Genomic DNA, 69,270 nt, shown 5'->3' with positions numbered 1-69,270 from the left:
TTTCAAAGAATTGTCAATATTAAGTTTGACTTCTAGTATACTAGTAGTTTTAGAGAAACACGTATCAACATCACACAACACGAAATTCGAGCGAAGATCCCAGTTTTCTTTTTTAAAAGGTGGAAGCAATACGCTGCACGGCTGCAGTCAGTCCTTCTGACAGATGGCATCAAAGGCGGTGGTGTGTTCGGTGTTCACGTGGCTCCTCCCTTCTGAAAATGAAAATGAAAGCCAAGGAGCAAACGTGAAGCACGCGGGGAGCGGCAAGCATGATGCCTGCCCCGCAGCGGCAGCTTTTCAAGTGTCATGAGAGCCAAACTATATAAGTACATTCTTACGTTTATAATACTAAACTTTTAAATTTGTTATTTTTACCATATCCACCTTTTTTACTCGTCCTCCTAACATCCACTTAATGTATGGACACAGAACAGCGTGTGCTTCTGCTTCTGGCTTGTTGCTTGTCTCTCTCTTCTCTCCCATCCTCCGCATCAATATTTATTTAACTATAAGTCAATTATTGTACTGGCGGGCTCTAAGAGCGTTTGCAGTGGCCTCCGTCGAATCGCCAACGACATGCACATAGATCAAATAAAAAAAGAGAAGCATCGAGAGACAAAACAAGCGAAGAAGAGAGGTAGACACAGGTTGTACAAGGAGCTGCGCGACTGTGCGAGTCTAGCGTTCTGCTCGACGCTAGCGAGTTGATTTCTTATAATCTCTCTGATAGTATGAAAAATATTTCTCACTAGCTATTTGAAACCCCGTTGGGAACGCTCTAAAGTCTAAAGGCGAGCAGGAGTAGACAGCCACTGCACTGCAGCCCACACAACCATAGTTTCAAATTCATGACCCACTTATAGGATCATAGTGGCCGGCCCATGCCCAAGTATGTAAGGCCTGAGAAGCCTAACCGTGTGTTTGGTTGAGGGGATGTAGGGGGATGGGATGGGACGATCCCAATTGGAGAGGTGTTTGGATGCGAGACGAGCTGGGTCGGGTCCGTCCCCGATAGGGAATATTCGCTAGATTCGAGGCCACGCCCGTCCGTTGAAATCGAGGGGACGGGGGTCTATTAGGATTGATATGGTGTATACCTCTCTGTGTAACCCATAGATCCGTAGTTAGGCTCCCCGACCTTGCGGAGCTTCACCGCAGCGGCAGCGTGGACGCCGATGCCGCCCTGGATGCAGCCTCGCGGACGCCAGTGCTCGGCGTGGTGGTGAGGAGGCGAGGTGGTGATACAGTGGGGCGTCGGAGAACCTGCATAGGCGACGACAGTGGTGGTGGCGGGCTCATCCCGTCGCTGGCAGCACGCTTTAGGATCGGATTAGGGTTTTCTCTTTAGGTGGGTGGTGGCTCCGTTCTACCTCGCAGTCCGAGCCCTCACCCCCACCTTCCTTTTATGTGTGCTGTGCGACAGGGGCCCACCAACCGGATTAGGGTTGGACTCCCCCGATTAGGGAGCAGAGATAAGGGCCCAATAGGCCGTTGGGCCTATTAGTGGAGATCAACTAACATTCTCCCCCTTGATCTCATTCCATCTTTCACTTTCATATCATTTGCTTTTGTTCATTCCATTACAGATTAGCTCATAGAGCATGTCTCATCGTCACGGTCCATTGTCGATAGACTTAACAGCTACAACTCACTACTCTGTTCTGAAATAGATACTTATCTTTGGGCCTTCTTTTGTCTAGGAATATTTTAGGCTTTCCCTTAAACCCAAGCTAGCTATATATTCTCTAAACACCATGTCCTCTGAACATGTTGGGTGGTAAGCCTTTTGTAAGTGGATCCGCGAGCATCCTTTATGTTCTTATATGCTCAAGACTTATGACTTGATCCCAGACTTTATCTTTCACAACATAATACTCTATGTCAATGTGTTTGACAGCACCACTTGACTTATGTTGTGAGCATCCTGTACTGCCAGATTATAATTCGTAGTATTACTTTAGTGGTCTATAGATGTCGTCAACCACCTTCAAACCGGGTATGAACTTCGTTAGTTAGTTCACCTGCCCGTTGCCTCATAACACGCTATAAACTGTCATACATTGTGGACGATGTAGTGACAGTTTGCTTTGAGCTTTTCCATAAAATAGCTCCCCTTTGCGAGATGATAGAAAATCCCACGTCTGGATATGCATTCACTCTCGCATAATCAGAATATGAATATCCCACCATGTGGAGTGAATCAGATCTTCTATATGTCATCATGAGGCCTTTCGTTTCTTGCAAATAATGCAAGCACTTTCTTTACTAATTTTAGTGTTCTATTCTAGAATTGCTTTGGAATCTGCCAAGTAAAACCCGGTAACAAATGTCAAGTCAGGGCGCGTACATACTTGAGCATGTTGCAAGCTTCCGACAGCTGAAGCATATGGAACCACTTTTACTTTATCGATTGAGCTCATATTGGTTCCTAGGGTATTAAAAATCCCCATATCTGTTCGCCCTTGACTATAGGAGCAGGTGAGGGACTACATTTCTGCATACTGAATTTCTTTAAGATCTTTTCCATGTATGCCTTTTGTGACAATCATTATACCCTTTTTCTTTATCTCGGTGAAATCTCGATCCCTAGAACGAACTGAGGCTTCGTCAAGATCTTTCATATCAAGTTTTGAGGACAAAACTTCTTTGTCTCCTATAGTAAATTGACATCACTACTAGCAAGTAAGATATCATCTACATACAGGACAAGGAAGATAAACTTTCAATTCTTAAACTTTGCATAGACACAATTGTCCTCTATATTCTCTTTTAAAACCCAAAATTCTTTATTGACTGATCAAACTTCAAGTACCACTATCTTGAAGCTTGCTTTAATCCATAAATGGATTTCTTTAGGCAGCATCCCATTTGTTCTTTTCCTTCCATGACAAAACCTTTCGGTTGTGCCATGTAAATATTTTCCTCCAAGTCTCCAGTTGAGAAATGCCGTCTTTACATCCATCTGATGTAATTCTCAATCGTAATGTGCCACTAATGCCATTATGATTCTGAAGGAAACTTTACATGAGACTAGGAGAAAAAGGTCTCATTGTAATCAATCCCTTCTCTTTGCATAAAGTCTTTTTCTATAAGTCACACTTTATATGTCTCTATATTCCCTTGAGAGTCATGTTTAGTCTTGTAGACCCATTTATAAGCCTACTGTTTTGACTCCTTTAGGAATTATTTCCAAATCCCAAACTTTATTGACATTCATCGATTTCATTTCATCTTCAATGGTCCTCAAGCCACTTTGATGAATGATCACTTCTCATGGCTTCTTCAAATGAGGTGGGATCATCCTCCATTTGAAATTCCTTAGTGTTATACACTTCATAATCAGCAGAAATAGCTGATTTTCTAACTCTTTGAGACCTACTAGGGGCCTTCACATTTGGCACATCTTCTATTTGAGGCTGATTGTTGCTCCCCCTCATGTGTGGCAATAGGTTCTATAGAATCCTAAAGAACAGATTCCTCATCGTTATTCATTGTTGCCACAGGTGGGATAACACAGATGCTAGCACCACAGTATCTAGCATTATCGGTGCAGCTATAGCAGGTAGTGAGAAAAATGGCTCATGAATCATTAGAGTGGACGCATACACCCGCTTTACTTCAAGGTCAATTTCTCGAGCTACCATGCTCTCCCCTCATCTTTTCATCCTCTAGTAAAACAGCGTGTCTCGTTTCCACAAACTTTGTGTGTCTCTCTGGACAGTAGAAACAAAAACCTTTTGACTTTTCTATGTAGCCAAACAAATGGCAACTTACTATTTTGGGATATAACTTCCCAATGTTTGGGTTAAATACTTTAGCCTCAGCAGGGCTCCCCCACACACACGTAAGTGGTTTAGTGAGGGTACTCTTTCTGTCTACAACTCATACGGTGTTTTAGGCACCGACTTACTTGGTACTCTTTTGAGAATATGAATGGGGTTTTTAACGCCTCCATCCACAGGCTCAACTGTAAGGTGGAGTAACTTATCATACTGCCCACCATATCCATCATGGCACGATTGATTCTTTTAGCTACTCTATTCTGCTGAGGTTCACCCGGTATAGAATATTGAGCTACTATGTCATTCTTTTAGGGTATGCCAACCGTAGTACCCCCCACGGTTAGACCTAACTATCTTCATCTTTAATATCTTAAATTTATCCAATGCTTCTGTTCTTTCTTTGATTGGATAAATTTAGCCATAATGGGAGTAATCATTTGTGAATGTTATGAACGAATCATTACCATCCACACTCTTTACAGGAAAGCTAACCACATATGTCAGTGTGGATAATCTGTAAAATTCCTGTGTTTCGTTTGTCATCTTTCTTTACATACTTTCCTTTTATGCATTCTCTGCATTGTTCTTAATCTGATAGCTCTAATGGAGGAAGAATATCATTCTTAACTTGTCTTCTATTCTCCCCCCTTGAAATATGGCCTAAACGACAGTGCCATAATTTCGACAACGCATCGTGAGCTCTCGTATGCCACCTTTTTAGATTAACACTCTGTGACCAGCTGCTTTATTAGCTAAGTGGCATATGTCTTTGAAGAGCTAGTGAACTGACTCTTTATTCTATCGAGGTACTCGGTGACCGTGTCACATTCTAGGATTGAGCCCACAATTGCAGGTTCAATCATGTTCTTTATCACAGCCAAACATTTCTTATTTGTAGTGACCCACTTACTATGCTCAAAAGCCATTGGATATCTTTTGGGATTGAAAAATCCCTTTCTTTAGTTGCCCAAGTGGCATCATTCTCTTTTGTCTCCCTCACCGGTGCCATGATCTCAGTGGAACACGGTGAGGTGACTACCCAATCCACCTTAGACAAGATAAAAACCAGGTCAAAACTTTTCTTAACATAAAAATAACACCATTTGCATGCCTTGATTCCAACGTTGGTCAAAATCAAAACATACAATTATTCTTATACACTAATTCTATATCACCATTGGGAAGAAACAGAATTAATGCATAAATCATTAACTTTCACAATTGTTCTTACACACTAATTCTACATCACCGTTGGACAGAAGTAGAATTAATGCATAAATCATTAAAATTTACAACTCTTCTTATACACTAATTCTACATCACCGTTGGGCAGAAGTAGAATTAATGCATAAATCATTAAAAATTATGATATTGTTATTAACAACGTTGGTCAGAAAATAACAACATCATAATCATGTCAAATCTCTTTTTCTCCAATTAAATACCATATTGGTTCAAAATAACTGGAGAATCAATATTTTCTTTAGCAGCGGAAAAAATCTCTTTTTCTCTAATTAAATACCACATTGGTTCAAAATAACTAGAGAATCAATATTTTCTTTAGCAGCGGAAAAAACTTTCATTCAATTTCTTGAATTTTACCCACAGGGAAAAATTTCTTTTTCTATTTTCTTTTGAGCCAATTTCCATTTTTCATTTTTCCTGGAAAAAGAAAATATGTAAACAGGCTCTATCTCTTTCTTTCTCGGCCCAAAACGGCCAAAATCGGTTCGGCCCACGGCTCTGCGCTGGCGCTCGGCCGCACCTAGGCCGCAACCGGGGCCTAGGCCGGCAAAGCGACTCGGCCGCGCGCGCCCGCCTGGGCCACATCGCTGGCCCGCTCGATCTGAGTCGTCCGCCCAGATCCAACGGCCACGAGCGCATTTCGCTGGGAATAAAAAACGCGACGCTGCGCGCCCCCGAGGAAACCCTAACTCATTTTCAGTTGCTCTCTCTCTCTCTTCGCCTTGCTCTGCTTTCTTTCCTCAGCGCAGCAGCAGCCAGCAAGTAGCGACGGTGACCGAGAGCAAGCAGCGGTGACTGAGCGACTGGTGCCGTTGCCGGCCCCTTCGCCGGCGCGTGTGCTCCCCACGCGGGTGAGCGCACCGTCGTCGAGAGGACTAGCAGCGGCACCCTTTTCCCCCACGGCGAGGAGCTCCCGAAACCCTAAAACCCTAGATCTCCCGTCTTCTTTTCAACTTTCTTTCTCTCAGCCTCATGAGCACGCGCCCGGCGGCGATACAGTGGTGAGATTTTCCATTTCCTTTAGTTCATGCGAATCAGGTCTAGATCTAGGGTTAGGGTTCGGAATCCGACCTTCCCCTTCTTTGATTCTTTTCTGTTTTTCTTTTCGGTTGAGCGGATTGATCCGATTTGGATTTCTTTTCTTTTCGGGTTTGATTCCGATTGGGATGAGGGGGTTAGGGTTCCGAATCTCTTCCCTTCCCCTTCTTCTTTTGGGATTAACCCGATTTGGGATGGGGTTACAAATTAGGGTTAGGGTTTCATTTTCTTTTGATTTCTTTTCCTTTTCAGAGTTCATCCGAATCTCTTCCCTTCTTCCCCTTTTTCTTTTTCCGATTTGGACTGATATCTATTTTCCTGAACCGAAGGTGGGGATTAGGGTTAGGGTTAGGGTTCGTGTGCCGACCCCTGTTCTTTTCTTTTCTTCCTTTCTTTCTTTGATCCAAACACGGATCTCTTCTGTTCTTGCCGTGCGCCGATGTAGAACAGCGGTGCTATCATCTTTTCTCCCCACGCGGTGGCGATGGTTTTCCTTTCTACTTTTACCCGGTTAGGGTTAGGGATACAGAGGCAACCTTGGCTCTTATGCCATTGTTAGGATCGATATTGTCGGTGTTTCGTACAAGCACCGGCAAGTAAATTTATAGTAATGCGCGTTAGGTTCGGATGGTGCGCTAAAGGACACAGGAATTATACTGGTTCGGGCGGAACGTCCCTACGTCCAGTTTGTTGCTGCTTGTGTTATTAGCACCGTAAACGATCTGTAGTAAGGGATACAAACTACCGAGAGAGGGACTGGTCCCAAGTCTCTGATCGAAGGATTGAAAGGTGGTCAAGAGCTTCGTAGCTGCTTGAATGTGTGTGAGTGCGTTCTATTGTTCGGTCCTATTTTTTCCCCGTCCCTTTGATGGAGGATGTGCCTCCCCTTTTATAGATGAAGGGGCTGGCTTTACAAGGGTGAGGGCTCCAGAAAGCGGACTCTACTTAGCCTTGTGGCTCATGTCTACCTGGTCAGGTCCCCCATTCTGATGAGTGCGCAGGGAGATAAGTGCTCACGATATTGTCGATATCTCTGTAGGATGTCCGATTAGTCACAGCATGCTGCCCCTAGGGTATGGGTTCTAATACAGTGGTTTTGACTTAGGAGCCTCCCCCAGCCTTGCTCCACACGCCTTCTGGCCATGATTCTTGTTGGGAGAATACGGGGTCGGGGTCCGGTGTAGCGCCGTGGCCAAGGCTCTCTGACCTGGAGGACCTGAGGGGTCGGGAAGGGGGCCCCCTGCTCCCTTGGGTCCACAGCGCGGTGACGGAGTATCCGTCGTTCGTGGAGATAGCAAATCCGTTCTTGGAGCGTAGCGGTTGCCGTATATCTTCGTTGGGTTCCGTGTCCCAGAGCTGAAGGCGGCGCCTACAACTCTACAGAGTGAGGTGCACGCACCTGTAATACCTTTTGGGCTCTGCGGCGCCCGGAAAGGTCTAAAGCATTAGTCCTGTTGTTCCCTGGCAGTTCTTTTCCTGTCAGGGCGCAGGGTATGGTCGTTGGAGCCATGGTTGACCCGAACGTCTTGTCTCGTCCTGTACCCATCGTTATCAAGGATAGATATCGATCAGGGCGAGGCTCGTTCTGGGCCGTCAGATGAGACGGAGGCCAATCCCTATCTCTTGGGCGAGGCTAACCCTATCCCTCCGGGATCGGGTGAGGCGGAATCTATCTCTTAGCCTTCGGGCGAGACCGAGCCCGCCCTATAGGCGTCGGGCGAGATGGAGGTTAGCCTTGAGCCTTTGGGGCGAGGCAGTGTTATCCCACAAAGGCGTCGGGTGAGGCTGACCCCACCCCTCTGGGATCGGGCGAGACGGAACTCATCCCTCAGCCCTCGGGCGAGACTGAGCCCGTCCTCAAGGCGTCGGGCGAGACGGAGTTTATCCCTCGGCCCTCGGGTGAGACCGAGCCCGTCCAAAGGTGTCGGGCGAGGCAGAACCGGACTCCTGTCACTCGAACAAGGGATGACATGGCGCCCTTATGCGTCCAGGAGTTTTTTACATTTGGTGGTTATCGGTTCCACCCCCGGGGGTACCCTGGTATTAGGTCCCCGACAGTAGCCCCCGAGACTCTAGGTGATTCGGGTAGAACCGCCTGGAGGGTGTTTTTTGATTTAGTTGAAGCTAATTTGCCGGAGGGTGCACGCGAGCGCACCCGATGGGTGTAGCCCCCGAGCCCCCGGGTGACTTGAGTTGAGTCGCCCGGGGGTTTGTACCGGCCCCTTCGTGGGTAAGGCTGAAGGACTTAATTTTACATTAACTGGGTGTTTTTCTGAGTGGGTCGTGGCGTCCCGTTCGCTAGAGACTGATTCGGAGCTGTCCCAACTGGCGCTTCTGCCCTTGATGGCGGATCGTTCGCGGATTCCTTCTTAGTTGGGCCGGCCGGCGAGTTTCTGGGCCCTAGGTGGGCCAAAGAGAAAAGAACAGGCCTTTGTGGCCTGCGCTTCCCCGGTGGGTAGAGAGTCCGGATTTGTTTGGGGAAGGCGAACCGTCCGCCGAGATTTTTGGGGTGAGAGGATAGGGACTGCGGGCGCGTGTCCCGCGATGTGACGCGGTGGCGCGCGTGGCAGGCCCGAAGATCGAGGCGGCCGGTTGCCCTTCTCGTGTCCATCGCCACCTATAAAACCGCAGGGTTCGCCCCCAGGGTTCCGTATTTCGCTCCCCTTCCTTTGCGTTCTGAGACATCCGCCGCCAATCTTCCTAACCTCTCACGCCCGCATCGCCACCGTCAACCGGCCTGCGTTCGTGTTCCAGCCGCCGTTAAGCTCGCGCCTGCCCTTCCCCCCTACTGCTTCAATGGAGTTGTGGGGCAGATCAAGCATCACTTCCCGGCGTTTGGAGGGCCTCGTCCGCCGTGGCCTTCTCCGCCCACAATCCGCCGTCCAGGAGTGGTTGCTTCCTGGCGACGAGGGTGAGCCGGTGCCGCCCGAAGGGTATGTCGTCTCCTTTGCCCTCTTCCATGAGCGGGGATTCGGGGTACCCGCGCATAGATTTCTTCGGGGGCTATTAGATTATTATGAGGTAGAGCTGCAGCATCTAACTCCCAATGGGATACAGCATATGGCAGCGTTTGTTGCCTTGTGCGAGGGTTTCCTGGGGATCGATCCCCATTTTGATCTGTGGTGGTATTTCTTTAGCGTTAGTCTGTCGAAGAGGAAGATTGGGGGGAAAGAGGTAGATGCGCCGATGGGGTGTGCCAGCATTCACCTGCGCCATACCCGGTCGAAGGGTTACCCGTACATGCGTCTGGCCACATCCAACAAGGGATGGCATTCGCAATGGTTTTATGTTAGGGATGATGCGAGTGCCCCCCTACCGAAGTACACCGGACGTCTTATTGTGGATGCTCCGGCGTCATGGGGCTGGGGCGTCCAGGCTAAAGACAAGAAGCACATCTCCGACCTTCTCTCCGCCCTCCATGCCCTGAAGGGTCGGGGTGTAAAGGGGTCGGGGATTATCAGTGCCTACCACGCGAGGAGGGTGGCGCCACTGATGGCGCGTGTGCTTCCCCTGCATCGGATGATGCCAGGGATATCGTTCAAGGGGACGGTGCTCGTTGACGAGGCGCTCCCTTATTCGGAAGTGGCGCAGCGTGTCAAGGAGGCGACGGAGCCGACGAAGGATTCTGCCGGCATGGTCCTTGACGTCATGTATCCGGTGCCCGGGCATCCCCCAATGCGGCCGGAGCCTGGGTTTTTTGAATTCGTAAGCCCTCTTCTCCTGCACTCCTTTCTTTCTCCTGAATCTCCCTTCTTTAATACTTGCTTTTGTGATGTTGGGGCTAGCCGAGGGGGCTAGTCTTCAAGGATAGTCTGGCTCCACTGCCGAAGGACAGGGCTGTGGCGGCGGCGAATCGACTCGCGGCCGAGCGGGACAAGAAAGCGAAGGAGGAGATGAAGAAGGCGAAACGGCTGAAGCAGGAGGCACGGGACCGGGGAGAGGACGTGAGCAGCGAGGATGACGACGATGATGATGATGACGACGACGACGACGAGGTAGCCGTCGATGTGGATTGGGGCGTCCTGGCGGACGAGGAAACGCTGACAAGTGGCCACCCACCCGTGCAGGGGCCCTTCGCTTTTCACGCAGAGGGAAGTGAATCAATGAGGTCAGTGGAGGCCGGCGAGTCCGCCGCTTTGCACGGCGCGCCGGCCGAGGATCGGTGGATGGGGGACACCGGGCTTGCTGTCGCCGACCCTGAGGCGATCGTGGAGGGGGGTGGTATTGGAGCCACGCCCGGCTTTGGTGCCACGCCTCGTGATGTGATGGAGGGGAGCAGCTCCGGTGCTGCGCCCCGCGAGACGAGGGAGGGGGACGGCTCCGGAGCCACGCCCGACAAGACGATGGGGGGGAGTGACTCCGGTGCCGCGCCCGACGAGACGAACCCCCCTGCCCCGGAGCAGGGGGCAGGCATGAAACGGTCCCGCCCGGACGAGTCAGGGCAGGGGTCTGGGGATCCGTCCCCAAAACACTTCCGCCGGCCGAGGACGTCAACGTAAGCTCTTGACTCCTCTGTTTTCTTCTCTTTTTCATTTTTATTTTGACTTAACGGTTATTACCTTTGTGTAGGTTCTTGCGGACGGGTCACCCCCTGGGGCTGGCGCCCAAGAAGAGTCTCGCCCTTCAAGCGGGACAGACGGCGTCGCCTGGAGTTACCCCTGTTTCGGGCAGGGGTGGTGCCGACGTTGGGGCCACGTTGGCCGAACCGACGGCGTCCATGGTGGCTCCCACGCCCGCGGAGGCTACTGAGCGAGCGGCTTCTTCCGTGGCGGGCGTGGAAGAGCCGCCCGAGGATCGTGTGCCGCTGGTGATCGTGACTGCGCCGAGCCAAGATCAGCCAGGCGCGGTCGTGGTGGCACCCGAGGGCGTGGTGCAACCCGCGCCGCCAGGTGCCCATGTGGATCCGCCCGTGGCGCCCGAAGCGGTCCAGACGGAGGAGGGTCCAGCCGGAGGGTCCTTGAGTGCTGCGGTGGTGCCGCACAGGGTCAGGAGGGAGCCGCCACTGGCCCCTTTGTCGGGAGGAAGCCGCTCCCCTGCGCGGGGGGAGCCGCCGCTCCAGTGGATGGCTGCTCAGGACCCGACGTCGGCTCTTTTCTCGCTCGATGATCATTCCGAGAGTATGGAGCGAGAGGGTCTTGACATCGGGATTTCGACCATGCTAAACACCCTGGACCAGGCCAGAGGAGCCCTTCGTGAGATCATTATCCCTACCTCTCAGGTATTCTCTGGACTTTCTTTTTTCTTTCTTCGTGTGTTTGTGGGTTCTTGTGTTTCTGATATCAGTCTTCTTCTTAAGATTCTTGTTGCTCGTAGCCGGAAAAAATCCCAATTCCTCCGCGAGCAGAAGGCGGAGCGGGATCGCCTCTCCGAGGAGGCCCGGCTGCGAGCAAACATGGCCGCCCAGCTTGCCATCATCCAGGAGCGGGAGGCCCAGGTGCGTCAGGATGTGGAGAAGGCGCACGGGATGTTCGAGGACCTGTCGGCGAGGTCCAAGCTGGATGGAGAGGAGATTGCCAAACTCCAAAAAGAACGAGACGAGCTGTTGCAGAGGAATGCCGCGGCTAATGAGAAGGCCAGCGAAATCCTGAAGGAGCTGGAGATGGAGTGAGACCTCCGGCAGAAGGCCGAGAGTAGGGCCACAGCCCTCCAGCAGAAGGTGGACGAGGACGTCGGGGTGGTCCGCTCTCTCCGGGCGGAGCTTGATGACGCGGTGAAAGGAAAGTTGAGTGCCGAGAACGTCGCCGCCAAGCTGGAGAAAGAGGCTGCCTATACGCGCAGGGCCCTTCAGGCGGAGAGCGATGAGCATGATCTTCTACAAGCTGTGGTCGGGGTGGTCCTTAACGCCCTAAATGTGACGGAGCCTATGGAGACCAGCCCGCTCGCGGCTCATGTCGGAGGTATCACGGCTCGGGTGGGCCAACTTGAGGAGAGTGCCTTTCACGCCGGGATTACCCAGGCCTTCACCGTCGCCCACGCCCATTATGAGAAGGAAATAAACCTGAGGGTGATGGGCGAAGGCTTTCCGTCCACCTACGAGGATGAAGAGCTGGAGGAAATGGAGAAGATGGTCGCTCCTCTTGCGAAGAACCTGGCAGACAGTCTGAAAGAAATGGTTCTCCCTTCGCGGGAGTATTTAGTCGAACAATTTTGAGAATAGCTTATATGTAATATCTGGACAAGTGTCGGTATTTTTCGAGTCTGGACGCCTTTCGTGCTTTTGCGTCTTAATTTCGTTTTGTTTGATTTTTTGCGATTTGATTTTTTACGGTCTTACCAATATGTTCCCCTGAATTATGCCGCTGATTATAATGTGAGGAGATTGAGGAGGTAGCCGTACCTTAACAGCCCCCGAGTAAGGTCTGACCCCCGCACCTGCCTGGGGTCGGGTGTTACTGGAGACCGGAATCGTGGTTTTGGTGACAATGGATGTCCTCGCAATAATCCCTGCCCTGCCTTCCAACAGAAATCCCAACTGGGGACTCTATGGGCTCGGCAAGGTGGGGCCTTTGCTCCTGCATTGTTTGGCCCGAGCCCTCGAGCCTTGTTAGGGTCTGATGGGGGTCGGCCGTTATTTGCGTGTTACCCCGTCCTCGGTTTTCGCAATCGGAGGGGCTGAGTGAACGACACTTGCCTCGACGGCTTGAGTACCGTGCTCAACGAGCTCGCTAACAGGTACATTCGTGTGGAATCCGAGTCCATCATTTGCTGATGGGATCGGCAGAGCCCTCTGGTGGCACTCCACAACTTCTTAACCCGCCTCCCGGCAGATGCCTGAGTCGTTCGATAAGCTCAGGGGGCCCGATGGCCTCTCCTCGATGGAGATTCTGTGGGTTTGGCTCGAGGTTAGAATCGAACGAGAGAAGGTCGAGACGTCCCGGTTCGCTTCTGAGCGGGATCGGGCAAAGCCGCTGGGGCTCGTCTTGGTTATCTCTCCCTGGCCCTGTTCGGCGTGAGGCAGCCTCGAGCCCTTCGCGGGCCGACCTTCGAACCTCAGCCTGTGGTTGCCTATATCGGATAAGGCGACAGCCATTTCGTGATGCGACACGAATCATTGGGATGCAATTTTTTGCATATGAAATGTTTCGAATGCAAGATTTAATTGAAAATAAAAGCGGTAACGTTACCTTGGTGGTATGAGTGGCGGAAAAGCTCCTTCCAGATGGGTTCGAGCCCTGACGTTTGTGACGAGGTTGGAAAAACCTGCGTAAGAATTGCTATTCTTTGTTTTTGTGTCTCGGTGACGATCCGAGCTGTTCGATTAACTTGGGCAACCTGACAGCTGTAGGCGGATCCCTCCGATCCCTTCTTTGGGAAAGGCGGACGTCGAAACTAGAGACGCGAGAGGCGTTTGAGCGTAATCTTTCTGGTGAACAGAAACATCGTAGCTCCCGAGGCATAGAGTTTGCTAGTTCGTCCAGTTTTACTCAAAGCTCTGTGCTTATATATCGTGCCCATAGTTTCAAGCGTACGGAGGGGTCGGGTGAAGAGGATGTCTGGATTGGTAGTCATCCTCGACAGCCCCCGAGTGATGTTCGCGCCCCTGCTTTTTGACGGGGTCGAAATCTTGCGAACAAATTTTAACGCACAAAATGTGAAAGCTGAGAGGCTTATCTTTCTTTGGTCGTTCGTTCGTCGTGTCTTCTGGGCTGAACGGTCAACCCAGGAGGTCTGAAGGGTCCCGTCATCGAGTCATCCGTGGTCCTGCATGGGGAGGCGAAAAAGTTGTCTGCCTATGTGGGCGCCTTAATCGCCGCGTCCGGAGCGGGTCAGTGGCGGGCCGTACCCAGGCAGTGTTCAGTTTGACCAAAGAGGGACGCTTCGTAGACCGGGGTTCGTCCAGTCACCTCTTTCGCCTTTCCTTAGTTACTGCGCCTCCTCTTTAAATAGGGAGGGGGAGAGGAGTTCTCATCCCACCTCTCCTTCTGCCTCCGAGCCGCTATCTCTCCTTCTTCTTCCTTTCCGCCAAACGCATCCGTGCGTCGCGGTGGTTCCTGAGTGAGGAAGAGTAATGCCCGAGAGAGAGATAGAGAACTTACAACCTTGCTCGTGAATCTGGTGCGTGATGTCGAGCTGGAGGTTATCCAACGTAGATGAGATGGTACGCGCGGCCCTTGGTGAGGAGTCGCTGCTGCTGAAGGAGAAAAGGCGTCGGTGGGTGTTGTGCGTCGTTGACTGCGCCGTCGTTCGCTGCGCTCCTCCCTTGGCTGGAGGCGTTTCCTGCCCCTACGCCGTTGTTAGGGTTATGGCTGGGGATGATGGCGTAGTCCCCAAACGCCATGACGGTGGCGTTGCTGCCGGGGTTGCGGCTGACGACGATGGCGTAGTCCCCGGACGCTCCGACGGAGGCGTCATAGATGGTGGCGCCTTCGAGGGTCCAGCGAAGATGTCGCCGATGGAGAGCGTGGTATGGCGCCTGCAGTAGATGAGCTGGCCCGTGTACATGCCCTCGACGTCGCCGATGGAGAGCGTGGCACGGCGGCCGCAGTGGACGAACTGGCCCGTGTACATGCCCTCGATGTCGCCGATGGAGAGCGTGGTACGGCGATCGTAGTAGCACTTGTGGTAGAGCTGAGCCGAGACTGTAATGAAATAACGTTGTGGGGAAGCCCCCGAGTAAACAATCTTCAGGGTATATTGTTCCTTTTTTGTAATGACATCGCTTTGTAAGTGGTGAATTCGTGCAAAAAATGAACAAAATTACATCCTTTGCTTGTGGCAAGTCATTTTAGCGCTTTCCAACTCTTCTCATGGTCTAAGTCATAGGAGGCTAGGAACGTGGGCAAACTAATTCTGATTGAACTGGTGAGCAAAGAGGTTTTAGCCGCTGGGGCGTGGGTGTCTCGTAGTCCTACCAGTTGTATTTAGAATTAGCTCCCAAGATCTTAGCCCTCGAGACTCATTTACGAGGCGAATGGAAAATTTATAGAATGTTTGTAAGTATAACACAGGGATTTTTTGCAAGCGCGATACTTGTATTACACATAACATATGTTACGATCACATGCCAGCCCCTGAGTGAGATCTGTCCCCTCACGATTTGTAGGGGTCGGAAATCACTATGGATCGGGCTTCTATTAAGACAAAAACTGATAAAGAAAAGTGTAAGCTTATTTTAAGGATAGAAACGACGTAGCTGCTCAATGTTCCAGGCGTTGGCGAAGACCTCCCCTTTGATGGTTTTCAACCGGTAGGCGCCTGGGCGAAGTATTTCCGCGACGATGTAGGGCCCTTCCCAGGGCGGGGAGAGTTTGTGACGATCCTTGTTGCTCTGTACAAGACGGAGGACGAGGTCTCCGACGTTGAAGGCTCGACCCTGCACCCGTCGGCTGTGGTACCGCCGCAACGCTTGCTGGTACTTGGCTGAATGGAGGAGGGCGATGTCGCGGGCCTCGTCCAGCTGGTCCATGGCGTCTTGGTGAGATGCCCCGGCTCCCTTAGCGTCATATGCTCTGATTCTTGGCGCTCCATAGTCGAGGTCCGTCGGGAGAACGGCCTCGGAGCCGTAGATCATGAAAAAGGGTGTGTAGCCGGTGGCCCGGCTAGGAGTCGTCCTTAGGCTCTAGAGCACAGCCGGGAGCTCAGCGAGCCAACGCGCGCCGAATTTGTTCAACCGGTTGAAAATTCTGGGTTTGAGGCCTTGAAGGAGCATGCCATTTGCGCGCTCGACCTGTCCGTTCGTCCGGGGGTGCGCGACGGCTGCCCAATCGATTCGGATGTGTTGTTCGTCACAGAAACGAACAAATTTCCTACCGGTGAACTGCGTGCCGTTGTCTGTGATGATGGAGTTCGGTACTCCAAAGCGATGGATGATGTCGAGAAAGAACAGCACAGCTTGCTCGGATTTGATTGTGGATACTGGCCGAGCTTCAATCCATTTTGTGAACTTGTCTATGGTGACAAGCAAGTGGGTAAAGCCTCCGGGCGCTTTTTTAAGAGGCCCGACCAGGTCAAGCCCCCAGACCGCGAAGGGCCACGTGATGGGGATCATCTGGAGAGCCTGGGCCGGGAGGTGTGTTTGCCGAGCGTAGTATTGGCACCCTTCGCAGGTGCGTACAATTTGCTCGGCATCGGCTACTGCGGTGGGCCAATAGAAACCCTGTCGGAATGCCTTCCCAACCAAGGTTCTTGGTGCGGCATGGTGTCCGCATGCCCCACCGTGGATGTCGCTCAGTAGGAGTTTTCCCTGTTCGCCAGGGATGCAAAGCTGAAGAATTTCGATGTGACTTCGTTTGTAGAGTTCGCCCTCTACAAGAACGAAGGATTTGGCGCGTCGCGCGAGCCGTCGGGCTTCTGTCTCGTTGGTTGGTAGTACATCATGGAGGAGATAGTCGATGTAAAGCGTTCTCCAGTCATTGGGAGGATCGGACTCCATTGCTGGGTCTTCTTCAATCTCCATGACCTCGGGGTCGGGAGGAACAGTTGGCGGATCGGCCTTAGGGGTCGGACTAGAAGGGCCATCGTCGGCCTGTTCCGACCCCGCGTAGCGTACCGAGGGTTTGTGTTGATCACTGGCAAAGACGCCTGTTGGAACCGGCTCTCGGCTGGATGCCGCTTTTGCGAGTGTGTCGGCCGCTTCGTTGAGGCGCCTGGGGATATGATTGAGTTCGAGGCCGTCGAACTTGTCCTCCAGACGTCGGACCTCTTGACAGTATGCCTCCATCTTGGTATCGTGGCAGCCCGACTCTTTCATGACCTGGTTGACGACCAGCTGAGAGTCGCCCCTGACGTCAAGGCGTCGGATGCCCAGCTCGATGGCGATTCGTAGGCCGTTGATGAGCGCTTCATATTCTGCAGTGTTGTTTGATGAGGGAAAATGAAGCCGAACCATGTACCTCATGTGGACCCCGAGGGGGGATACTAAGACTAGTCCTGCTCCGGCGCCCTTCTTCATCAGCGATCCGTCGAAGTACATTATCCAGTACTCTTGATCGACGGCTGCTGGTGGCATCTGGACCTCGGTCCACTCCGCGATGAAGTCAGCCAGTGCCTGAGATTTGATCGCCGTTCGGGGGACATAAGAAATGCCCTGATCCATCAGCTCGAGCGCCCACTTTGTGGTTCTTCCCATAGCGTCATGGCTACGAACGACCTCGCCGAGGGGGAACGACGTCACTACTGTCACGGGGTGTGACTCGAAGTAGTGGCGTAGCTTCCTTTTGGTGATGAGGACGGTGTAGAGGAGTTTCTGGATCTGGGAGTAGCGGGTTTTGGAGTCGGATAGCACTTCGCTGATGAAATATACAGGGTGCTGCACCTTGAAGGTGTGCCCTTCCTCCTCTCGCTCTACTATTAAGGCGGAGCTAACCACCTGGGTGGTGGCTGATATATATAGTAGGAGAGATTCTCCATCGCGTGGAGGAACTAGGACTGGCGGCTTAGTTAAAAATTGTTTAACCATGTCAAGTGCCTCCTGAGCCTCGGCTGTCCACTCGAAGTGGTCAGTTTTCTTCAGAAGTCGATAAAGGGGGAGTCCTCATTCACCGAGGCGTGAAATGAATCGGCTGAGGGCGGCAAGGCACCCTGTGATCCGCTGAACCCCCTTTATGTTTTGGATCGGGCCCATCCTCATGATGGCCGATATCTTCTCTGGGTTGGCTTCGATGCCACGCTCGGAGACGATGAAGCCGAGCAGCATGCCCCTCGGGACTCCGAAAACACATTTTTCGGGATTGAGCTTGATGCCGTTCGCCCGGAGTTTCGCAAAGGTGCGTTCAAGGTCAGCGACAAGGTGGTCAGCCCGCTTGGATTTGACTACGATGTCATCGACATAGGCCTCAACGGTTCGCCCGATGAGGTCTCTGAAGCAACTAAGCATACAGCGCTGGTACGTCGCCCCAGCGTTCTTCAAACCAAACGGCATTGAAACGTAGCAAAATGATCCGAAGGGCGTGATAAAAGATGTCGCGAGCTGGTCGGACTCTTTCATCGCGATCTGATGGTAGCCTGAGTATGCGTCAAGGAAACAGAGGGTTTCGCACCCCGAGGTGGAATCGACTATTTGGTCTATTCGGGGCAAAGGAAATGGATCCTTTGGACACGCTTTGTTGAGACCAGTATAATCAACACACATTCTCCATTTCCCACTCTTTTTTCGGACAAGAACAGGATTTGCTAACCACTCTGGGTGGTATACTTCCTTAATGAATCCTGCGGTCAGTAGTTTGGCTATCTCCTCGCCGATGGCCCTGCGTTTCTCCTCGTCGAAGTGGCGCAGGCGTTGTTTCACCGGCTTGGAGCCCGGGAGGATCTGGAGGGTATGCTCGGCGACCTCCCTCGGGATGCCCGGCATATCCGAGGGTTTCCACGCAAAGATGTCCTTGTTGGCGCGGAGGAAGTCAGCGAGCGCGCTTTCCTATGCGGAGGAGAGCGCGGTCCCGATTCGGACTTTTTTGCCCTCGGAGCTACTGGGATCCAAGAGGACGTCCCTGGAACCCTCTGCTGATTCGAACGATCCGGACGACTTCTTTGCGTCGGGTGTCCCTTCAATGACCTCCTCCCTGAGGGTGGCGAGCTCTTCGGACGCGATGACCGCGGATGCGTGTCCGCAGCATTCGACCTCGCACTCGTAAGCGCGCTGGAAGGAGGTGCCGATGGTGATGATCCCACGGGGACCTGGCATCTTCAGCTTCAGGTATGTGTAATTGGGTACGGCCATGAACTTCGCGTAACATGGTCGCCCCAGAATGGCGTGGAAAGTCCCCGGGAATCCCACTACATCGAAGGTAAGGGTCTCAGTTCGGTAATTGGATCGATCCCCAAAGGTGATGGGCAGGTTAATCTGCCCCAGTGGCACGGCTTGCCTTCCAGGCACGACGCCATGGAAAGGTGCTCGGACGGGACGGAGGTTCGTTCGGTCGACGCCCATCTCGTCGAGCGTCTTGGCGTACATGATGTTGAGGCCGCTGCCCCCATCCATCAGTACCTTGGTGAGCCGCTTTGGACCGACGATTGGGTCGACGACAAGCGGATACCTCCCTGGGTGTGGGATGGCATCTGGATGGTCGGACCGGTCGAAGGTTATGGCGGATTCCGACCACCGGAGATAAGCTGGCATAGCCGGTCCAGCGGTATAGACCTCTCGACGTGCGACCTTCTGGCGGCGCCTGGAGTCGTAGGCCGCTGATCCTCCGAAGATCATGAGGGCACCGGTCGGTGTTGGAAAGGCATCGTCCTTCTCCTCCGTGTCGTCAATGGTGGGAACAGGCTCCTTCCCCTGCTCCTCCTTGTTCAGGCCCCCGGCCAAGTATTTGCGCATAAGGCCGCATTCCTTGTATAGGTGCTTGGCCGGGAAGGCGTGGTTTGGGCATGGCCCCTCGAGCATTTTCTCGAAGTGGTTCGGAGTGCCCTCCGCGGGCTTCCGGCCACCTTTGCGGTCGGTTGCGGCCACGAGCGAGTTGTCGCGCCGTTGCTTCTTACTTTTCCCTTTGTCGGGACGGTTGGAGGCGCCTTCGCTGGCGCCCTCGTCCCGCCTTGTCTTTCCGTCGGAGCGATCAAAGATGGCTCCGACCGCCTCCTCTCCAGAGGCGTGACTGGTGGCGATGTCCAGAAGTTCCTTGGTAGTTCGTGGGCCCCTGCGTCCTAGCTTGTGGACCAGGGACTCGCAGGTCGTTCCGGACAGAAAGGCTCCTATCACGTCGGCGTCGGCGACGTTTGGGAGCTCGTTGCACTATCGGGAGAAGCGCCGGATGTACCCGCGGAGGGTTTCATCGGCCTTCTGACAGCAGTTCTTGAGGTCCCATGGGTTTCCAGGGCGTTTGTACGTGCCCTGGAAATTACCCACGAAGATCTCAGTTAGATCCGCCCAACTCTGAATAGCATTGGACGGTAGGTGCTCCAGCCATGCTCGTGCCGAGTCGGCCAAGAACAGCGGGAGATTGCGAATAATAAAATTATCATCACTCGCACCACCGGCCTGACATGCAAGCCGATAGTCTTCGAGCCAAAGCCCAGGATTTGTTTCGCCAGAATATTTAGGAATGTTCGTAGGCGGTCGATACCTTAGGGGGAACGCGGCGTTGAGGATGTGCCGGCCAAAGGCCTGAGGGCCAGGCAGAACGGGGCTCGGGCTTCGGTCTTCGTTGCTGTCGTAGCGCCCTCCACGTCGGGGATGATAGCCGTGGCGCGCTGCTTCTCCCTCGTCGCCGTGGGCACGTCTCCGGGCGTCGATGATGCTGCGTACGTCGCGGCCACGGCCGAGGCGTTGATGTACAGGGACGATGGAGGGCTGCCCGCCGGCTGGCGGTGTTTGGTGTACGGATGCGTCCTTGGTGGGACGCACTGAGGGCGCATGCTTGCTGGTGTCGGGTTCGCGTCGTCGAGACAACGAACTTTCTGCTTGCTGCGCTGCTGCACGCTCGAGCAACGTGCGAATCTCCCGATAAGCGTGTCGATCCTCGGACGTCGCGGCCTCCGGAAGGCCATGCAGCAAAGCGGTCGCTGCGGCGATGTTCTGGCTGGCTCGGGCAAAGTGAGGAAAGGCCCCATCGTCGGTGAGGATCCTTTGATGTACGGTGCAGGCTGTGGCGCGTGCGCGCCCCCCGTCTTTGCGGCGTTCAATCTCGCGATTGATGTCCGCGTATTCCCGTGCGAGCCCTTGCCCGGCCTCATCGATCTCTTGCTGACGAGCCCTTAGCTGCTCCATCCTCAGGTGAGATGGGGCTGTCCCCTCTTCCCCGGATCTGCCGTCAGGATTGTTTGTAGGGGTGGCCTCTTCCCTGGAGGCGCTTTCGACGTGACCCTCGGGGGTCTGCGTCATGTAGCACTCTCGGGAAGGATGGTGGCTCCCCCTACTGGAATCTGAGCTGGAGAGCGATACAGGCTTCTCGTTGAGGAGCTCGTAGAGGGTCTCCGTATCGCGCTCAATCACCCCCACGAACTCGATGTCCGTGGGTGATTGAACCACACGTAGCGCCCAAGGGCGGCCGGTGGTCGCCGCAGCGTTGCGGAGACCGAATGGAAACGCTGTCGGGGCGCTCCATACGAACCTTTCCGGATACATGGTGGCGTTGTGGGAAGCCCCCTTGGGTGACGGGACTCCTCGGGAGTTGTCTGGTGGGCCCTCAAGCCTGAGACGGCTGAGGTTGATGGAAGGGGGAGAGGGGGCGGCTGAATCAGTCAGCGCCAGCTCTCCTCCTAGCGTGATGATGAAATCCAGGTCGCCGAAACGCACATGTGCGCCCGGGGCCCAGGTGATTGCGTGGGTGGCCATCCGAGACCTGATTTGGAACGCGCAAAGCCCCTACCTGGCGCGCCAACTGTCGGTGTTTCGTACAAGCACCGGCAAGTAAATTTATAGTAATGCGCGTTAGGTTCGGATGGTGCGCTAAAGGACACAGGAATTATACTGGTTCGGGCGGAACGTCCCTACGTCCAGTTTGTTGCTGCTTGTGTTATTAGCACCGTAAACGATCTGTAGTAAGGGATACAAACTGCCGAGAGAGGGACTGGTCCCAAGTCTCTGATCGAAGGATTGAAAGGTGGTCAAGAGCTTCGTAGCTGCTTGAATGTGTGTGAGTGCGTTCTATTGTTCGGTCCTATTTTTTCCCCGTCCCTTTGATGGAGGATGTGCCTCCCCTTTTATAGATGAAGGGGCTGGCTTTACAAGGGTGAGGGCTCTAGAAAGCGGACTCTACTTAGCCTTGTGGCTCATGTCTACCTGGTCAGGTCCCCCATTCTGATGAGTGCGCAGGGAGATAAGTGCTCATGATATTGTCGATATCTCTGTAGGATGTCCGATTAGTCACAGCATGCTGCCCCCAGGGTATGGGTTCTAATACAGTGGTTTTGACTTAGGAGCCTCCCCCAGCCTTGCTCCACACGCCTTCTGGCCATGATTCTTGTTGGGAGAATACGGGGTCGGGGTCCGGTGTAGCGCCGTGGCCAAGGCTCTCTGACCTGGAGGACCTGAGGGGTCGGGAAGGGGGCCCCCTGCTCCCTTGGGTCCACAGCGCGGTGACGGAGTATCCGTCGTTCGTGGAGATAGCAAATCCGTTCTTGGAGCGTAGCGGTTGTCGTATATCTTCGTTGGGTTCCGTGTCCCAGAGCTGAAGGCGGCGCCTACAACTCTACAGAGTGAGGTGCACGCACCTATAATACCTTTTGGGCTCTGCGGCGCCCGGAAAGGTCTAAAGCATTAGTCCTGTTGTTCCCTGGCAGTTCTTTTCCTGTCAGGGCGCAGGGTATGGTCGTTGGAGCCATGGTTGACCCGAACGTCTTGTCTCGTCCTGTACCCATCGTTATCAAGGATAGATATCGATCAGGGCGAGGCTCGTTCTGGGCCGTCGGATGAGACGGAGGCCAATCCCTATCTCTTGGGCGAGGCTAACCCTATCCCTCCGGGATCGGGCGAGGCGGAATCTATCCCTTAGCCTTCGGGCGAGACCGAGCCCGCCCTATAGGCGTCGGGCGAGATGGAGGTTAGCCTTGAGCCTTTGGGGCGAGGCAGTGTTATCCCACAAAGGCGTCGGGTGAGGCTGACCCCACCCCTCTGGGATCGGGCGAGACGGAACTCATCCCTCAGCCCTCGGGCGAGACTGAGCCCGTCCTCAAGGCGTCGGGCGAGACGGAGTTTATCCCTCGGCCCTCGGGTGAGACCGAGCCCGTCCAAAGGTGTCGGGCGAGGCGGAACCGGACTCCTGTCACTCGAACAAGGGATGACATGGCGCCCTTATGCGTCCAGGAGTTTTTTACATTTGGTGGTTATCGGTTCCACCCCCGGGGGTACCCTGGTATTAGGTCCCCGACAGATATGGTGTATACCTCTTTGTGTAACCCGTAGATTCGTAGTTAGGCTCCTCGACCTTGCGGAGCTTCACCGCAGTGGCAGCGTGGACGCCGATGCCGCCCTAGATGCAGCCTCGCGGACGCCAGTGCTCGGCGTGGTGGTGAGGAGGCGAGGTGGCGATACAATGGGGCATCGGAGAACCTGCATAGGCGACGGCAGTGGTGGTGGCGGGCTCATCCCGTCGCTGGCAGCACGCTTTAGGATCGGATTAGGGTTTTCTCTTTAGGTGGGTGGTGGCTGCGTTCTACCTCGTAGTCCGAGCCCTCACCCCCACCTTCCTTTATGTGTGCTGTGCGGCAGGGGCCCACCAACCAGATTAGGGTTGGGCTCCCCCGATCAGGGAGCAGAGATAAGGGCCCAATAGGCCGTTGGGCCTATTGGTGGAGATCAACTAACAGGGTCGTCCCCGATTCACGTCGTCTTCGTCCAATTTAACGCGCGTGAGTGGAGAGGACGCTGGAGCTTCGATGCGGGATGGCAAAGCGACGGCGGCGGCACCTTCCCCATCGACCTCGCAGTGGCAGCGTCTCCTCCCAGGCCGAGCTTGTGGCGACGGCGGCTCCTCTCGTGCCGAGCCCATGGTGATGACTCCTCCTATGCCGAGATCTCGACGAACGCCGGCGGCGGCTCACGCACTGAGCTCGTGGTGGTGAGCTACGGCGTGTGGAGCTTGGGCGCAGCGATGACTTCGGACCGCGGGGCGTGGGGCCACGGTGGCGGCACGGCAATTCCTCCCCTTGCGGGAGCTGGAGGTCACGGCGGTACGCGCATCCTTCCCTCGCAGCGCTTCTCTCGCGAACGCACACCAGAGAGGACGAGAGGAGTCTCGGATGAAAAAACGAACAAAGAACAAATGGAGCAGATAAGATCCAACGGGAAAAAAAAGAAAACAAGAGAAAGTTAGAATGACCAGTGGAGTCCATATATATCAGATGGTGGTCCACAATAACACCTATTAGTGTCAAGTAACTCATCCATCCCATTCTTATCCATCCCTCCGACCAAATATAAACCATCTTTACTCAACAAAATAGAAAATAGAGTCGTCCCATCTCACAAATCAGAGACGGGACCACCCCGCTTCATCTTGACTCTCAACCAAACACTACCTAAAAAGGCCCAACACAACATATAGTGGATTGGGTTTGCAGCACATTTTACCCGTCTGAGATTTTTCTGATCTTGAGCTCTAAAGTAAAAAAGAACAATATTATCTCCCTTCTTCTCACGGCTGACACCTAATCCTAACATTGTAAGACTAGCATAGTGCACGCGCTTCGCTGCGTGAGTAAGGAGGTGTGTGCAAAAATTTTGAGACGTAACGATGATCAGCCTGTTCGCTTGGTCGTATTTAGCTTATAAGACACGACTTATCAGCTAATGAACAATATTTTTCTCTCACACCAAATCAGTCAACAATATTTTCAGCCATGGCTTATAAGCCAAACCAGCCAAAATGAACAGAACGGATGCCTTGGCGCAAGAAGAACGCAACCTACCAATGTGCGCCACAGCGCCAGCGTGACAACAAAGGTCACATGACGAGCAACCGGACAACTATCGGCCTGTTCGCTTGGTCGTAAACGATCATAAATTTACAGCCGAACAATATTTTTCTCGCACACCAAACCAGCCAGCAGTAATAATCCACGATCGTATACGATCGTATCAGCACAATCCGAACAGGCTGTATGGCTGCGGGTGTGCTCAGAATGCGTGGATTCTCCCAAAGTTGTTGATCTACATTACTCCCTCCACACTTGTTTAGGAAATAATGCAATTCTCATTTTTCAGGAAGTCAAACAATTTAAACTTTAACTAAATTTATATAAAAAAATACTATCATTTACGATATAAAATAATTACCGTTAGATTAGTTATAGAATATATTTTTATAATAAATTTTGTTTGGAGAAATTAATGCTAATATAACTATAAACTCGATTAAAATTTGAGTTACTTTAATCAGCACGGATTCCGTAATTATATTTTTTCATGGATGGAGGGAGGACGAAGAAGGCAAATGTCCTCTCAACTCAACCCATTCCAGGCAATGTGTTGGTGTTGAATTTTCATTTCGCGAACTAAATGTAGCCGGAGGCCTTGTTTAGTTTGCAAATTTTTTTGGCGAAACAGTACTGTAGCACGTTCGTTGTTATTTGTCAATTAGTGTCCAATCATAGTCTAATTAGGCTTAAAAGATTCGTCCCGTGAATTTCGTCGAAACTGTATAATTAGTTTTATTTTTTATTTATATTTTATGCTTCATGCATGCGTCCAAAAAATTAATGTGATAAAGAATCTTGAAAATTTTTGCAACATGAAGTAGAACTAAACGGTACCTAAGTGAGACTGGACCTGGACCTGCCGTCTCCTGGAATGTGGGGAGACCAATCACCACAGTCACCTCTGCTGTGATTGCTGTGGAAGAAGAAAGAGGACTGCTGATCCTGATCTATACTGCTCCGTATCCTCCATGGCAGTCTAGTCTAGGCAGAAACCAACTCCAACACTGTCTGGTTCTGGTTCGATTTCGCCACGTGACCCCCGAAGCGGCGGCGCGCAGCAGGCGCCTTGACGTCCCCCTTGACGCCGCGCGGCGTGGACGGACCTCCGCAGCGCAGCTTCCGTCTCGTCCGCTCCGCGAGCTACACAGACCTACCGCCGAGGCGGGCCCCCACGGCACCGCGCCTACTTTAAACCCTCCCCCACCTCCTGCCGTGGAGGGATCGGCGGCTGCCGGCTGTGGACTGTTGAAGGAAGTTCGCTTCTGCCTGCGTGCTCTGGAGAGCTAGATGGCGATGGCCTCCGGGTGGAGGGGCATCCTGGGCTTCGACTACGGCATCGTGCAGGCGCCGCTCGGCCCCGACATCTCCGGCGCCGAGCTCGTCGCCGCAGTCGCCAACGCCGGCGCCATCGGACTCCTCCGCCTCCCCGACTGGGTAGGTACCGCCTCCTCTGCGTCTCAGTACCCTTTAATTAATTAATTGCTAGCAGTAGTTTGCTTCCTGTGCTGTCCTCGCTGAGCTGAGATCAACCGCTTCGTTGTTTGTTGCTGACCGCAGCCGGCGCCGGATCATGTCAGAGAGCTGATCCGGAAGACCAGGAGCCTGACGTCCAAGCCGTTCGGGGCGGCCATCGTGCTGGCCAGGGCCTTCCCGCACGAGGAGAACCTCAGGGTCGTCCTGGAGGAGAAGCTCGCCGTGCTGCAGGTCTACTGGGGGGACTTCCCCAAGGAGAGGGTCCAAGAGGCGCATCGCGCTGGAGTTAAGGTCTTGCATCAGGTGCGCGCCATTGCTAGTTAGCTGCGCCAGTTATTATTATCATCCGTGCCGCGACAGCAACTGAGAACAGAAATCAGACCAAGTGATGACCTCGAGCTGATCTTCCACCGAAGACAGCCAACGTTTGGCGTTGCCATGGAAATGCATAGTGGCAGCCTGAACCCACACAGCGGACTCGACACGATACAGCTCAAAGTAATGGATGGCTTGTTTAATCCATAGTTTTGGATGATCCCCCTCGAATCGAGGGAAATCAAACTTGGGAAGCTTGCCGGTATGGCCACCCCCAGAGCCCCCCTGATGGCTTGACTCGTAATGACCTCCTGGGTGTGGCTGTGGTTGATGTGGTGGTGGTGGGCGTGGAGGACATGGTAACGGATGAGGGGAAGGAGGATGGCAAGGAAACGTACCCTTGCCGAGAGGTGGAATCAGAGTGGTGACCACTTTGAATTCACCTTCCCGGTTCCCGATTTCGACGCGGTGCCCGTTGGGCCGAGTGGCTGCAGATCCCGCAGGTGGGCGCGGGGCAGCCTGGAAGTCGTCGAAGCCGGCGGACTTAAGTTCGGAGTGACGACGGGCTTGGCGTCGTGATCGACGCGCATGGCGACGTGGGAGCCGACGCAGACTTGGTGACGGGTGCGGTCGCGAACACCCCGGGAGTCGCTGATGGGCCGTCCACCATCGAGTGTTCCATGTACTTGGAGATCTTCCCAACTTCGAGCTTTAGTGTTGCGAGCTTGTTGACCTCGATGCGAAGGTCATTGATGACATCGTCGACTCCAGGGCGCCATTCGTCGAACACCTTGGCTGCAGACTCCAAGGCATCCGGACGGGTGGAAGACAACGCCGTTGTTGAATCGAGCTTCCGCTCCAGGCCATCGAACCGCTTCTCCTAGGCGGCAAAGCGCTTGTCGAGCTCAACCAGCAACGCCTTCTGGTCAGGACCCATGGCACCACGGGTGCGTTGAAGACGGGTGTAGTGATCGTGGGTGGAAAGGGAGGCAGGATCCAGATCGGTGGCGCACGCCACAAATTGCAACTCCGGGATTGGAATTACGGAATCCCCAAATTGAACTGCAGCTCACAGATCATATTCGGGGTTAGACCAACCAAATCCAGTGGAGTTCTAGCAATCGATGGATTAAGGTGCTCCAGACGATCGATCGGTGCCGAGGACCGGTGTCTCTGATACCACTTGTGAGAGATAGCAGAGGAATTGGGAGGAATCAGGGAGAGGATTGGAGAGCACGGCAGGAGGAAGAAGAAGAACATGTGACGAAGGACGAGTGCTTAGTTTAGAACAACGGATTCAGGTTTACAATTTGATGCCTCTCTCTTACTCTCTCATCTCCTTAAGAATACAGAGGCGGGGTGCCCCGGCTCGCGCATGCAAGCGCCACTCACTTGGCCCATTCTTCTCCAGAGTACCGAGGGTTGGGCCTCCTGGGCTTCTGCCTTCTTGGGCCGGCTACTGGTGGCGGAGACATCTTCAGGAGAGCTGCTCACACAGTATTAGTGATAATTTCATCACTGGGAAAAATATATCCATAGTACTTCATAGTTCATACTCTATGGCATTCTACTTCCAACTCTTTATTACGAATTCGTATGGTACTATGGGTGGTAGGGTGTGATGCCCAGATGGAGTGACAGAGACTAGAAAAACACTAGATAGGATCGTGTTTGCCTGTGGTTAGTCTGCCAGCACGGCCGGAGCCTTGATTCGTGGGAGTGGGGTGCATTTGATTGTCCAATAATAATACTCATTCCTCAAAGCACACAGTACCAAATGTTAAATATGCCAAAGTGCAAATGATGATACAAGTGGGGCCAGTATCAGCCTGATGCATCACCCTCAGTGGGAAATGATCCGGTGAATAGCAGGCACGACCACATGATGTGATGATCCATTGCGTTATTACTGCTCTGCAATGCTTAGTTGTCTAAATTTGGCAAGCTTCTCTTCCTGTTTATTTCATACTTCATTTTCTTGCCAGAAATGTGCCAACATTGGGCAACCAATTTGACAATTAGAAGAAAAGGCTGTGCCAAATTTTGGGAGGGAAAATTTTGTCGGTGGGCAGTAACACTTGTTTTTTGGTTGAGTCCACTGAAGTGAATACTGCCTGTTCATGCTGATATGAGAACTCCAGTTTGTTAATTTATTGACATTGTTGTGATTGATGGTTTCATGATTTTAGACTTTGGGGTGATATCTGAACAGGTCGGCAGCCTTGAGGAGGCAGCTAAAGCTAAAGAAGCTGGTGTAGATGGAATCATTGTTCAGGGGCGTGAAGCAGGGGGTCATGTAATTGGTCAGGTAATTCCAGCTGGTTTCTGGTTTCTGCTTTGTTTTAACACTGTTGGACAACCTTTCACCACCCATCTGCTTATGCAGTCATTTGTGCATTTAGAATCTTCACCATCCTGTGGAATGCAGAGCTGCATTTTGCTGCCACTATGCAGATTAGAGTAAAAATGCTATATGCAGGGCTTGATTCAACTTCCTAGCTTAGGGCCCCTGTATCTTCTTATCTCTAAAAGCATAGCATGCATTTATAGCTTGTGTCCTTTTAATTGTCTTTTTTCTTGAATGTTCTCTCAATCAGCTTCTATTTGGAAAAACAGGAAGGACTGTTTCCGCTGTTGCCAAGAGTAGTAGATCTTGTTTCAGATTCGGGCATTCCAGTTATCGCCGCTGGGGGAATTGTAGACGGACGTGGCTATGTTGCCGCATTGGCACTTGGTGCCCAAGCTGTTTGTTTAGGAACTAGGTATTATCTCGGTCTCTTTTACTGAGGATATACCAAAACAGAACCTTTTCATTATAGTTTGCATAATCTTAATTTCTTATGCTTACATTACATCGGTTCTTGAACATTCAGGTTTGTTGCTACCGAGGAAAGCTTTGCACATCCTATTTATAAGCAAAAGCTAATCGAGATGAGTCACACAGACTACACAAATATATTAGGACGTGCTAGATGGCCTGATGCTCCACAACGTGTCCTGGAAACACCCTTCTATGCTGAGTGGAAGAATAATTTCCCAGATGAGGAAACAGAGGAAAATCAACCCATCATAGGCCACTCTATCATCCATGGCGTGGTATGTATTTGGATATTTTATATGCCTTGAATTTGGTCACACATTCTGAATTTAGCAGTTGCATCCATTTTTCGTGTCTTTTCTGTTCACTTGTTCTAGACAGCTGCAGAAATTATTTCATTTATTTGCAGGCTTAAATATTAAAGAACTGGAACACACAGCGTTAGACCCTTAGTAATCTAGTTGCAAAAAAGAAATGTGAGCCATATATAGTTGTAACCATGAATTGTTTGACCCGTAACTCTAGGTTGTCTGCTTGATACAATCATACAAAAAGGATATGAAATTCAGCATGCCAAAGGTTAAATAAAACAGTATAACACTTGGCAAAAAAGAGTTTGCTCCAGTTCAGAGGCCAGAAGCACAAAGCAGCAGTATATAACTGTTCACTTTTGCATCCAATATAAAGAACTGTGGCTTTGAAACTCAGGCAACCAATTTGAAATGGCTACCCTAGTTTATGGAATCCTACTTAGTTGTTATCATGCATCTGAAAATGGTTCTTCTAGTTATGCTATGATTTGGGAGGAATCGCCATCATTCTGCTAAATTCACCTCAGGACAGTGGAGGGCGGGCGGGTGGCTAATAGTTGCTTGCCTTCAAACAAAATAGTAGATTATAGTGTAGAACATGCAATGATTATTGAGGTCTATGTCAGCACTCAGTTGCATCATTGGTGGTCAGACCTGATAACCTACTCGATCTGGATTTGCAGTATCTCAGCTCGGACATTCGCCATTCTTTCAACTAATAGTTGGCTCATAGTAATTAGTATATCTGCCTTTCTTTTAACCACAGATTGTTTTGTTCAAAGGAAGGCCAACTGTCGATGTTTCGAGTTGCCACCGGCTAGTAAATTTCTAATATTGCGCGTCTAGCCCGGATGGTGTGCTAAGAGGACACGAGGTTTATACTGGTTCGGGCAGAATGTCCCTACGTCCAGTTCGTTGCTGCTGCTCGTGTTACTAGCACTGAAAGTTCGTAGTAGGGTTTACAAACGGTCGAGAGAGTGACAGGTCTCGGTTCGAGTCCGAATCGGTGTGATGTGTTCCGATGCGATCGATTCGAGTTCCGGCCCTTTTCATGGGACGCCCTGCTTTCCCTTTTATAGGCCAAGGGAAAGCACGGGTTACAGTCGAGGGAAAAAGAGGAGAATGAGAAGGAGAGGAATTCCTCCAGGATCGCCGGGTCCTTTTCTTTCACGCGAGTCCCGCCGACCTTGTAGACGTCAACAGGGATAGCTCCACGTCGCGGCCCTGTCCGTCACTGGCGCCATGCGCAGGCGTCGTCTCCCGGTCGTGGCGCTCCACTCCGTCTTGACGGACGTCGTGGTGAACTGACGCCCATGTCAGTGCCCGTACGAGGGTTAGGCAGAACAACACCGATACGCCCGACGCTGTTCCTGATGTGAATCCCCATGGCCCGTCACGGACACGGGTTATATCAGAGCGTGCCGGTCACCTCCCTGGTGTCAGAGATTTGACCCGGGCCCATTCGCTTGGACCTGGAGTGGTTGGCGGTGGTATGGGTCTCCATCGAGCGAGACGGATCCCCCGGCCTCGGGGTCGGTCGAGGCGGAGTCCCCCCCTGAGGCCGAGCGAGGCGGAGCCTGCGGCCTCGGGGTCAGGCGAGGCGGAACCAGCCCTCAGAGGTCGGGCGAGGCGAAGCCCGCAACCTCGGTGTCGGGCGAGGCGGAGCCCGCCCCAAGAGGTCGGGCGAAGCGGAGCGCAGACCCAAGGGTCGGGCGAGGCGGAGCCTGCGGCCTCGGGGTCGGACGAGGCGGAGTCCTCCTCTAGAGGCCGGGCGAGGCGGAGCGCAGACCCAAGGGTCGAATGAGGCGGAGCCCGCAGCCTTGGGGTCGGGCGAGGTGGAGTCCTCCCCCAGACGTCGGGCGAGGCGGAGCCCATGGCCTCGGGGTCGGTGAGGCGGAGTCCTCCCCCAGAGGCCGGGCGAGACGGAACCAGCCCTCAGAGGTCGGGCAAGGCGGAGCTTGCGCACCTAGGGGTCGGTTGGAGCTGTAGTCGCGCTCTTGACTGCTCGGATGTATCAATGTTGATGGTTATTAACTCCTCCTGTTTGGGTACCCTAGTATTGGTCCCCGACACAAACATTGATATATTATGCAGTTTGTAGATGATGGATCTCAGTACTGTAGTTCAGTGTATCACTTTTTTTTAATGAAAAGTTCAGTGTATCACTTGTTGCAACTTCAATTGCATACTCTGTACTTGTGCATCTGAAACTAGGAAATACACAACTGACCAACAATTCCTGACCACAGCACAAGGATATTTGTCGGTTAGCCGGTACTGTTCCAAACGCCACGACAACAGGAGATATCGACATCATGGCCATGTATGCAGGTCAGGGTGTTGGGCTAATCACGGAGATCATACCAACTTCTGAAGTTGTCAAAAGTCTGGTCGCTGAAGCAAAGGAAGTTATTAGAGAAAAGCTTTCTGGTTACCAGTAAAATCCTTCCTGAACTGCAAGTTAGAACGTGTGAAGTATCAAGTATTTGTGAGTAGTCGCCAATAAGAATAATTGGGAGTACCAAGGTTTGTTTCTTGTGCTATTTGTAAGTAAAAAGCTGGTGAAAATAAACGAGACTACCAAAGGTATTCAGTCTACCAAAATTTTATGCTGCTATAGGCCCCGTTTGGCTGATAGAATTTTGGCTAACACTGTTCTGACTGAATTATTGTGAGAGAAAAATACCATTTCAGCTGAAAAAAGGAGTCAACAAACCTAATATGTGGTAAGCCGAACGGGCCATGTCATGGAATACTACCTGTAATATTTTTGGAGCGTCTTCACATAACCCTGAAGGGCCTCTGCCCTATTGCATTGTTGCTACGTGACCTACAAAACCTAAAGAGATATACTCTATTTTGTCTCCTTTCCGGCTTTCCGTATGATTTTGCTCAATCCACAGAGCTGAGAAACGTATGCGGTGGTCAGTTGGTGTGATGGTTCAAATTCTGAGGGCAACGCCAATAATGTGAGCGAGATCCTGGCTGGGGGGGGGGGGGGGGGGGGGGGGGGGGGGAGGGGTGGGGTAGGCTCCTCGTGTAAGCTAACCTTACTTTGGACAACATTGCAATGTCCGTCATTAAGTTTTCCAAATGGGCAGTAGGAACTATAAACTCTGACATGGGTCATTTTTTTTAGAATAATCAAGACAATGGTCACAAATATCACTGAGTAATTTGGCAATTGATAGCCCAGCGAACAGCTGGAGTAGCATAGCATATACTCTGACCTGTTTGGCATGGCTCCTCCGAAGGAGTCGGAGCCGTTTTGGAGGAGTCAGAGCTGTAGCTGAAGAGGAGCCTTACCAAACATTTTGTTGGAAGAGCCGTTTTTCAGTAAAAAACAGAGGAGTCGGAGCCATTTTGAAGGAACTACAAATTATGGCTCCTCCAAAACGGTTCCGGCTCCTCAGAGGAGCCTCTCGAAAGCAGCCATGCCAAACAGGTCGCAGAGACTCTTGTGGATTTGCAGAGTCGGACCCTTTTGGCGGACGCGCCTAGAAGCGCCGTGGACGGCTTCCGTCGCCGCGCAGCTCGGCAGCTCGCCGTCGTAGCCTGGGGAGCTACAGCGCCGACCGCGCCTCGCCACCAACCCTGGTCCTCCCCATCCCCAACCACTCGCGTTGCCGCCGCATCCAATCATCGCGCGGCCTCGTATCCGCACGCAGCAGACTTGCCGCGCCACCAGAGAACCGGCAGCTCGCAGCTGTGAGCTCTGAACTAGAACTACAGTACTACTACTAGATGGGGTCCGGGTGGAGGGGCATCCTGGGCTTCGACTACGCCATCGTGCAGGCGCCGCTGGGCCCCAACATCTCTGGCCCCGAGCTCGCCGCCGCCGTCGCCAACGCCGGTGCCATCGGCCTTATCCGCCTCCCCGACTTCGTACCCGCACCACACCTTCCTCTTCTTCTCTTCAGTTTTATATTATGTTTCCTCTGTTAATTACTGTATCTCAGCTGATCACTGGCTGGCTACGCTGCTGACTGCACTGCAGCCGGCGCCGGATTACGTGAGGGAGCTGATACGGAAGACGAGGGGCCTGACGTCCAGGCCGTTCGGGGCGGCTATCGTGCTCCCGTTCCTGTACGAGGAGGACCTGAGGGTCGTGCTAGAGGAGAAGCTTGCCGTGCTGCAGGTCTACTGTGGTGAGTTCCCCAGGGAGTGGGTCCAAGAGGCGCACCGCGCCGGCGTCAAGGTCTTGCATCAGGTGAGACAATTTTTTATGCAATAATTGAAAAAAAAAGGAAAACCATCCTTGCTTCATACTCTCATGATATTGTTCCAAATTTCCAGTTTACCTATTGTGATATGCCTTGCGTGGATTCTCCCAAAGTTGTTGATCTACATTACTCCCTCCACACTTGTTTAGGAAATAATGCAATTCTCATTTTTCAGGAAGTCAAACAATTTAAACTTTAACTAAATTTATATAAAAAAATACTATCATTTACGATATAAAATAATTACCGTTAGATTAGTTATAGAATATATTTTTATAATAAATTTTGTTTGGAGAAATTAATGCTAATATAACTATAAACTCGATTAAAATTTGAGTTACTTTAATCAGCACGGATTCCGTAATTATATTTTTTCATGGATGGAGGGAGGACGAAGAAGGCAAATGTCCTCTCAACTCAACCCATTCCAGGCAATGTGTTGGTGTTGAATTTTCATTTCGCGAACTAAATGTAGCCGGAGGCCTTGTTTAGTTTGCAAATTTTTTTGGCGAAACAGTACTGTAGCACGTTCGTTGTTATTTGTCAATTAGTGTCCAATCATAGTCTAATTAGGCTTAAAAGATTCGTCCCGTGAATTTCGTCGAAACTGTATAATTAGTTTTATTTTTTATTTATATTTTATGCTTCATGCATGCGTCCAAAAAATTAATGTGATAAAGAATCTTGAAAATTTTTGCAACATGAAGTAGAACTAAACGGTACCTAAGTGAGACTGGACCTGGACCTGCCGTCTCCTGGAATGTGGGGAGACCAATCACCACAGTCACCTCTGCTGTGATTGCTGTGGAAGAAGAAAGAGGACTGCTGATCCTGATCTATACTGCTCCGTATCCTCCATGGCAGTCTAGTCTAGGCAGAAACCAACTCCAACACTGTCTGGTTCTGGTTCGATTTCGCCACGTGACCCCCGAAGCGGCGGCGCGCAGCAGGCGCCTTGACGTCCCCCTTGACGCCGCGCGGCGTGGACGGACCTCCGCAGCGCAGCTTCCGTCTCGTCCGCTCCGCGAGCTACACAGACCTACCGCCGAGGCGGGCCCCCACGGCACCGCGCCTACTTTAAACCCTCCCCCACCTCCTGCCGTGGAGGGATCGGCGGCTGCCGGCTGTGGACTGTTGAAGGAAGTTCGCTTCTGCCTGCGTGCTCTGGAGAGCTAGATGGCGATGGCCTCCGGGTGGAGGGGCATCCTGGGCTTCGACTACGGCATCGTGCAGGCGCCGCTCGGCCCCGACATCTCCGGCGCCGAGCTCGTCGCCGCAGTCGCCAACGCCGGCGCCATCGGACTCCTCCGCCTCCCCGACTGGGTAGGTACCGCCTCCTCTGCGTCTCAGTACCCTTTAATTAATTAATTGCTAGCAGTAGTTTGCTTCCTGTGCTGTCCTCGCTGAGCTGAGATCAACCGCTTCGTTGTTTGTTGCTGACCGCAGCCGGCGCCGGATCATGTCAGAGAGCTGATCCGGAAGACCAGGAGCCTGACGTCCAAGCCGTTCGGGGCGGCCATCGTGCTGGCCAGGGCCTTCCCGCACGAGGAGAACCTCAGGGTCGTCCTGGAGGAGAAGCTCGCCGTGCTGCAGGTCTACTGGGGGGACTTCCCCAAGGAGAGGGTCCAAGAGGCGCATCGCGCTGGAGTTAAGGTCTTGCATCAGGTGCGCGCCATTGCTAGTTAGCTGCGCCAGTTATTATTATCATCCGTGCCGCGACAGCAACTGAGAACAGAAATCAGACCAAGTGATGACCTCGAGCTGATCTTCCACCGAAGACAGCCAACGTTTGGCGTTGCCATGGAAATGCATAGTGGCAGCCTGAACCCACACAGCGGACTCGACACGATACAGCTCAAAGTAATGGATGGCTTGTTTAATCCATAGTTTTGGATGATCCCCCTCGAATCGAGGGAAATCAAACTTGGGAAGCTTGCCGGTATGGCCACCCCCAGAGCCCCCCTGATGGCTTGACTCGTAATGACCTCCTGGGTGTGGCTGTGGTTGATGTGGTGGTGGTGGGCGTGGAGGACATGGTAACGGATGAGGGGAAGGAGGATGGCAAGGAAACGTACCCTTGCCGAGAGGTGGAATCAGAGTGGTGACCACTTTGAATTCACCTTCCCGGTTCCCGATTTCGACGCGGTGCCCGTTGGGCCGAGTGGCTGCAGATCCCGCAGGTGGGCGCGGGGCAGCCTGGAAGTCGTCGAAGCCGGCGGACTTAAGTTCGGAGTGACGACGGGCTTGGCGTCGTGATCGACGCGCATGGCGACGTGGGAGCCGACGCAGACTTGGTGACGGGTGCGGTCGCGAACACCCCGGGAGTCGCTGATGGGCCGTCCACCATCGAGTGTTCCATGTACTTGGAGATCTTCCCAACTTCGAGCTTTAGTGTTGCGAGCTTGTTGACCTCGATGCGAAGGTCATTGATGACATCGTCGACTCCAGGGCGCCATTCGTCGAACACCTTGGCTGCAGACTCCAAGGCATCCGGACGGGTGGAAGACAACGCCGTTGTTGAATCGAGCTTCCGCTCCAGGCCATCGAACCGCTTCTCCTAGGCGGCAAAGCGCTTGTCGAGCTCAACCAGCAACGCCTTCTGGTCAGGACCCATGGCACCACGGGTGCGTTGAAGACGGGTGTAGTGATCGTGGGTGGAAAGGGAGGCAGGATCCAGATCGGTGGCGCACGCCACAAATTGCAACTCCGGGATTGGAATTACGGAATCCCCAAATTGAACTGCAGCTCACAGATCATATTCGGGGTTAGACCAACCAAATCCAGTGGAGTTCTAGCAATCGATGGATTAAGGTGCTCCAGACGATCGATCGGTGCCGAGGACCGGTGTCTCTGATACCACTTGTGAGAGATAGCAGAGGAATTGGGAGGAATCAGGGAGAGGATTGGAGAGCACGGCAGGAGGAAGAAGAAGAACATGTGACGAAGGACGAGTGCTTAGTTTAGAACAACGGATTCAGGTTTACAATTTGATGCCTCTCTCTTACTCTCTCATCTCCTTAAGAATACAGAGGCGGGGTGCCCCGGCTCGCGCATGCAAGCGCCACTCACTTGGCCCATTCTTCTCCAGAGTACCGAGGGTTGGGCCTCCTGGGCTTCTGCCTTCTTGGGCCGGCTACTGGTGGCGGAGACATCTTCAGGAGAGCTGCTCACACAGTATTAGTGATAATTTCATCACTGGGAAAAATATATCCATAGTACTTCATAGTTCATACTCTATGGCATTCTACTTCCAACTCTTTATTACGAATTCGTATGGTACTATGGGTGGTAGGGTGTGATGCCCAGATGGAGTGACAGAGACTAGAAAAACACTAGATAGGATCGTGTTTGCCTGTGGTTAGTCTGCCAGCACGGCCGGAGCCTTGATTCGTGGGAGTGGGGTGCATTTGATTGTCCAATAATAATACTCATTCCTCAAAGCACACAGTACCAAATGTTAAATATGCCAAAGTGCAAATGATGATACAAGTGGGGCCAGTATCAGCCTGATGCATCACCCTCAGTGGGAAATGATCCGGTGAATAGCAGGCACGACCACATGATGTGATGATCCATTGCGTTATTACTGCTCTGCAATGCTTAGTTGTCTAAATTTGGCAAGCTTCTCTTCCTGTTTATTTCATACTTCATTTTCTTGCCAGAAATGTGCCAACATTGGGCAACCAATTTGACAATTAGAAGAAAAGGCTGTGCCAAATTTTGGGAGGGAAAATTTTGTCGGTGGGCAGTAACACTTGTTTTTTGGTTGAGTCCACTGAAGTGAATACTGCCTGTTCATGCTGATATGAGAACTCCAGTTTGTTAATTTATTGACATTGTTGTGATTGATGGTTTCATGATTTTAGACTTTGGGGTGATATCTGAACAGGTCGGCAGCCTTGAGGAGGCAGCTAAAGCTAAAGAAGCTGGTGTAGATGGAATCATTGTTCAGGGGCGTGAAGCAGGGGGTCATGTAATTGGTCAGGTAATTCCAGCTGGTTTCTGGTTTCTGCTTTGTTTTAACACTGTTGGACAACCTTTCACCACCCATCTGCTTATGCAGTCATTTGTGCATTTAGAATCTTCACCATCCTGTGGAATGCAGAGCTGCATTTTGCTGCCACTATGCAGATTAGAGTAAAAATGCTATATGCAGGGCTTGATTCAACTTCCTAGCTTAGGGCCCCTGTATCTTCTTATCTCTAAAAGCATAGCATGCATTTATAGCTTGTGTCCTTTTAATTGTCTTTTTTCTTGAATGTTCTCTCAATCAGCTTCTATTTGGAAAAACAGGAAGGACTGTTTCCGCTGTTGCCAAGAGTAGTAGATCTTGTTTCAGATTCGGGCATTCCAGTTATCGCCGCTGGGGGAATTGTAGACGGACGTGGCTATGTTGCCGCATTGGCACTTGGTGCCCAAGCTGTTTGTTTAGGAACTAGGTATTATCTCGGTCTCTTTTACTGAGGATATACCAAAACAGAACCTTTTCATTATAGTTTGCATAATCTTAATTTCTTATGCTTACATTACATCGGTTCTTGAACATTCAGGTTTGTTGCTACCGAGGAAAGCTTTGCACATCCTATTTATAAGCAAAAGCTAATCGAGATGAGTCACACAGACTACACAAATATATTAGGACGTGCTAGATGGCCTGATGCTCCACAACGTGTCCTGGAAACACCCTTCTATGCTGAGTGGAAGAATAATTTCCCAGATGAGGAAACAGAGGAAAATCAACCCATCATAGGCCACTCTATCATCCATGGCGTGGTATGTATTTGGATATTTTATATGCCTTGAATTTGGTCACACATTCTGAATTTAGCAGTTGCATCCATTTTTCGTGTCTTTTCTGTTCACTTGTTCTAGACAGCTGCAGAAATTATTTCATTTATTTGCAGGCTTAAATATTAAAGAACTGGAACACACAGCGTTAGACCCTTAGTAATCTAGTTGCAAAAAAGAAATGTGAGCCATATATAGTTGTAACCATGAATTGTTTGACCCGTAACTCTAGGTTGTCTGCTTGATACAATCATACAAAAAGGATATGAAATTCAGCATGCCAAAGGTTAAATAAAACAGTATAACACTTGGCAAAAAAGAGTTTGCTCCAGTTCAGAGGCCAGAAGCACAAAGCAGCAGTATATAACTGTTCACTTTTGCATCCAATATAAAGAACTGTGGCTTTGAAACTCAGGCAACCAATTTGAAATGGCTACCCTAGTTTATGGAATCCTACTTAGTTGTTATCATGCATCTGAAAATGGTTCTTCTAGTTATGCTATGATTTGGGAGGAATCGCCATCATTCTGCTAAATTCACCTCAGGACAGTGGAGGGCGGGCGGGTGGCTAATAGTTGCTTGCCTTCAAACAAAATAGTAGATTATAGTGTAGAACATGCAATGATTATTGAGGTCTATGTCAGCACTCAGTTGCATCATTGGTGGTCAGACCTGATAACCTACTCGATCTGGATTTGCAGTATCTCAGCTCGGACATTCGCCATTCTTTCAACTAATAGTTGGCTCATAGTAATTAGTATATCTGCCTTTCTTTTAACCACAGATTGTTTTGTTCAAAGGAAGGCCAACTGTCGATGTTTCGAGTTGCCACCGGCTAGTAAATTTCTAATATTGCGCGTCTAGCCCGGATGGTGTGCTAAGAGGACACGAGGTTTATACTGGTTCGGGCAGAATGTCCCTACGTCCAGTTCGTTGCTGCTGCTCGTGTTACTAGCACTGAAAGTTCGTAGTAGGGTTTACAAACGGTCGAGAGAGTGACAGGTCTCGGTTCGAGTCCGAATCGGTGTGATGTGTTCCGATGCGATCGATTCGAGTTCCGGCCCTTTTCATGGGACGCCCTGCTTTCCCTTTTATAGGCCAAGGGAAAGCACGGGTTACAGTCGAGGGAAAAAGAGGAGAATGAGAAGGAGAGGAATTCCTCCAGGATCGCCGGGTCCTTTTCTTTCACGCGAGTCCCGCCGACCTTGTAGACGTCAACAGGGATAGCTCCACGTCGCGGCCCTGTCCGTCACTGGCGCCATGCGCAGGCGTCGTCTCCCGGTCGTGGCGCTCCACTCCGTCTTGACGGACGTCGTGGTGAACTGACGCCCATGTCAGTGCCCGTACGAGGGTTAGGCAGAACAACACCGATACGCCCGACGCTGTTCCTGATGTGAATCCCCATGGCCCGTCACGGACACGGGTTATATCAGAGCGTGCCGGTCACCTCCCTGGTGTCAGAGATTTGACCCGGGCCCATTCGCTTGGACCTGGAGTGGTTGGCGGTGGTATGGGTCTCCATCGAGCGAGACGGATCCCCCGGCCTCGGGGTCGGTCGAGGCGGAGTCCCCCCCTGAGGCCGAGCGAGGCGGAGCCTGCGGCCTCGGGGTCAGGCGAGGCGGAACCAGCCCTCAGAGGTCGGGCGAGGCGAAGCCCGCAACCTCGGTGTCGGGCGAGGCGGAGCCCGCCCCAAGAGGTCGGGCGAAGCGGAGCGCAGACCCAAGGGTCGGGCGAGGCGGAGCCTGCGGCCTCGGGGTCGGACGAGGCGGAGTCCTCCTCTAGAGGCCGGGCGAGGCGGAGCGCAGACCCAAGGGTCGAATGAGGCGGAGCCCGCAGCCTTGGGGTCGGGCGAGGTGGAGTCCTCCCCCAGACGTCGGGCGAGGCGGAGCCCATGGCCTCGGGGTCGGTGAGGCGGAGTCCTCCCCCAGAGGCCGGGCGAGACGGAACCAGCCCTCAGAGGTCGGGCAAGGCGGAGCTTGCGCACCTAGGGGTCGGTTGGAGCTGTAGTCGCGCTCTTGACTGCTCGGATGTATCAATGTTGATGGTTATTAACTCCTCCTGTTTGGGTACCCTAGTATTGGTCCCCGACACAAACATTGATATATTATGCAGTTTGTAGATGATGGATCTCAGTACTGTAGTTCAGTGTATCACTTTTTTTTAATGAAAAGTTCAGTGTATCACTTGTTGCAACTTCAATTGCATACTCTGTACTTGTGCATCTGAAACTAGGAAATACACAACTGACCAACAATTCCTGACCACAGCACAAGGATATTTGTCGGTTAGCCGGTACTGTTCCAAACGCCACGACAACAGGAGATATCGACATCATGGCCATGTATGCAGGTCAGGGTGTTGGGCTAATCACGGAGATCATACCAACTTCTGAAGTTGTCAAAAGTCTGGTCGCTGAAGCAAAGGAAGTTATTAGAGAAAAGCTTTCTGGTTACCAGTAAAATCCTTCCTGAACTGCAAGTTAGAACGTGTGAAGTATCAAGTATTTGTGAGTAGTCGCCAATAAGAATAATTGGGAGTACCAAGGTTTGTTTCTTGTGCTATTTGTAAGTAAAAAGCTGGTGAAAATAAACGAGACTACCAAAGGTATTCAGTCTACCAAAATTTTATGCTGCTATAGGCCCCGTTTGGCTGATAGAATTTTGGCTAACACTGTTCTGACTGAATTATTGTGAGAGAAAAATACCATTTCAGCTGAAAAAAGGAGTCAACAAACCTAATATGTGGTAAGCCGAACGGGCCATGTCATGGAATACTACCTGTAATATTTTTGGAGCGTCTTCACATAACCCTGAAGGGCCTCTGCCCTATTGCATTGTTGCTACGTGACCTACAAAACCTAAAGAGATATACTCTATTTTGTCTCCTTTCCGGCTTTCCGTATGATTTTGCTCAATCCACAGAGCTGAGAAACGTATGCGGTGGTCAGTTGGTGTGATGGTTCAAATTCTGAGGGCAACGCCAATAATGTGAGCGAGATCCTGGCTGGGGGGGGGGGGGGGGGGGGGGGGGGGGGGAGGGGTGGGGTAGGCTCCTCGTGTAAGCTAACCTTACTTTGGACAACATTGCAATGTCCGTCATTAAGTTTTCCAAATGGGCAGTAGGAACTATAAACTCTGACATGGGTCATTTTTTTTAGAATAATCAAGACAATGGTCACAAATATCACTGAGTAATTTGGCAATTGATAGCCCAGCGAACAGCTGGAGTAGCATAGCATATACTCTGACCTGTTTGGCATGGCTCCTCCGAAGGAGTCGGAGCCGTTTTGGAGGAGTCAGAGCTGTAGCTGAAGAGGAGCCTTACCAAACATTTTGTTGGAAGAGCCGTTTTTCAGTAAAAAACAGAGGAGTCGGAGCCATTTTGAAGGAACTACAAATTATGGCTCCTCCAAAACGGTTCCGGCTCCTCAGAGGAGCCTCTCGAAAGCAGCCATGCCAAACAGGTCGCAGAGACTCTTGTGGATTTGCAGAGTCGGACCCTTTTGGCGGACGCGCCTAGAAGCGCCGTGGACGGCTTCCGTCGCCGCGCAGCTCGGCAGCTCGCCGTCGTAGCCTGGGGAGCTACAGCGCCGACCGCGCCTCGCCACCAACCCTGGTCCTCCCCATCCCCAACCACTCGCGTTGCCGCCGCATCCAATCATCGCGCGGCCTCGTATCCGCACGCAGCAGACTTGCCGCGCCACCAGAGAACCGGCAGCTCGCAGCTGTGAGCTCTGAACTAGAACTACAGTACTACTACTAGATGGGGTCCGGGTGGAGGGGCATCCTGGGCTTCGACTACGCCATCGTGCAGGCGCCGCTGGGCCCCAACATCTCTGGCCCCGAGCTCGCCGCCGCCGTCGCCAACGCCGGTGCCATCGGCCTTATCCGCCTCCCCGACTTCGTACCCGCACCACACCTTCCTCTTCTTCTCTTCAGTTTTATATTATGTTTCCTCTGTTAATTACTGTATCTCAGCTGATCACTGGCTGGCTACGCTGCTGACTGCACTGCAGCCGGCGCCGGATTACGTGAGGGAGCTGATACGGAAGACGAGGGGCCTGACGTCCAGGCCGTTCGGGGCGGCTATCGTGCTCCCGTTCCTGTACGAGGAGGACCTGAGGGTCGTGCTAGAGGAGAAGCTTGCCGTGCTGCAGGTCTACTGTGGTGAGTTCCCCAGGGAGTGGGTCCAAGAGGCGCACCGCGCCGGCGTCAAGGTCTTGCATCAGGTGAGACAATTTTTTATGCAATAATTGAAAAAAAAAGGAAAACCATCCTTGCTTCATACTCTCATGATATTGTTCCAAATTTCCAGTTTACCTATTGTGATATGCCTGTCGTGCTATTGTTGTTGATTTACAGTTTAGAAATCCCTACTGTTGGTAGGGTGATGCCAAGATGGAGTGTTTATCTTAATGTGTGTGGTTAGGCTGTCACACCATTTTTTTTTTCGCAACCGTGCCTCGGCACATTTTTCATTAAGAGAAAATAGAGTTTTTAAGAGGAAATAGAGTTTTTCGCGAACGTGGTTAGGCTGTCGCACCGGTGGTGCCTTGATTCATGGAATGGAGCAGGGGCCAGGGAGTTAGCATTGAAAAGTCCAATTAAAATTTTCTTATAGAGCAGCAAAATAAGTACTTCAAACTGCAAATGACAATATCGTAGACCCAATATCATGTGAAATCTCTGCAAATTAAGCTGGCTAATCTTCATGTTTCCGAAATGAGTCTTCATGCTATCATGTCTAATTTCTAGCGGAACTTCCCATTTCTCAAATCAAGACTGGGCCAATTATGTTTGAAATGCACACATGATTTATTTTGCTTTGTCTCTGCATACACATATTCGTGCCCAAGAAAAATGTTTGCAAGCTTATTGAAATTCTTCTAAGGAATGGAAGGCGTTTATCTTTAAGAATTTTAAACACTATACCTTACATGTTATTTGAGTTTGTTTGATGTGATTCTTGTATACATAAATCCTCCTGATCAATAGTCAGTACATGCCATAAATGCAACATCAGTGGAAATGTTTTGATGCACAATAGGTACATAATCTATGTAAAGGTCTTTACTGCTCTGTGTTATAAACGATAGACAATATAAACGACGAACAAACAGTAGATCAAGCACAGGGGATACGAGATTTTAACGTGAAAACCCCTTCCAAGGTGGAAGGAAAAAAAACCACGGGCACCGGCCAGCAAATCTTCACTATATCGGGTGATGTTACAAACGTCAGAGATTTACAACTGGGGATACCCTAACCTGGGGACCTTCCCGTATAGAAGTCTATGATACATCTTTTTCATGAGGGAGGTGGTCCGTATATATATAGGGAGGAAAAACCCCACACCCTCGTCTATTAGCAATATGGAACTAATAGATGGCGTAGTCCCTCTTAACGCTAATGGGTCGCTTCGTTTTGGCCCAAGCTTGAATTTGGATCATAGATCAACAAACTCCACCTTGAGACAAATTCCTTCTTATAGCATAAAATGAACCTTTACCCTGAAACAACAAAGAAATACTTCTGGTGCTAAATAGTCTCTTGGGCTAAACAGTTATACCAACTAAGCTTGAGCAAAGCTCAAACTTAGCAACAGGAACTGGCTTTGTCAACATATCAGCAGTATTATCATGTGTGCTTATCTTGCATACCTTCAGCTTACCTTGTGCGACCACATCGCGAACATAATGGTATTTGACATCAATGTGCTTTGTTCTCTCATGGAACATCTGATCTTTAGTGAGACATATAGCACTTTGACTGTCACAAAATAAATTAATGTAAGAATCATCTCCACAAAGCTCAGCAAACAAACATTTCAACCAAACTGATTCTTTACATGCTTCAGCAATAGCCATGTATTCTGCTTCAGTGGTAGACAGGGCAACAACGGCCTGCAATGTTGTCCTCCAACTCACAGCACAACCACCAATAGTGAACACATAACTTGAGAGAGATCTCCTCTTATCCAAATTAGCAGCAAAATCTGAATCCACGTAGCCAGTGAGTCCCTTATCTGTCCTGCCAAACTTCAAACAGGCATTTGTTGTGCCACGAAGGTACCTGAAAATCCACTGAACAACCTTCCAATGTTCTTTACCATGATTAGTCATGTATCTACTAACCAAACTAATAGCATATGATAAATCAGGACGAGAGCAAACCATGACATACATCAAAGAACCAATAGCACTAGAATATGGAACTCTTAACATGTACTCAAAATCTTCATCCGTACTAGCACATTGTAAAGCTGATAATTTGAAATGAGGAGCAATAGGAGTACTAACAGACTTTGCATCATACATGTTGAAACGATGAAAAACTTTCTTAATGTAACTTTACTGACTAAGAAATAACAAACCAGAATTTCTGTCTCTTGTAATTTCCATACCTAGAATCTTCTTAGCAGCACCAAGATCCTTTATCTCAAACTCACTACTCAACAGTTTCTTCAACGTAGTGATTTCTTTCTTGCTCTTGGCAGCAATCAAAATATCATCAACATGTAACAACAAATATATAGGTAATCCATCAACAAATTTAATGTACACACAGTTATCAAATTCAGACCTCTTAAAACCATGTGACATCATAAAAGAATAAAACAATTTATATCATTGACGAGGAGACTGTTTCAAACCATATAAGGACCTCTTTAATTTGCAAACATGATCCTCCTTACCAGGTACTATGAACCCTTCTTACTGGTCCATGCATATCTCCTCGAGCTCTCCATGTAGAAACGCAATTTTTACATCTAACTGCTCAAGCTCAAGATCTCACATAGCAACAATACCGAAAAATGTACGAATTAAACTATTCTTTACAACTGGAGAGAACACATCATTATAATCAATGCTAGGAATCAGACTGAAACCTTTTACTACTAACCTTGTCTTAAATCTTGGAGGTTCACTAGGAGACAAACCCTCCTTTCTTTTGAAAATCCATTTGTAACGAACGACCTTCTTGTGTTTAGGCAAGCGCACAACATCACATGTGCCATTTTTCTCAAGTGACAGCATCTCTTCTTACATAGCGGAAATCCACTTCTCGCGGTCACCCGAAACAACAGCTTCAGTGTACGTAGCCGGCTCATGAATGTTCTCAACCTGTTCAGCACAACTAACATGGTTCAAAAAGGCGCTACTAGGCGCTCGCCTAGGCGCGCTTACGCGCTGGGCGGAGGGGTGCCGCCTCGCCTATGGGGGTAGGCGGAGGGATAGGCGGCGTCCACCTAGATCCAGAGCCGCACTGCACGAGGGAGGAAGCCGTGCCACGAGCGGAGGTCACCGGTGGGGGAGGAGGACCGGCGGACGACGGGCGGAGGTCGCCGGTTGGGGAGGAGGACCAGCGGACGGCAGGCGGAGGTTGCCGGTGGGGGAGGAGGACCGGCGGACGGTGGGCGGAGGTCGCCGGTGAGGGAGGAGGAGCGGCGGGCTCATGCGCGTGCGGGCGGCGCGCCGACCAGAGGAGACTGAGAGAGAGAGAGAGAGAGAGATGCGGGAGAGGAACCAAGCGGCGGCGGCTGTGCGTGTGTGGCCATGCGGGAGACCGAGCAGAGGAGAAAGAGGAAGGGATAAGGTGTTGGGGGACTTGGGCTTTGGGCCGTTTACTGTTTTATGGGCCTTTCTCTTCAATGAAGTCCACTTATCTCCTGTTTTTTTTTCCTTTTTTCAACATATATGTGTGTATATACTATCGCCTAGAAAACGCCTTGGGAACGCCTAGGCTAGCCTAGGCCCGCCTAGGCTCTAGGCTGTGGGTCATCGCCTAGATATCGCCTAGCGCCTTCTTGAACATTGACAATTAAAGGCATAATGAACAATATCACATTCCTCAATTAAACGAGGACGAGGTCCACAACTCCTCTTTGTTCTGCGATCTGCAATAGACTGATTTTGAGGCTGCAAAACAGGAGGTGAGTGCTGAACAATATCATGAACATTGTTATCAACAATTTCAGTTTCCTGATCATCTACGTACTCCGCCTACACGCTAACATGTTCCTTCTCCTCATCAGAACCAACTGGTGAAACATCTGTGGACAAGCCGTCATTAAACATAACAGATTCATTGAAAACAACGTTCCTGCTCATGAAAGTCTTTTTAGTTTCAGGATTCCATAACTTATATCCTTTAACTCCAGAACCATAACTAAGAAACAAACACTTAATGGCTCTAGGTTCTAGCTTTTCAATATTAACATGAGCATAAGCAGTGCTACCAAAAACTCTCAACTGTGAATAATCAGCAAGCATACCAGACCATACCTCAGTGGGACTTTTCTTATTAAGTGGGATAGAAGATGACCGGTTGATCAAGTAACAGATGATGTTAGCAGCCTCAGCCCAAAAATGCCTGTTCATACGAGCATTGGACAGCATGCAACGAGCCCTTGAGATGATGGTTCGATTCATGCGCTCAGCCACACCATTCTGCTGAGGAGTGTACGGGGTGGTGTGGTGCCTGACAATGCCTTCTTCCCTACAGTAATCATTAAAAGCATTCGAACAGAATTCACCGCCATTGTCAGTACGAAGTAATTTTATCTTCTTTTCAGTTTGCCTTTATATCATAACTTTCCACTCTTTAAAAGTAACAAAAGTATCATCTTTATTTTTCAGAAAGTAAGGCCACACTTTTCTAGAGTAATCATCAATAATGGTAAGCATGTAACGAGTACCACCATAAGAGGGCTTACAAGACGGCCGCCACAAATCAGCATGTACATAATCAAGTGTATCTTTGGTGGTATGAACAGATGCATTGAAATTTATCCTCTTGTGCTTACTAAAAACACAGTGCTTATAGAACTTCATCTTACCCATAATGCCGCCATCCAGCAGGTCTCTTTTGATCAATTCTGTCATACCAAGTTCACTCATATGCCCAAGACGCATATGCCAAAGATTAGTTTTACTTGGTTCATCATTAAAAACAGTAGCAGCAGTGACGGAACCATATAAAGTACTTCCTCTAAGAACATATAACTTTGCAGAATTTATATCACCTATCATATGAATGAGAGAGCCTTTTGATACCTTACACACTCCACCTGAACCGGAGTGTCTGTACCCCTCGACATCAAGTGTGCTGAGGGAGATGAGATTTCTGGCCATCCCTGGTATGTGTCTCACATCTTTCAGTGTGCGTACCATGCCATCATGCATCTTAATCTAAACGGAGCCAATGCCCACGATCTCACGTGGGTTGTTATCTCCCATATGCACGACGTCTCCACTCTGCACAGACTTGTAAGAACTGAACCAATCTCTGTTAGAGCATATATGAAACGAGCATGCAAAATCAAGTATCCATTCATCACGACCAGCAACACAACCAGCAAAAACAAGCAGAACATCTCCTGAATCAGAATTATCAACAGCGGAGACAACAGAGGCCTTTCCATCACCATCGGATTTATTTTTCGGTTTATACGTATCGTTTCTTTTCTACTTATTCTGCAGCTTCCAACAATCCTCAATGACATGAGTATCTTTCTTACAATACCTGCAGAACTTATCCCTGCCTCTGGACTTCGAACGGCCTTTACCGTTCTTGCTCTTGTCTCGATTATTGTTGTTGTTGTAGGTTTTCTGTTCGGGCCTACCTCTAACCTGCAACACTTCGCCCTTGGAGGACGACACATCAGACTGAACCATACCTTTCATCTTCTCCCTCGTCTGGAGAGCCTCATATACTTCCGCAAGGGTTAGTTCATCACGGCTTAATAGTATGGTATCTCGGAAATTTGTAAACGAAGTAGACAGTGAGTATAATAGTAGAAGAGTTAAATCTTTATCATCATATTTTACCTCCATCGACACTAGGTCGGCAACGATCTCCTTAAAGATCGATAAGTGGTTCATCACCGAACCACCTTCTTGCAGCTTGTGCGTGAACAACTTCATCTTCACGTGCATCTTACTGGTTAGATCCTTGGACATGCAGATCGATTCCAGTTTAAGCTAAAGTTCTACGGCAGTTTTCTCCTGCAGCACTTCTTGCAAAATATCTTTATGTAGATGAAGTTGAATCAGAGACAGAGCCTTACGATCCTTCCGCTTTTCCTCCGAAACCGTCCAGCGCCTCATCAAGATCCGAAGATTGCCAGAATCGTCCGCATCTTGACTTGCCACAGTGTAAATCTCGTCTTGTAATCCAGCAGCGGTAGATCAAACTTCATCGATGCCAACGCGAAACCCTAAAGGTCAAACCAAGCTCTGATACCACTTGTTATAAACGATAGGCAATATAAACGACGAAGAACAGTAGATCAAGCACAGGGGACACGGGATTTTAACGTGAAAAACCCTCCCAATGTGGAAGGGAAAAAAACCACGGGCACCAGCCAGCAAATCTTCACTATATCGGGTGAGGTTACAAACGTCGGAGATTTACAACTTGGGGATACCCTAATTTGGGGGCCTTCCTGTATAGAAGTCTATGATACATCTTTTTCATGAGGGTGGTGGTCCGTATATATATAGGGAGGAAAAACACCACATCCTCGTCTATTAGCAATACAGAACTAATAGATGGTGTAATCCCTCTTAACGCTAATGGGCCGCTTCGCTTTGGCCCAAGCTTGAATTTGTATCATAGCTCAACACTCTGCAATGGTTGGTTTTTGAAATTTGGCATGCTTCTGGTAATGTTTACTTTGTATTCATTTTTTACTGAAAAAAATTGTCCAATATTGTGCAACCAATTTGACAATTAAACTAAGCTGTGCCATTTTTTTGCAACATTTGGTATGGCAAATTTTATCAGTGGCCAATAATCTTTGGTTTTTGTTTGAGACCACAAAGGTGAATGCTTCTTTGTGATGGTGGCATGAGAACCCCAGTCCTTGTAAATTCATGACATTGTTTTAATTGATTGCTTCTTCAGTTTAGACTTTTTGTTGATATCCAAACAGGTCGGCAGCCTTGAAGAGGCAACAAAAACTAAAGAAGTCGGTGTAGATGGAATAATTGTTCAAGGCCGTGAAGCGGGGCGGGGGGGGGGGGGGGGGGGGGGGGGGGGGTCATGTAATTGGTCAGGTAAATGTAAATCAATTAGTTTCAGCTTTGTTGAAATACTGTTGGGCAATCTTTCAGTAAGCATACCACTGGCCAGTATTTGCTACTGCTAAAGTGCTATATGCAAGGCTTGATACAGATTAGGGCCCATGGTCTCGTCTCTAGTAGCATAACATGCTCTTATAGTTTGTGTCCTTTTAATTGCCTTTTCTCATGAATATTCTCTCAGTCAGCTTCTATTTGGAAAAGCATGAAGGATTGATTCCACTGTTGCCAAGAGTAGTAGATCTTGTTTCGGACTCTGGCATTCCAGTTATTGCTGCTGGGGGAATTGTAGACGGTCGTGGCTATGTTGCTGCATTGGCATTTGGTGCTCGAGGTGTTTGCTTAGGAACAAGGTATTCTCTTGGTCTCTTGTATTTCGATATGAGGATACATCAACATAGAGCCTTTTATTTGTAGTTTGCATAGGTAATGCTCACATTATATCGCTCCTTGAACATTCAGATTCCTGGCTACCGAGGAAAGCTATGCACATCCTATTTATAAGGAAAAGGTAATTGAGATGAGTCGCACTGACTATACAAATGTGTTTGGGCGTGCTAGATGGTCTTATGCTCCACAACGTGTCCTGGAAACACCATTCTATTCTGGCTGCAAGAATCTCCCAGATCAGGAAACAGAGGAAAACCAACCCATTATTGGGCACTCTATCATCCATGGTGTGGTATGTATTTGAATATTTGATTTGTCTTGAATTTTTTTGAGCTTACTTTGCAAAAAGAAAAGTGTTTTTCATGGCTTTTCTTCTTCACTTATTCTGGCCCTGGTGTGTAAATTATTTCAATCACGGTACTACCTCCGTCCTAAAATATAAGGGATTTGAGTCTGTCCTAAGTTAAACTATATTTTAAGTTTGAACAATTTTCTGTAAACTCAGATTTCAGGACGGAAGTAATAATAGAACTAGTGCCTAATGAAAGCTCGGATATCAGAACCTTAGTAGCCTCGTTGCAAACAAAATACATGAACTCTGGCAGCCATATTAAAATAGCAACAATAGTACGCAGGATTATATTTGTTCAATATTCTCCTGCGTATTTGCGAAAAAAAGAATTATTCAATATGATAAACCTCAAAACTTCCTTTTAGGTTTTCATCAGTCAAAAAGTCGGTTCTCTGTTTAGGTTACGTTTTCATGAATGAGCATCATTCTGCTAAATGTACCTTGGGACATGGTGAGAGTTGGTAATTAGCTACTTTGCTTTGAATCAAAATGGTTGCTTAAAATGCTGTTTTTCTAGTACTGGATATCCATGGTTGCGTTCAAGTCAGTAGTTGTAGCGGTGTGGTAAAGCATAAAGCTATTTTACTTTTGCATCTGGATTTGTGGTATCTCACCGTGGACTATTTGCCATTTCAACTAATTATTGGCTTATAGTATTTAATCTATTTTTCCTTGAACCAAAAGGTTTAAGTGGAAGCCAAACGTTAATACACTGCACATGATGGTTCTCAGTATAGTAGCTCGGCTATTGCAACTTGAATCACATGTTTTTACTATGCATCTCAAAAAAGGAATGGGCTACTAAGCAGAAACTTCTGTTTCCAGCACAAGGATATTCATCGATTTCCTGGTATTGCTCCAAACCCCACCGCGACAGGTGATATCGGTAGCATGGTCATGTACGCGGGTCAGAGTGTTGGGTTAATCACAGAGATCATACCAGCCGGCGAAGTTGTCAGAAGGCTGGTCGCTGAAGCGAAGGATGTCATCAGAGAAAGGCTTTCTGATTTCCATTAAAAGTCCTCTACGACTGAAAGTTTTATCTAGAGTTAAATGCATGGGTGGTCCATCAACTTGCGCTTTAGTTTCACTTAGGTTCATCAACTTTAAAAGTTGATTTTTGAGTCCATAATCTTTGTTAGTGGCACATTCCTAGCCCATAATCCTTTGCTTCAATTTTTTAACCGACGTGGTTGTCCATCGTGGCGTCCAGGTTGGATTTGGCGGGAGAGCGTCAGCCGCCCAGTCCATGCTGCTGGCCTCGGGGAGTCCCAGCTTCTTGAGCACCTCCTGCAGCTCGGCGGCGGAGATGAAGCCATCGCCGTCGACGTCAAAGACCTTGAACGCCTCCCGCATCTCCTGCGCGTCCTCCTCGCCGCCCATGCCGCCGTCCGCCCCGGCGGCGGCGGCGGCGTCCTGCTGATCCGCGAGCGCACCAAAGAAGGCGTCCCCGAGCGCGCAGTGGAGCTTGTCGAAGTCCTCGAAGCAGAGGCCTGCGGCGTCGTCGGGCATGTAGGTGCCGACGGTAGCGGCCAGGCTGGCGCGGTCGGCGTCCAGGCCCAGCACGTCCAGCGCCTGCGCCAACTCGTCCACCGTGATCTCGCCGTCCCCGTTGCGGTCGAACAGGTCGAACACGGGGCGAAGGCGCACTGCGTTCAGGCTCCCGTTGCGGAGCCGAAACGACGCCGACGGCGTCCCCTTCGCTAGCGCCGGCTTCACCACCGCCGCCACGCCCTGGTTCGTGTCCATCCTTCAAGCTCGAGGTCGACCTCGGCGTACAGATTCTCTCGCTCGCCCCTGCTGGTGTGCTTCAGCGGAGCCGCGCTCTGGCTGCCCTATGTTCTCTTCTCTCCTTTAATTTGTGTGGTGTCAAAGTCGCTTCTTTTATTTCGGGAGGAGTGCGAGGACAACGCTGGCTATTTATAGCAGGGACAGGGACCAGCAAGGGGAGGCAGCAGGGGACGGTCAGACGGAGGAGCAACAGCCAGTCGTCCGTCGTTGCTGGCTTTGTCTGCTGCTGCTGGTGCGGCTTGGTTGGCCGGCGGAGCTCGTGGGCGAGCACGTAGGTGGCAAGCATGAGCGCCAGGGCGAGGTCGCTGAGCCAGACGGCCGCGGCCATGCCCTGGACGCCCATCCTAGCGGAGAGTGACACGTCGAGCGGGATATGGAGCGCCAACGCCAGCGTGGCGGCGAATAGCGTGGGCAGTGTCACCTCTTGCGCGCTGAGGTAGGCCTTGAGCGGGTTGAGCACGGAGGTGACGGCAAGGTAAGGGAGGAGGCAGAGCACGTAGGTCCTGGCTGTGTCCGCGATGTCGGGCTGCTGGCCGAACCGTAGCAGGACGGCGTCGACGCGCGTCCAGAGGAGCGCGATGGGTACGGAGGCGGCGAGGAGCATGAGCGTGGCCCTGAGCAGCGTCCCGCGCAGTAGGGCGATGTTGCCGGCGCCATGCGCCTGGCCGCAGATGGGCTCCATGGCGCCGCTGACGTTGGTGAAGCTGTAGCCGAGCGTGTCGGCGGCCAGCTGGAGGTCGTCGAGGCGGCCCAGGAAGGCCGTGGTGACAGCCTGCTTGGCGAACCAGGTGAGGTTCATGCTGTCAGTGTCGTTCTGGCTCTGCAACGGGAGCTTGAACGCGGTGCGCCTCCGCCGCGTGTTCGACCGCAACGGGGACGGCGAGATCAAGGTGGATGAGCTGGCGCAGGCGTTGGACGCGCTGGGCCTGGACGCCGACCGCGCCGGCTTGGCCGCTACCGTCGGCGCCGCGGGCCTCCGCTTCGAGGACTTTGACAAGCTCCACCACGCGCTCGGGGACGCCTTCTTCGGTGCGCTCGCGGACCAGTAGGACGACGACGCCGCCGCCGGGGCGGACGGCGGCAAGGGCGGCGAGGAGGATAAGCAGGAGATGTGGGAGGCGTTCAAGGTCTTCGACGTCGACGTCGACGGCTTCATCTCCGCCGTCGAGCTGCAGGAGGTGCTCAAGAAGCTGGGACTCCCCGAGGCCAGCAGCATGGACTGGACGGCCGACGCTCTCCCGCCAAATCCAACTTGGACGCCACGATGGACAATCATGTCGGTTAAAAAATTGAAACAAAGGGGTATGGGCTAGGAATGCGCCACTAACAAAGATTATGGACCCAAAAACTCACTTTCAGAGTTGATGGATCTAAGTGAAACTAGAGCGCAAGTTGATGGATCACCCATGCATTTAACTCTTTTATCTATAACAGACGCATGATGTACTTGTTAGTAATCAGCAATCACAACAAATGATAAATATCACCAAGGTATCCTTTCTTTTCTATGACACAATGTCCTTGTATTGTGTAGTGGTGCAACATTATGGGTGCGGTGTTTGCTTGTTTGTGCTGTTTGTAAATCATGGGTTCATGGCTAACAAATAAAATGAGACTACCAAGGCATCCTGTCTTACCAAAATCTTTGCACTACTATGATGTACTCCCTCACCCTGGGTACTTTATTGATTGATCTAAGTAACTTTTATGGTCTTCCGGTCATTAATTCCCTTTTTTTTTTTTACATAATCTTGCACTATATCATTGTACCAAAAGAAGTTACTAAAGATTACCGTATTATGAAAGCACTTGTTATGATGAATCCAATGACAATGTACTCAATCTATAAATGGTTTTATACATAATTAGTGCCATTTTTGCAAATATTGACCACGCACACCCTGAAGTCTGAAGTTAACTGTGTTCTTTGCTTTATTTTAGTTCCAACTCTGGGCAAGCTGACCAGTCACCATGTATGAATGAATGATGAGTCTAGGTCTGGTGGACTAGACTATTGGTCTAGTATCTATTCGTTCGTACAGAGTTTGGATTTAGCTGGGTGTTGCAGATATATTGCATATGGTGTGTCGAAACGCCGTGCATTGATGTTGATGCCATTGGTCGGCTCTTCCACCCACCAGCAACTTGCTCCAGCTCTGGACCACTCGCAAATTGAGTGCCCATACCCGTTGAGCTTCTGACCAGATCATGGCGGAGGTGGAGAGAAGGAAAACAACAAAGGTACCAGCACAGTGCTATTTTCGGGGCCACTCTCTGTCTCTGATGGCTGATTTGATTTGGACACTGACATGGATTTGTCCACAGGTAAATTCAACCATATTGGAATCATGGCATGTGTCTGATTGATGAACAATAAGGGCATCAGGGCAATCAAGTGCTCCGTCAGTCAATCTATGTATGGGATGAATGAAAGAATGTTGAACGGCATCAGACGCACTACCACTACTTGATTTGCATTGCTTCAGGATGGATGGATGCTGGAGGGTTATGCAGTCATGGCATCGTTTCCACGATTGCTTCTTTCTCAGTACTAGGAAGCAATGCAGCCTTTTATTCCTTGTGATGATGAGAAGATCCAGTTCGTTCATGACTGCTCAAATAAAGAAAGCCTCAAACACATGTGTTAGTCGCTGAATTCTTACTCTTAGTAGTAGCAGAATTCTTACTCTCATCGAGAGAGGATGACACTAGGAGTTGGACAATTTTCTCATTTATTTCTCACACAAATGTCATGCCAACCTGAGGGGTTGATGATACATATTTATATGCCAAGATGCTAGTCTAAGATGCTAAGATGTTGTCCTCTAAGATGTTGTCCTAGATGCTAAGATGTTGTCCTTATGGCAGCAACAGCCAGCAGCCCCACAAAGATCAGACCAGCCAGACTTATCCATCATTCTCCCCCTAAGTCTTGTGCGTCGTCTTGTGGGAAAGTTGAACTATCCCGGTCCTCGAGCAGAGCCCAAGGAACTTGATTCTCCCAGGGGGTTTGGTGAGCAGGTCCGTAAGCTGGTCTTTATGTTGATGTAGCTCGCCTTGATGCTCTCTTCCTCCAAACAGCCTCGGATGAAGTGGTACCTCACCCGGATGTGCTTGCTACGTTCGTGGAACACGGGGTTCTTTGCCAGGGCCAGAGCGGACTTGCTGTCCACCCTGAGCTCCACCGCTCTAGTGTCTCTGCCGAGGAGATCACCAAGCAGTCGAGCGAGCCAGAGCGCCTGAGTCGAAGCGGTGAGGCCGCTATGTACTCGCCCTCGCAGCTGGACATGGCCACCACCTGCTGCTTGACCGACTGCCAGCTAACGAGGCACTTGCCGAGGAAGAAGAGGATCCCGCTCGTGCTCTTGCTGGTGTCGATGTCGCCAGTGTGGTCGTTATCGCTGTACCCGACGAAGTGTGCCGCCCTAGGGCACCTAGGGTAGTAGAGGCCGTGATCGAGAGTCCCCACAACGTAGCGGATGATCCTCTTCACAGCCTGCTGGTGCTTCCTCGTCGGTCGCTGCATGAACCGACTAACATAGCCAACGGAGAATGCCAAGTCCGGTTGTGTGTGGGTGAGGTAGCGAAGGCTCCCCACAAGACGCCGGTACTGCGTAGCGTCCACCTTCTCCGTCATGCTATCACGGCTCAGCTTCAGCCTCTCCACCATCGGAGTGAGAGCTGGGTTGCAGTCGGTGAGCCCAGCTAGCTCAACGACATGCTTGACGTAGGTGGTTTGTCGAAGCGTGATTCCAGAGTCATCCTGGTGCACCTCGATTCCCAAGTAGAAGGAGAGAGGCCCCAGGTCACTCATCTGGAAGGTGGCCTTCATCTCTTCCTTGAATGCTGCCACCTCCACATCCTTGGTGCCGGTGATCACCAAGTCGTCGACGTAGACACCCACCAGTAGAGCATTTTCTCGACTGCCCCATCGGTAGATGGCCACCTCGTGCGGGCTTTGCTCGAAGCTCATCTCCTTTAGCGTGGAATCCAACTTGGCATTCCACGCCCTCGGTGTCTGCCGCAAGCCATAGAGGGCCTGGCGCAGGCGGAGCACCTTGCCCTCCTTGCCAGGGATCGCAAATCCCGTCGGCTGGTGCACGTAGACCTCCTCCTTCAAGTCGCCGTTAAGGAACGCCGACTTGACGTCCATGTGATGAACACGCCAGCCCTCCTGGGCAGCTAGCGCAAGGAGTCGCACGGACTCCATCCATGCCACGGGAGCAAAGGCATCATCGAAGTCGATCCCCTCCTACTGCACGAGACCTCGTGCCACCAAGCGAGCCTTGTGCTTCACGATGACCTTGGCTTCATCCCTCTTCAGCTTGTACACCCACTTAAGGGTGATCACGCGGTGACCACGAGGAAGGTCAACAAGCTCCCAGGTGTGGTTCTTCTCGACCGCATCCATCTCCAACTGCATCGCGGTGCGCCATGCCGTGTGTCTCTCGACCTCTGCAAATGATCGAGGCTCGCCGTCGTCACACGCAAGGTGCAACTGCGCCTCTAGGTCATGAGGCACCGGTCCCAGCACCGATTGGTCGCCGAGAAGGTTCTCCATCGTACGGTACCGCAACGGCTCGCCATCGTGGTACGCGTCGATGCGCTCCTCGTCGTGAGAGAGTGGAGTAGCGAGCTCAACCGGACTGTGCTTGACACGAGCTGGTGTTGGAGTAGACGTGCCCGAAGAGGTGCCTATCAGTGCTGGAGTGCGTGGCGGTGCCGGCTGTGGTGGAGCCGGCAAAGGACTCATCGCGGCCGAGGTCCTGGCTGAAGAGCGTGTGCTGTCGGAGTAACAGGCATCGAGGTCGATGGAGGCTCGGGGACTGGGGTAGACGCGCTCGCCGAAGAAGAGCTGCCTACTCCCCCAGCTCCCTCGAAGTGGACGTACTCGATAGTGAAGTCGTCGTACGTCGGAGCTGAGCTGTCGTCCACCGCCTTGTCCCACACCCATCCTCGCCTTTTGTCAAACACAACATCGCGCGCCGTGCGCCCACGCTGTGTCTTCGAGTCAAGGATGTGGTAGGCCTTTGAGCCCTCCGCATAGCCGATGAACACTCCCAGAGTGCTCCTGTCGTCGAGCTTGCTGATGTGGCCAAGCTCCTTGGCGAACGTGAGGCAGCCGAAGACCTGCAAGTGGGAGACCGTCGGCTTGCGCCCATGCCAAGCCTCGTACGGCGTCCTGCCATCGAGCGCCTTGGTAGGCGAGCGGTTGAGGATGTAGACAGTCGACACCACCGCCTCTCTCTAGAAGACAGTCGGCATCCCCCTCTACTTGAGAAGGGCTCGAGTCATCCCCACAACCATCTGGTTGCGCCGCTCGACGACACCGTTCTGTTGTGGGCTATATGGCGCAGAATAGTGGCGCTGAATGCCCTCATTAGCGCAATACGACATGAATTTAGTTGCCATGAATTCGCCGCCATTGTCGATGCACAGCACGCGCAGCTTGTGGCCGCACTCCGCCTCTGCAGCAGCCTGCCAGTGCCTGATGGCGTCCGCAGCCTCTCCCTTGCTGCCGAGGACCATCACCCACATGTAGCAGGAGAGGTCGTCGATGAGCAGCAGGAAGTAGCGTCATCCTCCCGGTGTGGCCAGTGTCACCGGGTCACACAAGTCCCTGTGCACAAGCTCGAGCCTCTCCTTGGCTCGAAAGCTTGCCCACTGGGGAAAGGGGAGTTGCCTCTGCTTCGTCAACACACAAACATCGCAGAGCTGCTCCACATGGTCGAGGCACGGCAGGCCTCGCACCATCTCCGTGGCACTGAGCCGCTTTAGGGCCTCGAAGTGAAGGTGCCTAAAGCGCTCGTGCCACTGCCATGCCTCGTCATCCCAACGAGCAGTGAGATAGAGGGGTTGTGCCACCTGCACGTTAAGGACGTAGAGTCGATTTGCGCTTCTGGATACCTTGGCAAGAAGGCGACGACGGCGATCCCAAATCCTCATGACTCCATCCTCAACCACCACGTGTGAACCGTTCTCATCTAGCTGTCCCAAGTTGATGATGGAGTTCCTCAATGCGGGGATGTAGTAGACTCCGGTGAGCAGCCTGTGCTTACCAGACACGGTGGTGAAGATAACGGAGCCAACGCCCTTGATCTCCACACCGGAGGCATCCCCAAACTTGATGGAGCCTCGGACGCTAGAGTCAATCTCAGTGAAGAACTCCCGTCGATCGGTCATGTGATGGGTGGCGCCAGTGTCGAGGCACCACCCGTCAGTCTTGTTGTTGCCGGAGCCGTCACCAAGGAGGGTGTGTGCTTTTGGCTCGTCAAGGTGGAGGAGAGCCGCTGCGGCCGGTGCCACTAGAGGTAGCTCGATGCTTGCATGTGCCATGAACAGAGCCGGCTCCTCCTCCTCCGCCTGTGCGACATGGGCCTAGCCACGTCGTGGCTGTCGATAGTCCTTGGCCCAAAGGCCAAGCTGGCCGTTGTTGCGGCAGGCGTCGTCTCGTGACGGCTTGTGCTTGCTGGCGGTGCCGCCCTGGGCACCTCTGCGGTCATCACCCTCGGCACATCCTCGCGCCCTGGCCTGGGCGTCTCTGCGCGCCTTGCGTGGCTTGCCACACTTGCGGCTGCCAGTCGCGGAAGAAGGCTCTCCCTTCTTCCGGTCACCTTGGCAGGCATCCCACTACTCCCGAGTGAGAAAGAGCTTCCCGCTAGTGGTGATGGGCCCTGAGAGAGACTGTGGCTCATCACTGTCGACAACCTTGAGACGACCTATCGCTTCCTCGATCGACATCGTGGAGAGATCCAGTAGGGACTCGATTGGGCGAGCCATCTGCTTGTACTTCTCAGGGACGCAACGGAAGAGCTTTTCGATAGCTCTCTCCTCGCCGTAGGTGTCATCGTCGAACTGCACCATCTTCTACAACAGAGTGTTGAGACGGAGAGTAAAGTCATCAACGTCCTCACCTAGCTTGAAGGCTAGGTTCTCCCACTCCTTGCAAAGTGCCTGCAGTGTGGACTTACGGGCGCGGTCGCTGCCGATGCGTGCCGTAGCGATGGCGTCCCAAGCCTCCTTGGCAGTCCGCTTGTTGGTAAGCGAGAACTGCATCTCGGGCGGGACTACAGCGATGAGGGCATCCAGCATCCGTTGATCTAGGTCGTAGTCGACGTCGCCGTACCGGACTGCCTCCCACATGTGCCGCACCTGGAGCTTTACCCTCATCACCGTAGCCCACTCGATGTAGTTGGTCTTAGTGAGGGTAGGCCACCCACCGCCGAGGCCAATGTCCCTGACGATAGCCTAGAGCCCATGGTAACCACGGTACCGATCCGGGGAGAGAGAGCCATGCTGCCTATGAAGGTCGTGCTCTTCATCGGCCCGTTCGCCACCGTTGCCGTGCGCGCCTCCTCCAGGAGCATCGTCGCCGTGCGTGCCTCCTCTAGGAGCGTCATCACTGTGCGCGCCTCCTCTAAGAGCGCCACCGCCATGCGCGCCTCCTTCAGGAGTGCCACCATCATGCGTGCTTCCTCTAGGAGCGTCACTGTCGTGCGCGTCTCCTCCAGGAGCGCCATTGGTGTGTCCGCGCCTGTCTGGGCTACTGTCGCACTCGTAGGCATGTGTGGCTGCCCACTGCGCCGTCCACGCTCGTCCTGCCTCCCTCCCCAGCAGCTCGAGGTCCGCGTCGGCGCTGTTGTCAGTAGAAACGGAGCTGCTGATGCTGCCGCGTAGGGCCTCGGCCTCTACTGCCGCCACACGCGCTGCATCCGTCGCCGCCGCTGCTTTCGCCTCCGCTCTGGCTGCTGCTAGCTCCGCCGCTGTCAGCCTCAACGCCCTTGCCGCCGCCGCTCGCTCGCGTTCCTCTACCGCGGCAAGTTCGGTCTCCTGCCGATGCCGCGTGCTCGAGGCGACCGAGCACTGAGACTGCCCTGCGGACATGACGTGCTACCGGGGGGCTACTACGTGGGGAGAGGGCTGCTTCAGACGAGGGAGAGGAGTGAGCAGGAGCTGTTGCGAGGCTGGGAAAGAAGATGAGCAAGAGATGCTCAAGCTACAGGAGGAGGAGGCGGCTCTGATACCACTTGTTAGTCGCTGAATTCTTACTCTTGGTAGTAGCAGAATTCTTACTCTCATCGAGAGAGGATGACTCTAGGAGTTGGGGCAATTTTCTGGTTTATTTCTCACACAAATGCTATGTCAACCTAAGGAGTTAGAGATACATATTTATAGGTTGTTAGCCAGCCAAGCATATGCCAAGATGCTAGTGTAAAATGCTAAGATGCTATCCTCTAAGATATTGTCCTAGATGCTAAGATGTTGTCCTTGTGACAGCAACAGCCAGCAGCCTCACAAAGACCAGCAACAGCCAGTAGCCCCGTAAAGACCAGACCAGCTTATCCATCAAAATGACGGTGTCTAGCTCCAGCAAGAGTGTCCGGTTCAGATTCAGTCATTCAGACCTGCCTACTGAAAGCTTAGCCTTAGCTTGACTCCTATGACCATGACCATAACGTTAGGATGCACTCATTTACATATATGTATGAACCAATAGCAAATCAAATGTACACTTGTTGTTCATCATGACAACATACACACACAAGAGACGAGAAGGACCCAGATTCGTCTGTAGGATAAGGAGACTAGTGTGTTGTGTACCCGTGGTCAACTGTCTGATACAGACTGTAAGCACGCAGGAGTACTGGAAGGAAGCTACATACTGCAAGGGTCTGCAATACTCTTCCTGGTGGCTACCATCAGCACGGCTGTATACTACAGTACTACTGTAAACGAACAGCGTTATAACTTACAACTAGGCTGGCTGATGTTTATGGGTGTGCGTGCGTGTCGTGTGTGTCCTCCTTGTTCAACAGCAAGTCACGTAACATGTCAGTCACAAATACAATGCTACACGGCGCTCGATCGCCTCTCGCTACCAACACATTTGGTCAGTGTTGTTACTTTGTTAAGTAGACGTTCCTGTAGGAGACCTGGACGGTGTTGTTACAACTCAGGTGCACCGCCTGATGAGCTGGGCAAGACCACAAATGACTCACATGCATGCATCATGGGTCTTCCCGTGTTGGCTGGCTCCTCCGGCCTGGCCTGGCAGTCAAAGCCCCGGAGCGGCGACGACGTACGGGTAATTTGGTAATCACCCACCGGAGCACAGGCTGTAGCTAAAGCAGCTACTCCTGCTACAGTACCAGCACGTACAGAAGTTGTGCCTGTGTGTTTTGTTTCACTGTTACAGCGGCGCCTGCAGCCTGCTACAGTAGCGTTTCCTGCACAGCTGGTGCTTCCCCTCGCTCCTGATGGGCTGGGAGCCTGGGACTGGGTTTGGTCGTTGGCACTTGGTTTTCGTGGCTTATAAACATGCTAATGCAGTTTTATTGTGAGAAAAAAATACTACATTATGATAGATAAGCATGACTAATACGATCAAACGAACATATGTGCATTGGCAGGAACAGTCAGGGGCCTCATCTCACCTTCACCTCGCATTGCGTCCTCGGGGCAGGGGGAGGGGGGGGGGAGCTGCAAGCATACAAGGGGGCATGGCATGGGCCGCTGCTGGCTGAGAAATTTTTTATTTTTAACAATTTTTGTAAACTAGTTTTAAATCTAATACTATTTGTTTTTTTTTAAACTAACACGTTTGGCCGTGTCTATTGCCATGACGCGGCGAAACGCCTGTGCTGCGCCATGCATGGTGGCGCGGTGGTAGGATGACGTGGCGACGACCGGGGCTGTTGATCGGTGACGTGGCAGGGCCTGCCGCGCCATCCATCACGGCGCGTCACTCCCGGTATATATATCACCTGTGAGCCACCCTCCCTCTGTCTACCTGGCCGCACGCGCCCGCCCGCCTGGCCGCCCGCCTGCACGCACGCAGCCGCCGCGCCTGCCCGCGCTTGTCGGCTGTCGCGCTCGCCCGCCTTCGCGCCTGCCCACCCGCCTTAACTAATTATTTAGTTAGAAGTATGTTTACCATGTATATTTTTGTTGCTATAAGTGTTTGTTATATTATTGAGGTGCAATGCAAATGATTATATTTTTCATTAATTTGTGTTGTTTCGATTGGTGTTTAATTTGAACCGTTTTATTAGATGGAAGACATGTTTCGGAAGCAGTTGTGGCAAAAATGGGGTCGTCCTAGAGAATTGTACCCCGACAAGTCTAGCAAAGATGCCCCCGTCCCTCCTGACCTCCCTGTCTCTAACTGTGACTGGCTGTCCGGGCGACGTGTTTTAATCGAGACATCCGGATACAGCGGCTCGTTGCTTCTATACATGCAGTCGTTTTAATATAAATAATTGTTTCTGTATGTTTTTTTCTTCATTTGTATTACTAGGTTATTAATATTTTGTTGGAATTTTATTATGTAGGCCCATGAGAGGTGCCTTTTCTTTCAGTGGATCGACGGTACAGACAAGTTTGACCCCAGGTACCTCCTTTTCAACGATTGGTGGAGAGGGCGATATCCACGAGAGCACTTCAAGCGGTGGGTTCCACCTCCCCCTAACCCCCCTCCAATGATGGCTAAGGAGAAGTACTTAGCCGCAGTTAGACAACTCGAGGAACCTCCTATGTGCAATCGCGGAGATCGAGCTGTGATAAACCCTGAGAATATGTTGGAGTTTGTGTGTCCAAACAAGCATGAAGTAAGTGCAAAGTGTATGTGTTGAAATGTTGAGCTATATGTATTCATGTACTAATGTCACCTTATTTAGGTGTTTTCAATGGCGAAGTGTCGTTTCAAGGAGTGGTTGTATGGTCCTAAGAACCAATGGCCGGAAGAACCACCAAATGCAAAGCAAAAGAAGAAAGAAAGATTAATTTACAAAGCTCCTCCAGTCAAGTGCTAATGTGGTGTTCAATCCAACTACGGTCTAGTCCATTCGAAGCTTGGAATAGGTCATTATTGTGGCCATATGGTTGACTATGATGAGGTTGATTATTTTTATGGTAAACATGAAATCATATTTTGTTTCTTTTGCTAAGACATATGATATAATTTTTTATTTGAACAAAGCACTAGGAAAACAGGTGAGAATATTATGATGGTCAAGCTAAGTTCTTGGATGAACTGAAGGGGAAGCAAGTAATTGCATGGAAGAGGGGATATGGACCTGACTACATCAACCTATTCGTTAAACATCACAAAGACAAGATACGTGAGTTTGCTAGACAACGCGGTATTTGTAACCCGATCGATGTTGGGCTTGACAAATGGGGATTGGAGAGACGGGTGACGTTAGAGGAGGAGAGGACAAGGAAGAAGGCAAGGGAGGAGACAAGAGTATAGATGCAGGTCTTGAACGAGCATGTTGTTGCATTATGTGCCAGTGAGTGCTTGAAAGCCTTTTTTCGTTGCCTGATTTTAAATGTAATATAATCGCGTTGCTAACTGATTGTATTTTATACATTGTCGGTGTAGAAAGTGACCAACAAGTAAATATTTATAGTTTTGTCGTACGTTGTAATCGAATGTGGCCTAGCACTCAATGACACAGGGTTTATACTAGTTCAGGCAACGTGCCCTATGTCCAGTTCGAGTCGGTCGGTGACTTCATTCCTGAGCCCAGGTGCTCGAAGTTTGTAGTGGGGTTACAAATGAGAAGAAGAAAGATGGGGGGTACAAGAGGTCTGGTCGGACTCCAGTCGGAAGGGCCAAGAGTGACGGGAGCCCCGCTATGAGCTAAGTGTTCAAGCGTGTGCTTGTGGTTTAAACCTGGCGGTTCTGTGGTTGTGAACTAGTGAACTTGATCTATCTAATGAATCTGAATGAGCCTGAATGTTGGGAGAGAGTGCGTCCCCTTTTATAGATGAAGGGGATGACCTTACAAGTGAGAGGGAGAGAGTATGTATGCTTCTAAGCCTTGTTGCCCACGCCGGTGGGTACAAGATGATGGTATGCGCCCACAACACTATTGGATGTCAGATGCACGTGGGAGGTTGTGTTGTCTTCTTCGGGTATGGCAGATGTCGACACCTGCACACTGTTGATGCCTGGAGACATACGAGGGGTATTACCATGTTCGCCCGGTACGGTAAATATCGGTGCCCACAACACTGTCGATGCCCAGAGGCATGTGGGGGGAGCCTTACCGTATGGGAGTTAATGACGCCCACAATACTGTTGGGGAAAATATCAGTGCCTACAACACTATTTGGGTTCTATCATTCCAGGAGGGTCGCAGGGTACTGCCTGGCAGGTGCGTAGGGTACGGTCCCTAGTATTGTGGTTTGACTTGTGTGCCCTGCCTTGCTTTCTCCGTCCTTTCCTTGGTCCTTACCGAGCGAGCATCCCCAGTCGGTTAGTTCTAGCTGGTTCTGAACGCGCCAGTAGGAGGAGAGCAGTGAGCAGGGGTTTGGTGCATCCCTAGTCAGAGACACGGGTCAAAGTCGGAAGTAGTGCTTTGGCCAGGCCTTCCGGTCGGAGAGGCGGGCTAGAGACCGAAATGAGCGCTCCAGTCGGAGAGGTAGGCCGGAGTCGGAAAACAGGCATCGTTCCTCCTCGGCCAGACCTTCTGGTCGGTGATTGGATCACACTTCTGGCCTATCATTTAGATATTTGGGCTAGTCCATGAGTTGTGCGTTGTCTACTTGGGCCGAGCCTTTGTTGTGAAGTCAGTCCACGAGAGACCCTGGGTTTATGAACCCGACATATATGAAGGGATTGGATGCAGCGAGGAACATGCTACATAGGTGGCTCATACAAGGTATGAGGAAAAGAAGTTAGATGAGCACAGAAAGCGAGCTGGTCACACCGTTAAATCACTGATTGTGTTGTCTGATGAGGGGGACGAGGATGAGGATGACCCTGCCAGACTCAGCAAGCTCATCGCTCTAGCAGAGGTGGTATTACAGGTGGAGGAGACTGAGGATGACACTGGTAGACTAAGCGAGCTCATCGCTCTAGTAGAGGCGGGCTTGCAGGCGGAGGAGGCTAAGGACGACACTAGCAGACTGAGCGAGCTCGTCGCTCTAGCAGAGGCGGGCTTGCAGGTGGAGGATGATGATGACACATTCTTTACTCAGGCCATAGAGGCCATAGATGAAGCGGAGGTCGCTTATGACAGGCAACATGGAGGTTAGAGCAATGCAAGTTAGCCTAGCCACATGAACGTGGAGGAAGAGAACATGTTCTTGTCTCAGGACATAGATGAAGCGGAGGCCGCTTACTATAGGCAAAAGGCAGATCAGGGCAATATAGGTGAGCCTAGCCACAGCAACAGGGTTGTGGTTGAGGATTGGTACTCGGACGATGAGTTGCTTACTCAGTATGTTTCTGACTGAGGGTTTTTTATTACGTCGTCTGTTAGTTCCATGCTTTATTAATGATCAATGTAGCCATGTACTAGAAATTTCATTGTGTTGTCTTGTTTTCCATTTGAACTATTGATGTATTATACCCATGTATCATGTTCTCGAATTACCTATGGTCGATCTTAAGTGATCCCATCCATTTGTATCATGCGTTGAGAATTTCTAAAATGAACAAAATCGAGTGAAATTATTTCAAATACGGTTCGGCACTGGTTCTGCCACGCCATAGCCTAGGTTCTACCATGCCATAGCCCATGGCATGGTAGTGACGTGCCATGCCCCAAGGCACGGTAGCACCTGGACGAAGACAGAAGCCGACCAGCCTCAATTGCAACTGAACAGCAGCTGCTGTCGGTGCTGTAAACAACTACAAGTGCTGCCACGACCGTGCGCACGTTGAAACGAATATGAAGCAAATAAATGGAGTCATACGCAAGTTGACAAGTTGCCACATAATATTTTCATTGGTTCATGAGTCTGCAAGTTTCATACGATAATATTCGTTCGACATAAGTTCGACATAACCAACTAAGTCCTAGGAGTGTAAGGATCCCTCGAACGCCTCTTGGAAACCTCGTCGTCCGGTGGAAGAAGGGGGTCATCATACTCTACCTCAAGAAGGGGGTACATCTGGTGTGGCGTGGGAGGGGCCATTCTATTGCAAATTGATAAAGAAAGGGTTAGAGTATTTAAATTAACAATATTCAAATTAACATTATGTAGCATTGCAAAATTTGAACTACCTGTTATGCAATACGAACACAATATGAAAGCACCTGCTGCCCTTGTCTTCTATGTCTGCTAGCCTTGTGACCAGATTCTTTGCAAATAGAGTAAAGATTCCTACCATGGGTCTCGTTGAAGTCTCTCCCTCCGTACATGTCTTCGTCGTACCCTCTCATAGCGTCAATGTCCCCCTTGAGTCACTTTTTCTTCCTCCTACCATTCCCTACTATTGGGTTCATAAACCCGAGGTCTCTTATGGACCGGCTTCCTAGCAAAAGCTTGGCCCAGCGGATGATGTTGCGAACAACGCGCAAACTCCTAGGCTGGCCCAAAATACCAAAATGATAGGCTAAAAGAGAGATCCAATCTCTGACCAAAAGGCCTTGCTAAGGAGGAACAATGCTCGCTTCTAACTCTAGCCGACCTCTCTGACTAGAAGGCATGGCCAAGGAGGAACAACACTCGCTTTCGACTCCGACCCACCCCTCCGACCGGAAGGCCTGGACAAACACCACTTCAAATTTCGACCCACATCTCCGATCGGGGATGTACCGAACCCCTGCTTACAGCTCTTCTCCGACTGGCGCAGTCAGAGCCAACTAGGACCAACCTACCGGGGACGTCCGCTCGGTGAGGACCAGGAAACGAATAGAGCAAGTAAAGCAGGGCACTCAAGTCAACCACAATACCGAGGACCGTACCCTATACACCTATAAGACAGTACCAATAGGACATGTCAGAAGAATGCCCTGCAACCTTCTAGGCATGTCAGAATCCAAGCTGTGTTGTGGGTGCCGACATTTGCCCTACAGTATTGTGGGCGCCTGCAAAACTCCCATACTGGACGAGCACGGTAAAACCCCTTGCATGTCTCTAGGCATCAACAGTATGGCAGGCACCGACATCTGCCATACCAGAAGAAGACGACGCAACCTCCCATATGCATCTGACATTAATAGTGTTATGGGTACCTATAATCATCTTATACCTAATGGCGTGGGCAACAAGACTTAGCATATGTACTCTCTCTCTCTCTCTCTTGTAAGGCCATCCCCTCCATCTATAAAAGGGGATGCGCTTTCTCCCAAAAGGGGATCAGTCCACAACAACTCGAACAACACACACAATCCGAACAACCAAGAATCCCAATGAACAACAAATGTTCAAACACTTAGCACACAGCGGAGCTCCCATCACTCTCGACCCTTCAGACCTTTGTCTGACCGGACCTCTTGTACCCCCCATCTTTCTTCCTTCCGTTTGTAACCCCATAGCAAACTTCGAGCACCTAAGCTCAGGAATAAAGTCACCAACCGACTCAAATTGGACGTAAAGCACATTGCCTTAACCAGTATAAACCCTGTGTCATTAAGTGCTAGGCCACATTCGATCACAACGTACATCAAAACTACAAGTATTTATGTGTTGGTCATTTTCTGCACTGATAGTTGGCGATGTCCGTGGGGAAGACGTTGTATGTTCACACTTTTGGTCATCGAATGGCCCACTTTTCCGTCATCTTTGCCATGGCAGGCTTAAGCGATATGACTCACTTCAGCTCGCTAGAGTTTCCCGTACTCACACCTGTTGGGATGTGGGTTCCACCCATCTTCGAGCCATCCCAAGCCTTCCTCTTCGAAAGCCTAGACTTCATTGCCAACTGGCTCGGCGTACTACACCTCCGCGAGGAGACACTTGTTCCGACGCCCATCGGAGGGGCACCCTCCATCGGCTCCGGGACACATGACTCTAACGATGAGGCACCTGCGCTTCATTCTGAGCAAACGCACTACTCAAACCCCACTATCAGTAATGTACGTACTGTTATTTACTCGCTCTTTACTATCTTTCCCTGATTCTCCGAAGGGACCCCGTTGTCCCTACCACGACTGTCATACACCGGTTCCCCTATGGTCTCACGTCCCCTGCGGACACGTATGCCTAGGGGCTCTAAAGGATGCTGGCGCCGCCCCCTCTCATGTCTAAATTTGTGGGGATGGCGAGCTATGCTCCCACCTATTTCCTTGACCTCATGGATGGTGATGTCGAGAGCGATGGCTCCACCATCGGCGATGTGGCACCAAGCCACCGTCCATCCTAGGAGTACGCTATGGCGAACACTCCGAGATAGCCGCTAGTGGTAGCGAAGTCCTTACAGACTCACACCCCTCCAAATCCTCATGCGGGGGCCCTCTAAAAGGTCCTTGTTTGGTTTTGGTAATTGAGTGACAACTTAGGTGGACTAATTGTGTTTATGTGAGATACACAGGTGATTAGTCCACAGGTACATGTGTGTGAGCAACATATGCCATAAAGGTGAAAATGGCTTGGAGATGTTGCAAAGCTCACACATGTGATGATGGAGCTTAAATGCACATGAGACATGACATTGAGTCATGTGATCAAGGTGGAGAAGATCAAGACAAGACTTGGCTTGATGGACCGGTTGCAAGCGTGAAAGGCAAGTCGAAGGCTTTGGAGTGATGGACCGCGTGGCGGTGAAGCTTGAGCAAGACTTGGCGCCGATGGACGATGGCAATGGTGAAGAGCAAGTAGAGTCAAGATCGATGAACCAATATGATCATATGATGATATGAAGTGGATCATATCATTGTTGATCATGTTGGTGCATGTGTTGCATCGACATTGGAGGAGATGGAATGGAATGCGCAAGGCAAAGGTATAACCTAGGGCATTTCATTTCACCGGTCATAGGTGTGTAGAGAAGTTTATGACTGGGTTTAGGATAGATGGCCGTACTATCAAGAGGGGCAAACTTGTTTGCATATCGGTCATCTAGTGCCACTCGAGTGATCTAACTTTGCATTGTCGCTAGGATCAAGTGGCGTGGCAAGTTGAGTGGCTAACATCCTTTGGGAAATGATTGTGAAAATGCTAACACACTTACACATGGTGGTGTACACTTGGTGGTGTTGGCACATTTACAAAGGCGGTGGTGTTTGGCACATTTACATTCGGCGCTTTCGGGAAAATGGAATGTCTATTTTCTATTGTGCCAGATGCAAATTCTTGTGGTTAGCACACTTGAGCAAGGGTGAAGAGAATGGAGAAGATGCTGGCGTCGGTCAACTGACCGGACGCTGGATCTGAATGCACCGGACGCTGGCAGGCTGCGTCCGGTCGCGCTGACGTACGGTGACGCAGTAGCTGGAGTGTGACCGGACGCTGGCTGTGTCCGATCGTGTTTGACCGGACGCGTCCGGTCATGCTCGGGAGCTTACTGGAAACGACCGGACGCTGAGGGTCCAGCGTCCAGTCAGTTGAGTGCTGCTGCGTCTGGTCAGGTCAAGTGACCGTTGGAACCGGGACACGTGGTCGTCTGTGGGCGACCGGACGCTGAGGTCCAGC

At 51.0% G+C, this 69,270-nt stretch overlaps 5 protein-coding genes across 9 annotated transcripts; 3 read left to right on the top strand and 2 right to left on the bottom strand.

Annotated features, from left to right (window-relative positions):
* Nucleotides 1–25,243: 25,243 nt before the first annotated feature.
* LOC136500822 (uncharacterized) lies at nucleotides 25,244–32,090 on the top strand. The gene is made up of 6 exons (XM_066496272.1): nucleotides 25,244–25,790; nucleotides 25,914–26,132; nucleotides 28,357–28,452; nucleotides 28,761–28,906; nucleotides 29,018–29,240; nucleotides 31,523–32,090. The coding sequence occupies exons 1-6, from the start codon at nucleotides 25,644–25,646 to the stop codon at nucleotides 31,712–31,714; spliced, it is 1,023 nt and encodes a 340-aa protein (XP_066352369.1). The 5' UTR covers nucleotides 25,244–25,643; the 3' UTR covers nucleotides 31,715–32,090.
* A 591-nt stretch (nucleotides 32,091–32,681) lies between these two features.
* LOC136500292 (uncharacterized) lies at nucleotides 32,682–33,695 on the top strand. The gene is made up of 3 exons (XM_066495640.1): nucleotides 32,682–33,158; nucleotides 33,271–33,483; nucleotides 33,570–33,695. Exons 1-3 carry the CDS (start codon nucleotides 33,018–33,020, stop codon nucleotides 33,693–33,695), a joined length of 480 nt encoding a protein of 159 aa, XP_066351737.1. The 5' UTR covers nucleotides 32,682–33,017.
* Nucleotides 33,696–34,272: 577 nt separating this feature from the next.
* Nucleotides 34,273–54,719, top strand: LOC136500819 (uncharacterized). Of its 5 annotated transcripts, XR_010770106.1 has the most exons (10): nucleotides 34,273–34,819; nucleotides 34,943–35,161; nucleotides 37,386–37,481; nucleotides 37,790–37,935; nucleotides 38,047–38,269; nucleotides 42,300–42,512; nucleotides 49,572–49,720; nucleotides 49,830–50,049; nucleotides 53,842–54,141; nucleotides 54,226–54,719. XR_010770106.1 is itself a non-coding variant. In XM_066496267.1 (9 exons), the coding sequence occupies exons 1-9, from the start codon at nucleotides 34,673–34,675 to the stop codon at nucleotides 51,124–51,126; spliced, it is 1,506 nt and encodes a 501-aa protein (XP_066352364.1). In that variant the 5' UTR covers nucleotides 34,273–34,672; the 3' UTR covers nucleotides 51,127–51,261. The 5 variants fall into 5 exon arrangements, 4 of the variants coding, with proteins under 4 accessions (XP_066352364.1, XP_066352363.1, XP_066352367.1 ...); XM_066496267.1 differs by lacking the exons at nucleotides 53,842–54,141; nucleotides 54,226–54,719 and adding an exon at nucleotides 50,935–51,261 and having other exon boundaries at nucleotides 49,929–50,049; XM_066496266.1 differs by lacking the exons at nucleotides 53,842–54,141; nucleotides 54,226–54,719 and adding an exon at nucleotides 50,935–51,261.
* Nucleotides 51,148–51,858, bottom strand: LOC136500824 (probable calcium-binding protein CML32). The gene has a single exon (XM_066496275.1). It carries the CDS (start codon nucleotides 51,856–51,858, stop codon nucleotides 51,262–51,264), a length of 597 nt encoding a protein of 198 aa, XP_066352372.1. The 3' UTR covers nucleotides 51,148–51,261.
* Nucleotides 54,304–55,873, bottom strand: LOC136500291 (uncharacterized mitochondrial protein AtMg00810-like). The gene is made up of 2 exons (XM_066495639.1): nucleotides 55,115–55,873; nucleotides 54,304–54,312 (listed from the first exon to the last, which is right to left on the bottom strand). Exons 1-2 carry the CDS (start codon nucleotides 55,871–55,873, stop codon nucleotides 54,304–54,306), a joined length of 768 nt encoding a protein of 255 aa, XP_066351736.1.
* Between the last annotated feature and the right edge of the window lie 13,397 nt (nucleotides 55,874–69,270).

This window comes from Miscanthus floridulus, chromosome 13, assembly GCF_019320115.1.
Source record: "Miscanthus floridulus cultivar M001 chromosome 13, ASM1932011v1, whole genome shotgun sequence".
In the NCBI taxonomy this organism is placed as follows: domain Eukaryota; kingdom Viridiplantae; phylum Streptophyta; class Magnoliopsida; order Poales; family Poaceae; genus Miscanthus; species Miscanthus floridulus.
This window is presented reverse-complemented; position numbering and strand designations above follow the sequence as displayed.

Coding starts and splice junctions, on each gene's coding strand:
- LOC136500822 (XM_066496272.1), top strand. CDS start 25,644: ATGGCGATGGCCTCCGGGTGGAGGGGCATCCTGGGCTTCGACTACGGC. Junction 26,133..28,356: donor GAGTTAAGGTCTTGCATCAG/GTGCGCGCCATT, acceptor ATATCTGAACAG/GTCGGCAGCCTTGAGGAGGC. Junction 28,453..28,760: donor GGGGTCATGTAATTGGTCAG/GTAATTCCAGCT, acceptor TTGGAAAAACAG/GAAGGACTGTTTCCGCTGTT.
- LOC136500292 (XM_066495640.1), top strand. CDS start 33,018: ATGGGGTCCGGGTGGAGGGGCATCCTGGGCTTCGACTACGCCATCGTG. Junction 33,159..33,270: donor TTATCCGCCTCCCCGACTTC/GTACCCGCACCA, acceptor ACTGCACTGCAG/CCGGCGCCGGATTACGTGAG. Junction 33,484..33,569: donor GCGTCAAGGTCTTGCATCAG/GTGAGACAATTT, acceptor CCAAATTTCCAG/TTTACCTATTGTGATATGCC.
- LOC136500819 (XM_066496266.1), top strand. CDS start 34,673: ATGGCGATGGCCTCCGGGTGGAGGGGCATCCTGGGCTTCGACTACGGC. Junction 38,270..42,299: donor ACTCTATCATCCATGGCGTG/GTATGTATTTGG, acceptor ACTGCACTGCAG/CCGGCGCCGGATTACGTGAG. Junction 49,721..49,829: donor GGTGTTTGCTTAGGAACAAG/GTATTCTCTTGG, acceptor TTGAACATTCAG/ATTCCTGGCTACCGAGGAAA.
- LOC136500824 (XM_066496275.1), bottom strand. CDS start 51,858: ATGGACACGAACCAGGGCGTGGCGGCGGTGGTGAAGCCGGCGCTAGCG.
- LOC136500291 (XM_066495639.1), bottom strand. CDS start 55,873: ATGAGCTTCGAGCAAAGCCCGCACGAGGTGGCCATCTACCGATGGGGC.